The sequence below is a fragment of the Schistocerca piceifrons genome, chromosome 2 (assembly GCF_021461385.2).
Source record: "Schistocerca piceifrons isolate TAMUIC-IGC-003096 chromosome 2, iqSchPice1.1, whole genome shotgun sequence".
NCBI lineage: Eukaryota > Metazoa > Arthropoda > Insecta > Orthoptera > Acrididae > Schistocerca > Schistocerca piceifrons.
The window spans coordinates 1,010,409,367-1,010,481,455 of NC_060139.1; the positions used below are offsets into that span (position 1 = coordinate 1,010,409,367).

A 72,089-nucleotide genomic window follows, 5' to 3' on the forward strand; every position below is an offset into this window, starting at 1 on the left:
TCCGGAATCCATGTTGATTCCTACATAGTAGATTCTGGGTTTCCAGAAATGACATGATACGCGAGCAAAAAACATATTCTAAAATTCTACAAGAGATCGACGTCAGAGATATAGGTCTATAGTTTTGCACATCTGCTCGACGACCCTTCTTGAAGACTGGGACTATCTGTGCTCTTTTCCTATCATTTGGAACCCTCCGTTCCTCTAGAGACTTGCGGTACACGGCTGTTAGAAGGGGGGCAAGTTCTTTCGCGTACTCTGTGTAGAATCGAATTGGTATCCAGTCAGGTCCAGTGGACTTTCCTCTATTGAGTGATTCCAGTTGCTTTTCTATTCCTTGGACACTTATTTCGATGTCAGCCAATTTTTCGTTTGTGCGAGGATTTAGAGAAGGAACTGCAGTGCGGTCTTCCTCTGTGAAACAGCTTTGTAAAAAGGTGTTTAGTATATCAGCTTTACGCGTGTCATCCTCTGTTTCAGTGCCATCATCATCCCGTAGTGTCTGGATATGCTGTTTCGAGCCACTTACTGATTTAACGTAAGACCAGAACTTCCTAGGATTTTCTGTCAAGTCGGTACATAGAATTTTACTTTCGAATTCAATGAACGCTTCACGCATAGCCCTCCTTACGCTAACTTTGACATCGTTTAGCTTCTGTTTGTCTGAGAGGTTTTGGCTGCGTTTAAAATTGGAGTGGAGCTCTCTTTGCTTTCGCAGTAGTTTCCTAACTTTGTTGTTGTACCACGGTGGGTTTTTCCCGTCCCTCACAGTTTTACTCGGCACGTACCTGTCTAAAACGCATTTTACGATTGCCTTGAACTTTTTCCATAAACACTCAACATTGTCAGTGTCGGAACAGAAATTTTCGTTTTGATCTGTTAGGTAGTCTGAAATCTGCCTTCTATTACTCTTGCTAAACAGATAAACCTTCCTCCCTTTTTTTATAGTCCTATTAACTTCCATATTCAGGGATGCTGCAACGGCCTTATGATCACTGATTCCCTGTCCTGTCCATACAGAGTCGAAAAGTTCGAGTCTGTTTGTTATCAGTAGGTCCAAGATGTTATCTCCACGAGTCGGTTCTCTGTTTAATTGCTCGAGGTAATTTTCGGATAGTGCACTCAATATAATGTCACTCGATGCTCTGTCCCTACCACCCGTCCTAAACATCTGAGTGTCCCAGTCTATATCTGGTAAATTGAAATCTCCACCTAAGACTATAACATGCTGAGAAAATTTATGTGAAACGTATTCCAAATTTTCTCTCAGTTGTTCTGCCACTAATGCTGCTGAGTCGGGAGGTCGGTAAAAGGAGCCAATTATTAACCTAGTTCGGTTGTTTAGTGTAACCTCCACCCATAATAATTCACAGGAACTATCCACTTCTACTTCACTACAGGATAAACTACTACTAACAGCGACGGACACTCCACCACCGGTTGCATGCAATCTATCCTTTCTAAACACCGTCTGTACCTTTGTAAAAATTTCGGCAGAATTTATCTCTGGCTTAAGCCAGCTTTCTGTACCTATAACGATTTCAGCTTCGGTGCTTTCTATCAGCGCTTGAAGTTCCGGTACTTTACCAACACAGCTTCGACAGTTGACAATTACAATACCGATTGCTGCTTGGTCCCCGCATGTCCTGACTTTGCCCCGCACCCGTTGAGGCTGTTGCCCTTTCTGTACTTGCCCAAGGCCATCTAACCTAAAAAACCGCCCAGCCCACGCCACACAACCCCTGCTACCGGTGTAGCCGCTTGTTGCGTGTAGTGGACTCCTGACCTATCCAGCGGAACCCGAAACCCCACCACCCTATGGCGCAAGTCGAGGAATCTGCAGCCCACACGGTCGCAGAACCGTCTCAGCCTCTGATTCAGACCCTCCACTCGGCTCTGTACCAAAGGTCCGCAGTCAGTCCTGTCGACGATGCTGCAGATGGTGAGCTCTGCTTTCATCCCGCTAGCGAGACTGGCAGTCTTCACCAAATCAGATAGCCGCCGGAAGCCAGAGAGGATTTCCTCCGATCCATAGCGACACACATCATTAGTGCCTTGGAGCTCTGTATTTGATCGTGATATCTATGGGGCATATTCCGAGCACCACACACAGTGCATCCGCTGAGGTGGTACCGAAGTCTCCAGATAGCCTAAGTAGGACACTTCTCTGCCCTCGTCTGACGCATGCTTTGTTGGTGACCACGTTCACGTGCTAGCTGCGAAGCTGAGTACTGATTCGAAGAGCGCACAGTGGTGTGTACGTATGACTGGTAGAGGTAGTCTGTACTGTTCTGAATGTAGCCTCACCAGTTTGTGTAGTAGGGCCGGGATCGGATTTGCTCGTTCCTTCTCTGGAGTACCTGGTACAGCGAGACATTTCATTTAGTATTGCGTTGTGGTATTTTTCGGCCGGCACCACTTTATTCAATTTGGCAGGATTGTGGTGCTGGCGCTATTTGTTCATTGTGCGAAGGGCATTTATAAGTTCATTGGCTTTTTGCACAAAACGAGGCACTTCTACAGTGACAAGTCTTTGAAAATGAATGGGAATGACAGAAAAGAGGGATGAGAATTCTCAATATTTATTATGCAGCCGCATAAGCAATGAGTACTGCAAATGCTCTATGAAACGAAATTACAGTACCATGCAGAAATAATTTAAAGATTTAGTTGTCAATTAAAGAACAAAAGATTGCGAAGAACGACAGACAGTATTTACTGTTCAGTTTATTAAGAGGCACTTGGTTCTAAATTTTCAGACACGCAGCACGTGAAGAAACTGGTGGTATGAATAGCAAAATTTATGAAGTCACATGCATTATTCCACTGTCATTTGCAACGTTTTTCGATGGAAATGACCGAAGAGTACGGAGCCTTTACATATTGCTGCAAAGTGCGTTGGTTAAATCGAGGCACATGTTCACAACGATTTTTCGATTTGGAACTCACTATTGTTGAATGTATGAAGGAAAGAGGAGGGCGGGAACGAAAATTGTAACATCCGGAATGGATCACAGATCTCACGTTTTAAGTGGACTTGACTGCCCACTGCCCAAAAAAATGGTTCAAATGGCTCTGAGCACTATGGGACTTAACATCTGTGGTCATGAGTCCCCTAGAACTTAGTACTACTTAAACCTAACTAACCTAAGGACATCACACACATCCATGCCCGAGGCAGGATTCGAACCTGCGACCGGAGCAGTCGCGCAGGTCCGGACTGAGCGCCTAGAACCGCTAGACCACCGCGGCCGGCGAGGGTCACATTCCTACAAATGCAGTCCAGTTCTCTGAGCTCACTGCCATTAAAGAAAAAGCGAGATTCGAAGAATTTGTTGTCGTCTTGAGAGAATTACAAGGATAGTTTTCCAAAGGTTTTGAGGATGTGTCAATCTCACATCTGTTTTGGAGACCGTATGCTGTTTCACTTGAAAGTGGCCCTGTGCATGTGCGCAAAGCAATTCCAGCTTCAATGACCTTTTTTTTACGTTAAACCTGTCCAGGGCGTCTACATTGCTTTCCTCGGGTAGAATCTCCTCACGTCCATAATGAGGTTGCAAAAGTGCTACAAGATTTCGTTCTACATGTGTGAAGGACCTTTTTTTTGCTTATGAAACTAAAGAAATTACACTTAAGTAGCAACTTGAGTGCAAAAGTCAGTGCAGTTGTCTGCGTCTGTCCACATACTGACTGTTTGTACCAGATCTCATTTCATTAGTCGTTTTACTCATTGCTGAGTGTTGTGACCTCATTTCCTGTACCAGATAAAAATTATATTATGTATTCAGCGCGCCAAAAATAATTAAATTACACTGAAAATGTTCTGTTTGTGATGTATGTTGTTGCCAAATATGAAATATAAAACTAACTCTTATACAGCGCGACTACACCGCCATTTAAATGCGGTGCATGCGCAGTATTCCCCACTTCCCCCTACTCGCGCTCAGTCAGCCTGCCGAGGCGGTGAGGGGAATGTGCAGCGAGGCTGAGTGCTTTGGCAGGTAGGCACGGGCAAGGCCCGCAAGCCGACATCTTGGCAGCCTCTGCATTAGGCAGTGGCTCTACCGCTATCAGGGGGTGGTGGAACTATGTGCATGTTGATTAAGACACTAGGATATTCAAAGGTGTGCTCAAGATGGAGAGGAAGGGTGGGGGGGGGGGGGGGAGTTTAAAGATAATGGATTCTCTTTGTGGGACACATTTTGAAGGTCATAAGAGATTAATTTATCTAGTGAAAACGTAGCTATTAACACAGGACAAGAGCTGTTACCAATCTCTATATGTATGTAAAAGGAAATGTCCCGAGTGATTCACTGAATCATCGTCTCCCAGCATATACCGCTAAGGATTGAAACTTGAAATTTGGAGAGGCTGTTGAACTCGTACTGTAGACATTTTTTATGGAGGGATTTTTCGGAACTGAACAGAAGACCACAACAACAACAACAGCTTCAAAATTGCCTTAATAATATCATATATTGCATGGGGGCTTAGTTAATTATTAATTGAAAATGTTTTTAGTTTTAGTAACTGTATGTCCGATTACGCTGTTTCGCAATCGGCTGGCCCTGACTAGAATTATTACGCTATCTGACTGCAAAGAACAATGTAAGAAAATTTTCGTAAACACAGTTAATTAATTAAGTCCCCAGCAACTAAAAAACCAACAAAACCAATAAGCACAAGAGTCACTGTTCTGTATGTGGGAGTGTGACTCAACGTCCACATCTGGCACGGTTCTTTTCCAACAAGACAAGAATTTTTAAATACCAACTATAATGACGTGACAAAAGAAATTTAGAAAAACTATAATTACGCAAGAAAACCAGAATTCACTCTAATACAAGAACACAAGCCAGATGCTTTGTTGACTGAACCTGTAGTGACGCATTATTTCAGACACACAATTAATAAAAGAACATTGTAGTTTTTACCTTCATATATATTGACGAAATGCACTCATTACAATAACATCTGCTATCTCTCCCATCAAATAACTGCATAAAACATGGAACAACACTCTTTACTACCACATCTCACTCCGACTTCACGACAAGCAGTGCCCACTAGCACATCTCGGTACGAACTCTTAACACATACTGTCCTCTACGAGCTCTCGACAGGCACTGTCCTCCACGAGCTCTCTACTAGCACTGACCGCCATGAACTCTCAACAAGCACTGACTGCCATGAGCTCTTAACACGCACTGTGGAGGCGGCTTAATAGTACTCTTTGGCGCACTCTCTGGCGCAGTGGCACAGTGTAGCCACCTTTCATATGCCCCCCCTCCACAGGCCAGAATTTGATGGTATTTTTGCCAGCATTGGTGGTGAAAATACCACCAAATTCGTCCAGAAAAATACAGACAAAAATAAAAGATAATATTAATACCTAAATATCACATAATTAGTTAAAATTTTTGGCTTTGCACTGACCTTTCACTAACCTAACATATGAAATACAGTAAGCAATACAACTTCTTTTCATACATGTGACTTTACATAATAGTTTACACAATATACAAAAAATCAGTTTATACAAATGTTCACATAAAATGCTTTCAATGATTAGTTTATACAAAAAAAAGATACTAACAGGTGACATCTTTTCAGTAGAAGCAGTCCATCAGTTGCACCCAGTAAAGTTTAGCAGGTACACCCAGCAACAAGTCACATTAATTCAGTAGAAGCAGTTCATCAGTGGCACCCAGCAATGTTAAGCAGGTGCAGACACCAACAAGTGACATCATTTCAGCAGAAACAGTCTATCAGTTGCACCCAGCAATGTTGAGAGCAGGTGCAGACACCAACAAGTGACATCATTTCAGTAGAAGCAGTCCATCAGTTGCACCCAGCAATGTTGAGAGCAGGTGCAGACACCAACAAGTGACATCATTTCAGTAGAAGCAGTCCACCAGTGGCACCCAGCAATGTTGAGTAGGTGCTCACAGCAATAGGGGACATCTTTTCAGTAGAAGCAGTCCATCAGTGGCACCCAGCAATGTTGAGTTGGTGCAGACAGCAACCAGTGACTTCATTTCAGTAAAAACAGTTCATCAGTTGCACCCAGCAATGTTGAGTAGGTGCAGACACCAACAAGTGACATTATTTCAGTAGAAACAGTTCATCAGTTGCACCCAGCAATGTTGAGTGCAGGTGCAGACACCAAAAAGTCACATTTCTCAGCAGAAGCAGTTCCACAAAATTCACTAACACTGATCACACTGTTCATCAGAGTTTATGAGCAGAAATTAAACATGTCCTACTGGCACCAATCATGAAGGAAAGGTACAAGTAACAGTCCATAATTTTTTTTTACAATCACTGATCACACAGTTCATCAGCAGAAATTACAATCACTGATCACACAGTTCATCAGCAGAAATTAAACATGACTAAATGTCACACATCATGTTGAAAAGTGCAGGTAACAGTTCAGAATATTTATCTTCACTAATCAGATAGTCCAGGCATGAACAATAGTTTGAATGCACATACAAATGCTTTTACAGTAAGATACAAATCATAACAAACACACAAATGATGTCAGATAATTGTCCTATTAACTATTACAATACACAAATACCAGTAAACCTATAATATTTATGGGTGTCAGTGCAAGCCACTACAAATAAATAAAATAATATTTATGAGATAGGTGGGTAGGATTAGGAAAGGAAAACACACAGAACACACTCACTCATCTCTCATCCACATTAAGTACTACTGTGTAACTGAATAGTGTTAATTGTGTAAATGCAATTCTGTCTAAATCTGATGTTCATCATGTGTATCAAGTAGTACTGGCAGCAATGTATAATAGTCAATAATAGTTAGTCAACGTCATAGTCATCATGTCAAGACCAATGTTTGCCAAGCCAGATCAAATGTACTGTTGTTGAACAACTGTCAGTGAGCCAAGATATGCAAATACTTCCTCTCTTCAAAAAAAAAATACTGCTTAGTGATTTAACAAAGTGTGTGTATAGACTATCTTCCTTCTGTTTTAATGTTCTAGTCTGCTATCTTCATCCTCCTTGTTCCATAAGACCAACAAAAAAAAATATGCATCTCACTTACTTTACCTCTTATACACCAAAACTCCAATAATCATCAGCTTCACACAATCTCAATAATACCTCAATAATACCTCTTCAATACGTCTTATCATCAATATCATTTACCTTAACTCTTGTCCACAAAAACTCCAATAATCATCAACTTCATATAATCTCTATACCTCAATAATACGTCGATAAATATAAACCTCAGCACCAATATCATTTCACTTCCATAACAACTCTTTCCTCTAGTCAGTCTCCTCGAACAAGTACAGATAAAATCCTAATGCAACTTCAATTCAGCATCCCATACAATCCGAAGACACAGTGTCCACACACAACCTCTGTGTAATCCATCTGACCCAAATTTTCTACTCATTATAAATTATAAGATACATTTTGGTTCCTTGTCCATCATTAAATAAAAGAAATGCATACCTGACCTCTAACAGACTTAGTTCGAATAACTCTCAGTAATTAAGTACGATTACGGAGTGTGAATGATCATAATATTTCACAGTGTGAACACCACTTCAAGAATTATGGCAGACAGAAGCAAACATGTGGAGTATTTCTTGTGTCAAGTGTCACTTCCTATTTCAATTGCTCACGAAAAATGCAGTGTAATAATTGTCAATGGTCTAAACCTAGTATTGGTATGTCATGTCGTTAGCTTCCTTCCTATTAGCATAAATTTATACAGCTTCCATAAAACCTCAGCTCATGTGACTTCTATGACTTTCTTGTACTAATGTCGTTCGTCGAATTATAGCAGTTAATTTTCTTATCTTAAAAATATAAGGCACTGAGCGTAAGCAAAACATGCAATAGCGAGTAAATATACCAGTAGAGAACAGAATGTCAACAAGTGGATGCAGCACAATCCCTACAACGAGGCTCTGCCAAGCGAACAATCTATAATTAATACCACAGTGTAACCTAAACTCTCTGTTCGTACACCTTATCTCAACATTTCTATACACCAAATTAAAGAGTAGTTATGACAACAACAGATATGTATAAATATTCAATCCATACGCAAAGCAGTAAACATGTCATTAGCATCATATCAGCATAAGCAAATAAATGTTCATATGTCATCCTAATAAATAAACATGAAGGCGCAAGCAGATAAATCACAAAGTATAACTTACATACCTAAACACATCAGCACAATAAATCAAGTTACAATTATAATTTAAATAAATAAGCACAGCAGGCACATAATAGAAAAATATGACATCAGTGAAAAAGCAGTGCAGCCAAGCGATGCATAATATATACAAGTCACAACCCAGTTCATTAATAATCATTGTCAAAATCAGTTAACGTACGCAAGCACGTCGCTTCACACGTAAATTCATAGAACATGAAATTTAGCACAAAGTATGAATCACGTAATCGCGAGCAGCAAATTACGTCTAAAGTACGTACCTAAGTGGAAATATGTTACCTGAAAAATGAACTCAATTAATAGTTACCCTTTTAGTTTATTAGTTTCTTCTTCGAAATTACATTCTTCCTGAAAATTTCTCGATAGCAAGTCCTCTTAACGTCGGACACGCACAGAATTTACCTGAAGTTCTTAAATATTTTATACAACCGTGTCCTGAAAAATACTGAATGTTAATAACAGAATTCATCAAGTCACTATAGCTTTATACTGAATTTAGTCGGAGAAATTAAACTGTGTATTTGTTTACGGCTGTCAGTGCATTCGCACTGAGCGCTCGATCAGCTGTAGGCGCGTGACGTAGGAAGCTATTGTTTGCGGTCAACGACTGCCTTGTGCGGCGCGCAGACTTCACTGTTGCTTTGAGTATGTGCCGCCGCCAAAACACAGCGCGGTATCCTTGTACTCTCCGCATGTTTACATCTAGCTGTTGATTTCTCACAAGTATGTCATTCTACAAAAAATTTTTACATTAGATATATGATGTATTCCTTTAGAGTGTCGTGATTTAAGAGTTTCTACTTCAACAGTGTTATCATGTATAATTTTACGAATTCTATATGGACCGTTATAAACCAGAAAAAATTTGCGACACAAGCCTTTTCCTTTGTGAGACAAACGGTGGGACTTAATTAATACCTTCTGACCAACTGACAAGATTTTTGAACGACCAGGACGTCTAGCTGATTTCTCTCTTCTAGCAGCCGCAGATGCAATATTTTGCAGAGCCAGGTTGACAACTTCAGAATGCCGCAGTTTCCGTGAAGGCGGAAAAGGAACGATTTCAGAAATGCGATTTGTTGGTACTTTATTTTTTAATATCAATAGAGGCGGTAAAGAAGTTGAATCATTAGGAAGTTCATTCAGAATGTTTTGAAAAATATGAAGATACTGATCCCAAGTTCTGTGATTCTGATGACAATAAAGACGACACAATTTATTGATTTCCTTCATCCATTTCTCTGAAGCGTTAGATTGAGGGTGAAAAAGTGAAATGAAAATTGGTTTAATTTTACGACGCCGTAGAGTACGAAGCCAAATTTTAGAACGAAACTGTGATCCATTATCTGATATAACCTTATCAACATGACCAACTTCTTTAAGAAAATGTTTGATGAAAGCGTTAGATACTGAACGAGCTGTTGCTTTTCGTAAAGGTGTAAAACACACATATTTTGACGTCAACTCCACTGCTACGAAAATGTACGCAAAACCATTAGAAGAACGAACCACTGGACCAAACAAATCGACTGCAGCCATCTCCTTTAATTTCGCTGGAATGACGGGAAACAACGGTGCTCTGTGAGAAATCGTTGGAGGCTTAGCCATTTGACATAATTTGCATTTGGCAAGAACAGATCGAATACGTTTTTCCATATTACTGAAGTAACAATTTTCTCGTAATTTATGAAAGCATTTTTGGGGACCAAAGTGTGCATAACTGAAATGCGTATACCAAATCAATTTATTGACCCACTCATCAGGAATACAAACTAACCAAACGGAGTTGTCGACCGATTTTCGTTTAAAAAGAACTTTCCAGATAGATCGCAAAAACGAGGTGTGGCCAAATCGTCCAATCTAACAAAGCGTCGAAGAAAATTACAGAGACCAAGAAAACTACGAACATCACGTTTTGTGGTAGGAACAGCATAGTTACGAATAGCGTCTAATTTTTCTGGATCAGGAAGAATACCTTCTGTAGAAATAATGTGACCGAGAAATTTCATCTGAGAACGACCAAATTCAGATTTTTCTAAGTTCACTGTAATGCCAACTCGTGCAAAAATACGTAACAATGAATCCAAAATTTTGTTGTGCTCACTCCAAGAACGTTTAGCAATAAGAATGTCGTCAACATATGAAGTAATATTGTCACGAAGATAAACAGGTAAAATTTCGTTTAAGCTACGAATGAATGCTGCAGAAGATACAGTAACTCCACATGGCAATTTCCGAAATCACTTTTGGGTAAATTAGTCAAATCCGGTTATTGTTTACTTACTCACTAGATAGGTTGATAGTCGAAGAGTTGGTTTGACAGATGCAAAGAATAGTAAAAGAGTAGGCAGCGGTACAGAAAACTAAAAGAGAAATAGCACCACTACAGCTCGGGGCCCTATGCTCGCTACGGCACATATTCACTTAGAGTAGTGAATCCCCTGAGGACATTAATAACTGCACATAATTTCTAGTTTGTGACTTAGTGGCAAATTTGGCGGAAGTGCGTACGTAAATTGATCTAGCCATGAACATGGATGTATGTCATCCTTAGAATTACGAAAGATCTTAAATGTCCGAACAGTTAAGAAGTGTGTACAGTCAATATTTTCGCCTCGTGGCGACAAAGACCTACCGCGTCTGTCCCAGTCACAACGACGACTATTGTTAAATTCACGCGCCTGGCGCTCTCTTGTTGCATCCCGTAAATGAAATAAATTACTTTCTTCATACCCCTCTGCTAAACTAGCACTTGTCAATTTATCTGAGATCTCCTCAACTCTTTCCGATGAGTCACTTAATTGTTCTTTCTGTCTATTTACGTCTTCTGTAAATGTCGCGACTCGTGTTTCGGTGTTGTCACATTTAGTAGTTAACTGTTCACACTGTTGCGTTAAGTTATTTATTCTGTCATTTGGTACGGATTCCTCGGTTCCTTCAATTATTCCTTCCTTATCTTGTGCACGTTGTAAATTTAACTCTGGAAATTTCTGTACTATCACGCGATCTCTTTCTTCCTGTTCTCTGTCCTGTTCCTCTTGTCTAATTTCTGATGAAATTAAACTATTATTGTGAGAATTCAAAATCGGTTGTACTTCTTCTCTAATTTCTTTCTTTGATTCATCATTCGTATTTTTGAAACATGTCCCTATTCGTGAGCATAACCGTGTTGTCATTGCTTCCATCTCAGTTCTAATTGATCCTATTTCAGTTTTAATTTCAGATCGCAAAGTTCCCATCTCTGTTTTAATTGTTTCCATTCGTGTTTCCATTGTTCCCATTTGTGATCCCAGTGAGTCTAACTTTGTTCCCATTGTTCCCATATCAGTTTTAATAGTTCCTATTTGTTTTTCCATATCTGTTTTTAATTCAGATCGTAACTGTGATCCCACATTTAATATAGCACTCATCAACTGCTCCATAGTAACTGTTTCAAAATTCTTTTCACCCCTCACATTTCCCACAAAACCAGCTTCCTTCTGCATGGCTGTAAAGCTATCTGTGTTCGATACTATTCCAAAATCTTCTATCGTTACTCTCGTATTCTGTGAATTTTCTGATTGAGAAAAATTTCGAAATGGTTCTGGACTATTTTCCCGACTTATTACATTGTTTTCCACTTCATTATCCATCATACTGTTTTCCTCTGTTGGCGAGTTCGCCATGTTAACAATTTCGTTATTCTCACTATTCATCACTTTTGCCTTTTTCATAGATCGCGTAATCATTTACAAAACATACAAAAAAAATTCGTCACTGTACGAAAATTACACACAATGCCTCCTTATCTCCAACAAAACCATTTACATGCAGTGTCTCCCTCAAACACGATTAACGAACAATTGAAATAATTGCACAAAATTGTCAAACGCGTATACAAGGCAATAAAAATACAACAAAAAAACTAAATTTTGAAAAATACCATTAGAAGAATGCCAATTACCAAATCTACACACTCAATACAGACTACAATTAATAAACTACAAATTACTACAACAATACTACGGTCTACTATTTTTACAATCAGAACAATTCCAAGGGACGATCCTGGCAGGGTCGCCACGTGCATGGGGGCTTAGTTAATTATTAATTGAAAATGTTTTTAGTTTTAGTAACTGTATGTCCGATTACGCTGTTTCGCAATCGGCTGGACCTGACTAGAATTATTACGCTATCTGACTGCAAAGAACAATGTAAGAAAATTTTCGTAAACACAGTTAATTAATTAAGTCCCCAGCAACTAAAAAACCAACGAAACCAATAAGCACAAGAGTCACTGTTCTGTATGTGGGAGTGTGACTCAACGTCCACATCTGGCACGGTTCTTTTCCAACAAGACAAGAATTTTTAAATACCAACTATACTGACGTGACAAAAGAAATTTAGAAAAACTATAATTACGCAAGAAAACCAGAATTCACTCTAATACAAGAACACAAGCCAGATGCTTTGTTGACTGAACCTGTAGTGGCGCATTATTTCAGACACACAATTAATAAAAGAACATTGTAGTTTTTACCTTCATATATATTGACGAAATGCACTCATTACAATAACATCTGCTATCTCTCCCATCAAATAACTGCATAAAACATGGAACAACACTCTTTACTACCACATCTCACTCCGACTTCACGACAAGCAGTGCCCACTAGCACATCTCGGTACGAACTCTTAACACATACTGTCCTCTACGAGCTCTCGACAGGCACTGTCCTCCACGAGCTCTCTACTAGCACTGACCGCCATGAACTCTCAACAAGCACTGACTGCCATGAGCTCTTAACACGCACTGTGGAGGCGGCTTAATAGTACTCTTTGGCGCACTCTCTGGCGCAGTGGCACAGTGTAGCCACCTTTCAATATTCAAAAATCTTTTCATCCCCTATTTCACTCCATTAGGAGATTTTTGAATATATGACACAATTAAGGCAATTTTGAAGCTGTTGTTGTTGTTGTTGTTGTTGTGGTGGTGGTGGTGGTCTTGTGATCAGAGACTGGTTTGATGCAGCTCTCCATACTACTCTATCCTGTGCAAGCTTCATCTCCCAGTACCTACTGCAGCCTACATCCTTCTGAATCTGTTTAGTGTATTCATCTCTTGGTCTCCCTCTACGATTTTTACCCTCCATGCTGCCCTCCAATACTAAATTGGTGATCCCTTGATGCCTCAGAATATGCCCCACCAACCGATCCCTTCTTCTAGTCAAGTTGTGCCATAAATTTCTCTTCTCTCCAGTTCTATTCAATACCTCCTCATTACTTATGTGATCTACCCATCTAATCTTCAGCATTCTTCTGTAGCTTCTATTCTCTTCTTGTCTGAACTATTTATAGTCCACGTTTCACTTCCATACATGGCTACACTCCATACAAATACTTTCAGAAACAACTTCCTGACACTTAATCTATACTCGATGTTAACAAATTTCTCTTCTTCAGAAACGCTTTCTGTTGTGGATTGGCAGGAGCCAACCCACGGAGTTTGGAGGAAGCCGAAAGGCACGCGTTTAAGCTCACGCAGGCTGGCGTGAGGTCTGGAACAGGACAAGGAATTTAGACTTCAGATAAAAGGTGGTACTTGGTGGAATACTTAACTTTAATCCCTTAATGTTGAACGTAGCTCTTGTCTGTACATTCTTTACAATATCAATAGCAACTGATAATGGCGCCTTGCTAGGTCGTAGCAAATGACGTAGCTGAAGGCTATGCTAACTATCGTCTCGGCAAATGAGAACGTATTTTGTCAGTGAACCATCGCTAGCAAAGTCGGTTGTACAACTGGGGCGAGTGCTAGGAAGTCTCTCTAGACCTGCCGTGTGGCGGCGCTCGGTCTGCAATCACTGATAGTGGCGACACGCGGGTCCGACGTATACTACCGGACCGCGGCCGATTTAAAGGCTACCACCTAGCAAATGTGGTGTCTGGCGGTGACACCACATTTTCCTTGGCATTGCCAGGCCACATTTTATACCCTCTCTACTTCGACCATCGTCAGTTATTTTGCTCCCCAAATAGCAAAACTCATTTACTACTTTAAGCGTCTCATTTCCTAACCTAATTCCCGCAGCATCACCCGATTTAATTCGACTACATTCCATTATCCTCGTTTTGCTTTCGTTGAGGTTCATCATATCCTCCTTTCAAGACACTGTCCATTCCGTTCAGCTGCTCTTCCAGGTCCTTTGCTGTCTCTGACAGAATTACAATGTCATCGGCGAACCTCAAAGTTTTCATTTCTTCTCCATGGATTTTAATTCATATCCGAATTTTCTTTTACCTTTCCTTTCCTGCTTGCTCAATATACAAATTGAATAACATCGGGGAGAGGCTACAACCCTGTCTCACTCCCTTCCCAACCACTGCTCCCCTTTGATGTCCCTCGACTCTTATAACTGCCATCTGGTTTCTGTACAAATTGTGAATAGCCTTTCGCTCCCTGTATTTTACCCCTACCACCTTCAGAATTTGAAAGAGAGTATTCCAATCAACATTGTCAAGAGCTTTCTCTAAGTCTACAAATGCTAGAAACGTAGGTTAGCCTTTCCTTAATCTTTCTTCTAAGATAAGTCGTAGTGTCAGTATTGCCTCACGTGTTCCAACATTTCTACGGAATCCAAACTGATCTTCCCCGAGATCGGCTTCTACCAGTTTTTTCCATTCATCTGTAAAGAATTCGTGTTAGTGTTTTGCAGCCGTGGCTTATTAAACTGATAGTTCGGTAATTTTCACATCTGTCAACACCTGCTTTCTTTGGGATTGGAATTATTATATTCTTCTTGAAGTTTGAGGGTATTCCGCCTGTCTCATACATCTTGCTCATTAGATGGTAAAGTTTTGTTAGATCTGGCTCTCCCAAGGCTGTCAGTAGTTCTAATGGAATGTTCTCTACTCCCGGGGCCTTGTTTCGATTCAGGTCTTTCAGTGCTCTGTCAAACTCTTCACGCAGTATCATATCTCATATTTCATCTTCATCTACATTCTCTTCCATTTCTATAATATTGTCCTCAAGAACATCGCCCTTGTATAGACCCTGTATATACTCCTTCCACCTTTCTACTTTCCCTTCTTTGCTTAGAACTGGGTTTCCATCTGAGCTCTTGATATTCATGCAAGTGGTTTTCTTTTCTCCAAAGGTCTAATTTTCCTGTAGGCAGTATCTATCATACCCCTAGTGATATATGCCTCTACATCCTTGCATTTGTCCTCTAGCCATCCCTTCTTAGCCACTTTGCACTTCCTGTCGATCTCATTTTTGAGACTTTTGTATTCCTTTTTGCCTGCTTCATCCACTGCATTTTTATATTTTCTCCTTTCATCAAATAAATTCAATATCTCTTCTGTTATCCAAGGATTTCTATTATCCCTCGTCTTTTTACCTACTTGATCCTCTGCTACCTTCACTATTTCATCTCTCAAAAATCTTCTCCTTCTACTGTATTTCTTTCGCCCATTCTTGTCAATTTTTCCCTAATGCTCTCCCTGAATCTCTCTACAACCTCTGGTTCTTTTAGTTTATCCAGGTCCCATCTCCTCAAATTCCCACCTTTTTGCAGTTTCTTCAGTTTTAATCTACAGTTCGTAACTGCCCCTGGAAATGTTTTACAATTTAAAACCTGGTTCCTGAGTCTCTGTCTTATTATTATATAATCTATCTGAGACCTTCCAGTATCTCCAGGCTTCTTCCATGTATACAACCTTCTTTTATGATTCTTGAACCAAGTGTTAGCTATGATTAAGTTATGTTCTGTACAAAATTCTACCAGCCGGCTTCCTCTTTCATTCCCTACCCCTATTCCATATTCACCAACTACGTTTCCTTCTCTTCCTTTTCCTACTGTCGAATTCCTTGATTTCTCCGTCAAAAATGTTTTTGGAAATTCAACTCCTAAGGGGATGAAATAATGGGTGAAAGGCAGCAAATACATGTATGTCTGTTTTAATCTTAGGTGCTTTGTAATAAAAAGCTTATTCATCATGCCAACCCATGGATTGACCCCTCACCCCTGACGATCCCTTATTGGCTTCTCTCCCCTGCAAAATAAGATTTGATTTTGTTTTTATTACATTTGTTATATTGTGGATGAAATTTGTATGGAAAGACCATCAAAAGATCCCAAAATGCAGTATTAAAATAGTCTCCAACTCTAGTTACGAAAATCGCATTTTGGTCAGAAGTACATTCAAAAAACACCATGCTTCTATAGCCTTGATTAGAGTAAAAGATTTAGAAGGTGTTGTAATTTGTGTACTAAATCGAAGAAAGCTATTGAACAGTCACTTGTTCGCCACTGGTCATTTTCTTTCACTGGTCCAAATTTTTTTCCCAGTAATTTTTTTTTTCAAAACTGATGAGCTATTTTTCTGTTTTCTTTTTCTATCTCGCTTGCGCTGTACACTATTGGTTTGATGATGGCCTGATATATTCTTGTTTTTGCCTGTCTGGAAAGTAACAGATCTTACGACGTTATATATAGCTCGTGGACATCTTCCCCCGGCTTGAATTCTCGTTACAATCTATTGCTCTATAATGGTTTGTTAGATGATGTTGACACCGAGGTAATTGAATGTGTTCCTCTTCTGTGTTGTCGTCCGCAGCTCGTGGTCGTGTGGTAGCGTTCTCGATTCCCGCGCCCGGGTTCCCGGGTTCGATTCTCGGCGGGGTCAGGGATTTTCTCTGCCTCGTGATGACTGGGTGTTGTGTGCTGTCCTTAGGTTAGTTAGATTTAAGTAGTTCTAAGTTCTGGGGGACTGATGACCATAGATGTTAAGTCCCATAGTGCTCAGAGCCATTTGAACCAATTTTTTCTGTATTGTTAGGATCGTGATTGTTAGATGATTTGGTCCTAACTGAGTTCTTCTTCGTATTGCCCTGAACTTCGTTTTATTTTCATTTACACTTAGACCTACTTTTTAACTTATTCAGTGAGTACTGTTCGCATTTTCTCCAGGTCTTCCATGCTCTTTCCTATCACCAGAATATTCGCAAAAGCCAGACCATTAATTTTTTTCTCTATGGTGACTCCTGCAGATTCTTGTGTTACTCTCCTCAGGATGTTGTTGAGGGCTAAATTGAACAGGATTGGTGATATAGTATCTGTTATATCCTAGCCAGTAATGCCACCCGAGCCCGCTGCCAAAAAGGTTGGCAGCATCAAAGTCCGGACGCCGTCCGCATAAGCAGCGCCAGCGAGACAGGAAATCGCCGCAAGTCTGCGCGCGCCACCGCTGGCTTCTGGGTTCTTAAGCGCTGGAGTCGCGAGCGCTAGGACAGTTCTGTATTCGCCGCTCAGTTGTATACTCGCCACCGAATTGTGTACTTGCTAGTCAGTTGTGTGTTCATCGCAGCAGAGTTGTTGTTTGTCGTCAGCCGACGCTGACCTAGCCGCTCCGACTCGAACTAGACAGATTTCTGTAGACACGGAGTTCACTACTGTGTTTCTGTATCTTCGTTAATAAAGATAAGTACCGACTTTTATTTAATCAGAGTGTTTGGGTTTTCATCTTTCTGTTCACTGTTCCAGCGGACCGGTCGGCCCGCTATTAAAAGTGTGGCGGTGACTTCGTAAGCCGTTTCTGCAGCGAATTGTTTGTCGCTACGAACGCCGCCACAAAAGTATCTGCCTGTCTCACTCCTCTTTTTACCTCAAATGTTTCTGAGAACACCCCGCGTACTTTCACTCTACACTTTGATTTCATCACACACATTTTACTTAGCTTTATCAACTTCTCCGGTATCCTACACTCTGCCATTATCCTCATCTCCTCTCTCACTATGCTGACAAATGCTTTGCTGAAGACTATAACGTTACAGAAAGCATCCTGTTTCCTCTCCGAGTACTTATCTAGTATTTGTCTTAGTGTGAATATTTGGTCGGTTGTTGACTTACCCTTTCTGAATCCCGCTCGTGCTGTGTCTAATATTTCTTCAGTGTATGGGTTGAGCCTGACCTGTATAATCTTATGTTATTTTATGGCACATGCGTAGGAGAAATAACCCTGTATAGTTCGGTATCAACAATTTGTCTCCCTTCTTGTGTACTGGACAACTGAGAGTATTAAATGTTAAAAAAGACAGTCCTTCACCGACGTGAAAGAACAGAACTGTGAAAAATCAATAACAAGACGTAAGTACTAACAAAAACAAGAGTTTTATTGCAACATTTCGCTATCATACATATCCGTTAAACCTTGGTAATGTCCGTAAGAAATCCCTTGGTACGTGTCCAGTCGCACACACACTAACCGCCGGAGGCGCTGCCGCAGATGATTGGAGAGAGAAGGAGAGAAGTAGACAGATGAAGGCTCAGCCGTGATAGGGGTAGGGGTGCGGGGCGGGCGCCGGCGGGGGCGGCAGCGTGGGCGGCTGCGGGGGCGGCGGCGCGGGGTGTCCCAGGCGCTTGACCTCGGCGCGGAAGCCGTTGTGCGGGTCGGCCGTGTACTCGACGATGCGCGTCGTGCCGTCGGCGTCGACGAGCGAGTAGGCGCCGCGCACGGTGTCGCCGTCGCGGTGCTCCCACTGCGTCTTGGCGTCGCCCGTGTGGCCGTCGCGCACCGCGTAGTCGAACCGGTAGCTGGCCGGCGCCACGTAGTCGTAGATGATCTCGTGCTGCGGGGGCGGCGGCGGCGGCGGGGGCGGCGCGTGGGGCAGCAGCCCAGCGTGGGCGGCTGCCAGCAGGCACGCCAGGGCGACTACGGTGGCTCTCATGGTGGTGCGCGCTGCAGTCTGTGGTGGCTGCTGGCCGGGCGCCCGCAACTTATATACGCGGCTCGAGCAGAGAAAGTAATGGCCGCCGCCGCACGCTATGGTTATGACCGCTGCGGCAGTCACGACAGTCGGCAGCGAATTTCTTAGGGAGGTCGCAACTGCGCACCAGTACACTTCCTCATATCTGCGGCCACCTACTCCGTTTTTCTTAATGACCTCCGAGGTGAGTACGTGCGAGCAAAGCTGGTTCGTTGTGCGAATCTGCAGAAGGGTTGTGATCAAGTGCTGAGTCTTCATGTTCGACTACAAAAAGCCTTTATGCCGGGACTAAGAAATTACTTGCGCATCCTGAAAACTTTGCGACACAACAAAGAAAGAAGATATTTTTCTTCAAATTTATTTATTTATTTATTTTACAGCATAATCTCATTGTAAGTCTCTACACTTCAGCCAGCCATCTCTTTAACCGTCGCGTGGGATTAGCCGAGCGGTCTAGGGCGCTGGCGTCATGGACTGTGCGGCTGATCCCGGCGGAGGTTCGAGTCCTCCCTCGGGTATGGGTGTGTGTGTTTATCCTTAGGATAATTTAGGTTAAGTAGGGTGTACTCTTAGGGACTGCTAAGTTAAGTCCCATAATATTTTACACACATTTGAACATTTTTTCTCTTCAACCCCTCCGAATAATGGTGTCTTTCTTTGCAAAATACGACGAAAAACAGTCGCAACATCAAAAAAATGTTTATTGTAGACTAATGAAATTTTGGGAATTGTCTAGGTAACATATTTATCTGATTGACAATGCAAGAACACAGGTTAACGCAAGCGCGAGATAAGCCATTATAAATGTGAAATGCTGGTGTATTAATAACCGGTGTAACCTCCAGAATGTTGAATGCTAGCACGCATACGCGCAATCATTGTGTTTTAAAGATGGCGGATGTCACTTTGTGGGGTGGAGTTCAATGCCTGTGTAAGTAGGCTGTTTAGGCTTTTATGTTGGTAACGCCACGTAGCGCTCTGTATGAAAATCACTGACTGTGCTGTGTGCAGTCTGTGGCTGATTTGCCTTGTTGGAATATTTGCTATTGTAGTGTTGGGCAGTTGGATGTGAACAGCGCTTAGCGTTGCGCAGTTGGAGGTGTGCCGCCATCAGTGGTGGATGTGGGGAGAGTGACAGCAGAGGTGGATGAGGGGAGAGAGATGGCAGAATTTTGAGAGCGGTCGACCTGGACGTGTGTCCGTCAGAAAAAGGAAATTTGTAACACTGGATCTCATGAACTGATATATATATATATATAAAATGACTTTTAAACACTATTAAGGTAAATACATTGTTTGTTCTCTACCAAAACCTTTCATTTGCTAACTATGCCTATCAGTAGTTAGTGCCTTCAGTAGTTAGAATCTTTTATTTAGCTGGCAGTATTGGCGCTCGCTGTATTGCAGTAGTTCGAGTAACGAAGATTTTTGTGAGATAGGTTATTGTTAGTCAGGGCCATTCTTTTGTGAGGATTATTGGAGGTCAGATTGCGTTGCGCTAAAAATATTGTGTGTCAGTTTAGTGTCGATCAGAATAAGTAAAGAGAGAAATGTTTGAGTACGTTCAATTTTGCTCAGCTGTTTAAAAATCAAATAACGTAAGAGGTTTTATCAGCACAGTCATTCTTAATTTTTCAAAGGGGACGTTTCCCCTGTTGCGCTTGGTCGGTCAACACGGGGACGGTTAAAGCCTGTTTGTGGATGAAGCAGGAGCTGTCGTGCAATGATGCTCGATTGGAGACCGATCTGCTGATCGAGATGGCCAAGCGTTATCCTGCTGGTAAACAAACCGTTGTATGCTGTTCATGAATACCTTCACAGCAGATCGAATCACCAGACTGACGTACAAATTTACAGTCAGGGGGAGTCGGACAACCACTAGAGTGCTCCTGCTGTCACACGAAATCGCACCCCACACCATTACTCAAGGTGTAGGTCCAGTGTGTCTAGACGCAGACTGGTTGGTTGCAGGCCCTCAACTGGCTTCCTGATAGCCGTGGCCGTGTCGCTAGATTCAATATCAAAAGTCGCTAAAACTGGTTTTACTAGGGGTGTGCTGAAACTTTCGTGCTGTGAATGGTGCAATAAGCCAGTGGGGTGGGGGGGGGTTAATAAAATATTAATAAAAATTCTCATACGTAATTGCTATATTGTCTTAATTAAATGACGCATCGTTTGCAACAACATACATATAAAATACGCTAACGTTTAATTAAACATGTTTCATAATTGACGCAACACCTAAATTGTTGTTTCAATCACATTAGACAAATATACTAGAAATATACAACTATATTTGTAACAAAAGAAAGCGAGAACTCAAATTAGGTTACAAAATATATACATCCCGGTTTGTGTGCTATTCATCGACGTCACTCAGAAGATCGAATGACTCTTCTGTTTCATGCTCTGACAGAACTGTAGTTCATGTAGAGGGTTGAACGTTGCTCAAAAGATGATGTTGCATTTCGACTGGTTTTGTCGCAAAAGAATAACTTTTGTTCGTTCCAATAAGCTCCAATACGTCTGACGGCATGTCAAAAGATGCACAATCTTTATTTTGTTTCTTCAGCTGGTCTCTCAATATGATCAAAGCATTAATTGTCTTTAACGATAATCTGCTACGTTATTTAGTTTTTATAATGTTCATAGAACTTAATATTCTTTCCACTTCTGCATTTGAATGCGGTAGGCATAGAACAGTCATTGCTAGCTGTGAAATCAAAGAAAAAGGATTCTCCCCTGCGGCATTTTTATACTGCAAAACCTCACTCCAAAATCGAACAGTGTTAGTAGTGTTATTCCACCTAATGGAGTTGATATTATGCCATTCTTGCAGCATACCGTCTATGAAATCGCCACTAAAACCCAATTCTTTGGCCTCGTCCGCTACAACATTATTTTTATTCACTTTTAGTGTTTCTTCAACATTCAGCATTGACATTTTTTTCAGGATCGTAACGTTACTTGGCAGTCTTGTTGAATTTCTTTTATGAGTTTCAGACTAAACTGGATGCATCTCTTCTTCAAATAAACTTTATTTTCTTCAGAAAAACTTGACTCAGACAATTTCTGTTCAAACATAAAGCCAAGGTTCGGATTTGCTTACATACATTCGCCTGGAACTGGTGTTGTCAACAAATCAACAGTTGAAAAAACTATGTTTTGCACGAGTGACTGCATGAGAAATACAAGTGTATCTAGTAATTTAGTGGGGTCATTGTCTTCTCCTTCAAAAGCTTTTATTGCTATTTGTACGTCTTTTAAAGAATGTTTGAGGTAAATCATGTAAAGATTGTTTGAGTCGTCACAATACATCTTGTACGAAAGATCGGCCGAGTAACAATTGTCTTGAACCATGGCAAGTGATAAATGTAGTTTTAGTTCTTCCCACTGCTCCAGAATTCTTCGTATTGCTGGTTCAATTGAAAGCCAACATGTTGCGCAGACCTTCAAAATTTTTAGTGGCTGTTTTCCACAATTTATTGCCTCATAAACCTTTTTATATTCCTCTTGTCTTTTGGGTGAAATGGAGAACCAATTGTAGGTTTCCCGTACAAGAAACTATGTTTCTAGGTATGGTATTCACTGAGGCATGCGAAACTGCAAGCTGAAGAGTGACAAATGCAACGGATCAATACCAAATGCTTCAAATCGTATTCTCCCTTGAGTTGTTCGAAAAGCCCGTTGTTTATTCCAACCATTGCATAAGCATTATCTGTGCCAATTCCTACCATATTAGCGATTGGAAGTTTGAGATCTTTCAAAGAATGCACAAGAACAGCAACCAGATTTCTTGCATCTGCAGTTTCTACTACAGCGAGTTTGAGGAATGCTGATCTAATGGTTTGGTTGTTTACACTATAGTACCGTATAACGATACCTAGAATTTTAGATATTGATACATCTGTGGGTTCATCTATTAGTACACTGTATTTTTGGTCACCTATATCTTCAACCAATAATCGTGTAAAATATGGAGCCAAAACTTAAGTTATACTGTTAGTGCACTTTGTACGATGTAATTGCATTTTTTTAGCGCCCTCATCAGCGGAAAATACCTTCTTGCACAGTATACCTAAATTATCTGCAGCTAAACTAGAACAATTTTCAGCAATAAATAAAGATGGGTGTCTACCGCTCTGCTTGCTATTCTAACTGTAGTTTTAGGAACAGTTTTCACAGGTAGGGTGGTTTGTGTTTCTTTTTAAATCAGTTTTTTGTTTATGCTTAATAGTTTTCGAATGCTTTCTAATATCACACAATTTAGCGTAAAAAACTGTTGCACATACTTGACATCTTGCCTTGGATAAGTCTCCAACGACTGGTTTCAGCCATCCATTGAATTCAGGTTCTGCTTCCCACGCAACCCGATATTTTTGAGCGTACTGCTTCTTCTTCTGCGGTAAATCCATTATGTAAGCCACCACAACATAAGTTTCTCCAATTTATAATCACTAAAATACATTAAAACGCAGGCGAACTAGAGGTCAAGAAACTATCTACTCACTCGGTAACTCGATATCAGTCCTATTGTTCATTGTTTAAAACGTAATAATGTCTGAAATACCCCCACCGAATTATTCTTGCGTTACCACTGTGCTTGTGGTAATAATTTGACTGCGAGTTAACATTTCGAAAAATTAGAGGTTGCTGGTATGAAATGTATTTTATTGTACCCAATATTACGTATGTTTTTTGTCAATTCGAAAAATAAAGGGAGTTCAAAAGTTGAAGAATTATAGATCGATACGCTATCGACGAAAACAGGCTAGTGGATAATAAATAATGAATTGTTCTATAGTCAAGGTTTTCTTACTCTGTGGGCAATTCCCACATTTAGGTTTACAAAATGCTGAACAATGCTACATGATCTGCTAAGAACTTAATTTAACTTAGTAAATATAGAACAAAGTCAGTGTAATACCCATTCTATCATTAAAATCTTAGTTTTGTTAATGAAAATACTGGCCCAAAATAGTTTTGATTTGTGCTTCAAAAGCCGTCAGTACTCCAAAAGTCGCCAGATTAGTCGCTAAATAATTTTTGTCACTAAAAAGTTTTTTTTGTCGCTAAGACGAAGGCAAAAGTCGCCATTTCTAGCGACAAAGTCGCTATATTGGCAACACTGCTGGTGAGCTGGTGCGTTCCTGGCGCCAGTTTCCATCGATCGTCATTTTGATCTTTGAGTCGACTTCGATGCTTATTTGTCTTCTGCTCATCTTTGGCGGCGCGGATTTAACGGCAGCGCGTGCGCTGTGCTGAGGAGGTGTGTCGGGATCGGCGGTGAGCTGGAGACACGTCGGACTGTGTATGTAGGCAGGATGGCAAGAGGACGAGTCAGACCAACACCACCTATAGTACAGGCCTGCGCGCACTCTAGTGACGTCACATACTGATGGCCAGGTCTGTGTCGGAACGCTCGTGTTAAGCACTCTGCAGCTACACGAACTTTACGAGCTTTAGAGCTGAGACCGCATTGGGATTCTCGTGCTTTCCTCTTCTACGTGGCCTTGTAATGAAAGTATGGAAATTTATATCATTGCGTAAAGTAAATGAACAAAACTGCCGTATGTTATTTCATGATGTAAAATTGTTTTGACGATTTGCCTTAAATACGCGTTTCTAGGCTTGAATACAAACTGTAATTTTAAACTCTGTCTTTTACCTTAGGAGCTACGTTTTATTGCAGTAAAAAATCGGCAATCTGCAATAACAAGCAGACGTTTTCGGTTTTAAATAAAGCAGCTGGAGCTCCTACGGAATTTAAGAATTTGTTTCCCTGGTTATTTTCGTTAATTTTCCTCTCCGCTTCAAAATTTGCTGACCTCAAACGAAACTCAAATCATTCGACTTATGGAGCACCTCCTGACAATGTTCAATAAATCAAAAAACACGAAAAAATATTTTATTTCCCTGTTTCTCGAGAACTTTAGAACCTTAAACATGAAAAGATTGCTTCTCCTATATCCTTGACTGTAATTCGTGTCACAGAGTGCTGTTAATTTAATCACAATGCACTTACATCGAAATTCTGCTATATACACTGCTTAATCTGTCGAACACTGAAAGTCAATTTTCTAAGGTAGTTTACTCAAATTGAAATTATTTCCGAATAGCTGTATATGTAAAACTGAACAAAATCATTCTGTAGCTCTTCCAAATAAAAGTACTGGAAGCTCAATAACCTGGTAGGAATGATAACGAATACTAAACATTTTCGAGCCACGCTAATTAATATAACTATTCTGTATGACAGTAGTTGCTTCGTATTAACCTCGCAGCAATTGTCCAGAATTAAGAAACAAATTATACTGGTACATGGTACATAAGTGCTTTTAAAAACAATTGGTAAATGTGGTGCAATGGAAACAAATAACACGCTATAAATTTTTTGTCATTTACTTACCCTTGAATGATGCGTAGACACAAACTACTGTCTGGGAATAGCTGCAATCCAGCGATTTCTCTACCTCACACATTTGGGAAATCGAAACATGTGCACTTTCATGCCTTCTTGGGATTTATAATTTCCCTGGCAAAAGGAAACGCAACACTTGTATCCCATACTTCGAAGAGCTGTAGGCGAATATTGTATGAAATATGTATCACTTTCACGTGGCACACACTTTCAACACAACATACACGCCAACATGACTGCCGACTATAGATAAGATGGCCAACAGTTTGTGACGTCTCGTGCCAATATGGCCGCTGTGCATAGGCGTTCTGTCTAGAAGGCTTTGGCCGGACAAGGCAGGAGCGGGACCAGCGGCTAAGGCGTGTTGAGTCGTGAGTGCAGATCCACCGCCCATGGTGATTTGGTTTCCCTAGAGTTCGGAAGGACAAGCTCCTTCGAGTCTGTTATAAGCTACACCGGCGGATTGAATTGGAATCGCCGAGTTGCTTCTGTGGGTTGCGTGCGGCTTAATTGAATATACAGGATGTTTCAAAAATGACCGGTATATTTGAAACGGCAATAAAAACTAAACGAGCAGCGATAGAAATACACCGTTTGTTGCAATATGCTTGGGACAACAGTACATTTTCAGGCAGACAAACTTTCGAAATTACAGTAGTTACAATTTTCAACAACAGATGGTGCTGCGGTCTGGGAAACTCTATAGTACGATATTTTCCACATATCCACCATGCGTAGCAATAATATGGCGTAGTCTCTGAATGAAATTACCCGAAACCTTTGACAACGTGTCTGGCGGAATAGCTTCACATGCAGATGAGATGTACTGCTTCAGCTGTTCAATTGTTTCTGGATTCTGGCGGTACACCTGGTCTTTCAAGTGTCCCCACAGAAAGAAGTCACAGGGGTTCATGTCTGGCGAATAGGGAGGCCAATCCACGCCGCCTCCTGTATGTTTCGGATAGCCCAAAGCAATCACACGATCATCGAAATATTCATTCAGGAAATTAAAGACGTCGGCCGTGCGATGTGGCCGGGCACCATCTTGCATAAACCACGAGGTGTTCGCAGTGTCGTCTAAGGCAGTTTGTACCGCCACAAATTCACGAAGAATGTCCAGATAGCATGATGAGGTAATCGTTTCGGATCTTAAAAATGGGCCAATGATTCCTTTGGAAGAAATGGCGGCCCAGACCAGTACTTTTTGAGGATGCTGGGACGATGGGACTGCAACATGGGGCTTTTCGGTTCCCCATATGCGCCAGTTCTGTTTATTGACGAAGCCGTCCAGGTAAAAATAAGCTTCGTCAGTAAACCAAATGCTGCCCACATGCATATCGCCGTCATCAATCCTGTGCACTATATCGTTAGCGAATGTCTCTCGTGCAGCAATGGTAGCGGCGCTGAGGGGTTGCCGCGTTTGAATTTTGTGTGGATAGAGGTGTAAACTCTGGCGCATGAGACGATACGTGGACATTGGCGTCATTTGGACCGCAGCTGCAACACGGCGAACGGAAACACGAGGCCGCTGTTGGATCACCTGCTGCACTAGCTGCGCGTTACCCTCTGTGGTTGCCGTACGCGGTCGCCCTACCTTTCCAGCACGTTCATCCGTCACGTTCCCAGTCCGTTGAAATTTTTCAAACAGTTCCTTTATTGTATCGCTTTTCGGTCCTTTGGTTACATTAAACCTCCGTTGAAAACTTCGTCTTGTTGCAACAACACTGTGTTCTAGGCGGTGGAATTCCAACACCAGAAAAATCCCCTGTTCTGAGGAATAAATCATGTTGTCTACAGCACACTTGCACGTTGTGAACAGCACACGCTTACAGCAGAAAGACGACGTACAGAATGGCGCACCCACAGACTGCGTTGTCTTCTATATCTTTCACATCACTTGCAGCGCCATCTGTTGTTGAAAATTGTAACTACTGTAATTTCGAAAGTTTGTCCGCCTGAAAATGTACTGTTGTCCCAAGCATATTGCAACAAACGGTGTATTTCTATCGCTGATCGTTTAGTTTTCATTGCCGTTTCAAATATACCGGTCATTTTTGAAACACCCTGTAGCAGTGTACTAAAAATCGTTTGGAACTGTTTTAGTTGTTTATCACTTACCTCGGTGTCGTGACTATCTTAACGGCAGTTGAGGAAGTGTGGCTACGCCCAACCAACCGACATGAAGCGTGGTTAAAGACGTAGCTGAGTAGTGAGTAAGTCCGGCTCTGACGATTCAAGACACGCCGAGATACGTCCTCTATTCTACCTTGTAATTCATTTGGTAGTTTGGCGTGTAAATGTGCACCGAGATAATTCTTGTCATCTTAACTTTAGCGCATGATTTTTAGCGAACTTGTTAATCAAAGTGTATGGGCTGACACCGGCCAAGTTATTCACGGAGGTTAATTTGTTTCTATTCAGTTGTATTGATCACCTGCTCTCTAGATAAGATTGTATAGTTTATGTCTTAGAATGTTGTCTGCCGTTAATGTGTGTTGTGTTACCGATGATTGGCAGCGGTCGACGCGAGCATACTGGGAGCGGAGAGATATTTAAGGCCCTGTCCTCTCCTTTACATCTAGGGTTATGTGGTCACTGTTGCGTGATTACATCTTTCCGGTGGGGAATTGTAGCATCTGAAGTTCAATTGCAGTGCAAAGATGAGTACATTTCTATGTCATTTTCTGTCTCGTGGATCTCTCGTAGTGATTTGAATCCTTGCTGTGGTCGCGTCTACAGCTAATTCACACGCAATATTGGAGCAACCTAATTTTAGGGGTATTGTTATATGATTGGTTTGGTTAAAATTAAAGCACCTCCTTAATTGTTTTAGTCATTTGTATATAGTTTTGTTTAGGAAAGTTGGCTAGCCAAACCTTAAAAGATCTGTGTTCTTACCCTTAATCTGTTCCTCAGCTGATTGGTAGTAATGAGAGTTGTGATGGAAATTGTATGAACATTTGTACTATTTAAGTAAAGCTTTACCTGAGTATATCTACATAGTCTATTCAGATTTCATGTTTTATAGGTCTTGTTCCGGCTAAAGAAATTTATTTGTTATTTGTCCAAGTGATCTGGCCTTGTAAGGCAGTCTCTTGTATTATTTATTATTGTGATTGTGATATTATAAAGCATTTGATTGTAATAAAATATGTAGCAACTCCAACGGCTTGCTATTATGATTTTGGTGTGTCACAACCATTAAACATTTCAACTGGCACCAAGTCAGAACCAGCTTTCATCAGAAAACACAACGGAACTCCACCCTACCCTCCAACGAGCTCTCGCTTGACACCACTGAAGTCCCAAATGGCGGAGGTGGGGTCAGTGGAAAGCACGTTACAGGGCGTTTGGCTCGGAGCTATCCTTCTGCCGACTGCTCCTCAGATTGCTGCTGCAGTTGCAGTACCCGACGAGCCATAACCATACGCCGAACACGATGGTCTTCCCCCTTGGTAAAGCTACGTGGCCGTCCGGAGCCCGGTCTTCTTTCGAACTTACATTGTCGTGACCATCGCTGCCAGCAATCCATGTACAGTGGCTACATTCCTGCCAAGTCTTTCTTTTTAATACTGCAGAAGAAACATGCCCAGCTCCTCATCGCCCTGTTTCACGATCTCGGTCAAACAGACAAGGGGAGGCCGCCAATTGTGAAATTCAGATTCGATTCATACTGCGCATAATAAAAGCTCATGGCCAGAGGTGTAATGTGGCAAAGCACCAAGATGCACTTCTCAGCCGTTGTCGAGAAAATCGACAGTTAAAAGAAACCGTTGCGGGGAAATACTCTCTACGATTAATAATCTTCTACAGCGTCGTGGCGCAGCGGTAATCGTTCTGGTTCGTAATCCGAAGGTCGCCGGATCGAAACTCGCGCCATGCAATCTTTTTTTTTTTGTATTTGTTTTTTGTAATTCAAATATATATATATATATATATATATATATATATATATATATATATATATATATAATTCCCGGCAATCAATTGCAACAATTATGCATATAATATGTTGTTCACAGTCGTTTGTCGTGGAAAAACTGGCGACTTCGAACATCATTATGTTTTCCGCAAACAAAGTTGTATTTCACAAATGTTATTAATATCTTCATACTGTTATCCACGTATAGTTAACGGAAGACGTAGAAACGATATTCCGAAACGAATACGTATAGCGTTAAGTCAAACGTTCGAATTAGAATAGAGACACCACGAACACAAATTTGCTGTGGCAGGTATGAAATACAAACTCCGTTACTCGCTCGTTACACTTGAAGGACAGATGTTGAATGGGCCGAAACGAGCCGCCGCATAACAGCGTAGTTGCGTGCTAACTTCGAAAGAAGGTAGATGCGGTCCCTAGCGCAACTTACAACATCGTCGAAAATCAGTGCGGACGGGAGAGCTTTGGTACACCCTGTTAAAAAAAAGGGAAAAATGGAGGAGGTACAATTGGAGAGCGATCCGCCTTCACCAACATGCATAAGCAATTCATATATATATATATATATATATATATATATATATATATATATATATATATATATATATATGAATTACAAAAACGTCTCAAAAATGATATCGACAGGAAGTGCAAAATGGCTAAGCAGGGATGGCTAGAGGACAAATGTAAGGATGTAGAGGCTTGTCTCACTAGGGGTAAGATAGATACTGCCTACAGGAAAATTAAAGAGACCTTTGGAGAGAAGAGAACCACTTGTATGAATATCAAGAGCTCAGATGGCAACCCAGTTCTAAGCAAAGAAGGGAAGGCAGAAAGGTGGAAGGAGTATATAGAGGGTTTATACAAGGGCGATGTACTTGAGGACAATATTATGGAAATGGAAGAGGATGTAGATGAAGACGAAATGGGAGATAAGATACTGCGTGAAGAGTTTGACAGAGCACTGAAAGACCTGAGTCGAAACAAGGCCCCGGGAGTAGACAACATTCCATTAGAACTACTGATGGCCTCGGGAGAGCCAGTCATGACAAAACTCTACCATCTGGTGAGCACGATGTATGAGACAGGCGAAATACCCTCAGACTTCAAGAAGAATATAATAATTCCAATCCCAAAGAAAGCAGGCGTTGACAGATGTGAAAATTACCGAACTATCAGTTTAATAAGTCTCAGCTGCAAAATACTAACGCGAATTCTTTACAGACGAATGGAAAGCTGGTAGAAGCGGACCTCGGGGAAGATCAGTTTGGATTCCGTAGAAATGTTGGAACATGTGAGGCAATACTGACCTTACGACTTATCTTAGAAGAAAGATTAAGAAAAGGCAAACCTACGTTTCTAGCATTTGTAGACTTATAGAAAGCTTTTGACAATGTTGACTGGAATACTCTCTTTCAAATTCTGAAGGTGGCAGGGGTAAAATACAGGGAGCGAAAGGCTATTTACAATTTGTACAGAAACCAGATGGCAGTTGTAAGAGTCGAGGGGCATGAAAGGGAAGCAGTGGTTGGTAAAGGAGTGAGACAGGGTTGTAGCCTTGCCCCGATGTAATTCAATCTGTATATTGAGCAAGCAGTAAAGGAAACAAAAGAAAAATTCGGAGTAGGTATTAAAATTCATGGAGAAGAAGTAAAAACTTTGAGGTTCGCCGATGACATTGTAATTCTATCAGAGACAGCAAAGGACTTGGAAGAGCAGTTGAACGGAATGGACTGTGTCTTGAAAGGAGGATATAAGATGAACATCAACAAAAGCAAAACGAGGATAATAGAATGTAGTCAAATTAAGTCGGGTGATGCTGAGGGAATTAGATTAGGAAATGAGACACTTAAAGCAGTAAAGGAGTTCTGCTATTTAGGGAGTAAAATAACCGATGATGGTCGAAGTAGAGAGGATATAAAATGTAGACTGGCAATGGCAAGGAAAGCGTTTCTCGAGAAGAGAAATTTGTTAACATCGAGTATAGATTTAAGTGTCAGGAAGTCGTTTCTGAAAGTATTTGTATGGAGTGTAGCCATGTATGGAAGTGAAACATGGACGATAACTAGTTTGGACAAGAAGAGAATAGAAGCTTTCGAAATGTGGTGCTACAGAAGAATGCTGAAGATAAGGTGGGTAGATCACGTAACTAATGAGGAGATATTGAATAGGATTGGGGAGAAGAGAAGTTTGTGGCACAACTTGACTAGAAGAAGGGATCGGTTGGTAGGACATGTTTTGAGGCATCGAGGGATCACAAATTTAGCATTGGAGGGCACCGTGGAGGGTAAAAATCGTAGAGGGAGACCAAGAGATGAATACACTAAGTAGATTCAGAAGGATGTAGGTTGCAGTAGGTACTGGGAAATGAAGAAGCTTGCACAGGATAGAGTAGCATGGAGAGCTGCATCAAACCAGTCTCAGGACTGAAGACCACAACAACAACAACATGAACTACAAAAAACTAATAATAAAAAGAAAAGTTGCATGGCGCGAGATTCGATCCGACGACCTTCTGATTACGAACCAGAGCGTTTACCGCTGCGCCACGACGCTGTAGAAAATTATTAATCGTATAGAATCTTTCACCGCAACGGTTTCTTTTAACTGTCGATTTTCTCGACAACGGCTGAGAAGTGCATCTTGGTGCTTTGCCACATTACACCTCTGGTCATGAGCTTTTATTTTGCGCAGTATGAATCGAATCTGAATTTCACAATTGGCGGCCTCCCCTTGTCAGTGAAGTATTGCTAATGGCGTCCTTGTCGCCTTAAAAACATTCTGAGTCACATCAACCCACCACGTCGAATGTCAAAGGCAACTAACGCTCACTACCATTATAGTGTGTATTTAAAGCAAACCTGATTTGCGCCCTCATAGTGGCACTACTGGCGCCAATCTTATGCGACCGGCGCGAAATTTGGATAGGCGTCATCTTCCAGATGCGCAAACACTCCTACAAACTTTCATTTCTGTCGCACAACTCCTTCTTCGTGCTGCGATATTTTTCCCCTTCAGTGTAGCCGTTAACGAAGGTGACAGCGTCTTCATTTGACGAAATTTCTGTCCTTTTGAGCTCACCTTTTAGCCGAGGAACAAAAAAGATTAGCTTAGTGCTAGATATGGTAAGGACGGTGGTCAATCTGTTTTAAACCGCAATTCGCGAATTTTCGCGATGGTAACCGCTGAGGTATGACATAGCGCGTTGTCTTGCTGAAACAGCTACTTTTCCTTTTGCAAATGGAAGCGTTTTTCCTCAATTTCCGCTTTCAGCGTTTCAAGCAGTGTCGTGTAATGGGGTCCTGTAATATCTTTTTCCTTTTTATCTAGCACTATTTCGTGAACTTGAGCAATTTTGTTGTCAGTGGTTGCATTTTTGGCCGTCCCGAACATTCAACGTCACCCAAACAGGTACCGCCATACTTAAAATCGGCTGCCCAGAATTTCTCGCTGATAAATGATGGTGCAGAGTCCCCCTCCACAGCATCCAATTCGTGTTTAATTTGCATAGGCGTACTGCCTAGCAAAAACAAAAATCTAATGACAGCTCGATACTAGACTTTGTCCATTTTCCAAAAACACTCGCATCGACTCACCGAAACTACTGTTAAACATCAGCTATGCGTCCAAAATGGCTGAAATTTTGGTGAGTGCCTTACTAAGCATTCGCAAACAAATTCCCCAACTTTTGTTGACAGGCGCTGGTATCTTTATGCTGAGTTACAAGGAAGAATTCACTATTTTCAGCATGGACTACTGAGTCCAATTATGGCAAAGGCGGCATTTCTGAGCAAAGTCACGAAACGTTTTAGGCAGATTTATATTAATCTGAAGTGGAATGATGACGTACTGGAGCAATTTTATTGGTGGATATGACATCATGTTATGGAGATTTCATTTTGATACACTTAAGTGGCTTTATGTGATATATTTTTAAACTATATTTTGATTATGTATAGGAAGATGCGAATATGGTTAGGTAACTTGTGATTTGCTTACTATGCACGCTTCGTAATTTTTCAGGTTAATAATTTTTTGTTTTTCTGAGAAAGGGATTTCGTATGCATTGAGAAAGGAAGTTGTTGATAAGATCGTGGAGAGGATGCTGCATTTGATTTGTCATGATGTTCCAAACAATTTTTTTTTGTCTCTAGATTACAGTTAGTTCATTCTGGTTATGGCAGATTCCTAATTTTACAGTTGCTTTTCTCAGTAGGTCAACACCACTTTGCTTCACATGATTTCTAGTTATTGCATGATGTTTGGCAGTTATATTTGTACACCAGCTCTTTATTGTGTATCCTCTGCATGCCATATATTTGGAGTACATTAAACAGATACTACTTAGATCAGTTGATAAGATTTCTTCGTCAGTACATACGTAGATTAGATACCGTTGTGGCCACAAACATTCCTTATGTTGTGTTTGACAGGCTGACGACTGACTCCATAATAATATATTTCTTTCAACAGGAACAAATGGCATGCTGTGCTCAACAAAATGAGTCATTTTCCTCCTTTTTCAACCACTTTCCTTACCAGTAGTTAGGCGAACTGGCACTGGAGAAAGTAGTAGTTCTTAGATCAGTTATTACAGATTTGTTTGACAGTATGTAAGATAGTTTTAAGCAGAAAAACGTTAATTCAGAAAACATTAATTCATGACTGTATGAGGCAGATACATTTTTTTTTTTTGTAATTGAGACTTATCACATGCTTTTTTTCGCTGATGATATCATTGAACGTCAATGCTTATTTACTTGGACTATTATGGAACGAACTTACATTTTTTCTGTGTACTGCTTGCGGGATATATCATTTGTTTCGCCTTAGGATTTGTGAAACTCTGACTAAGCACTGTTGACTGTTTCTGAACTTTTATGTTTGCCCACATATGTAATATGTTACAACATTTACGTCTATGTAATTCTTTGGCTTTGCCCACATATGTAATATGTTACAACATTTACGTCTATGTAATTCTTTATGCTTGGACACATTTAAGTTTTCACAACAGAGACAGCATAGCTCTCTACAATTGCACTGAAAAAATAAAAATACTTTTGTCTCAAACATGGAACTTTACGCTCAGTGGCCTGTTTGTGAGATATATTTTGCTTTGAGTTGTCAGCGGAGAATTGTAATAGACCGATACAATTTCCTCTGAATCTGCTCCTAGCCTACTCATACATGAAGTAATCTGCCTGCGCTACGGTTGTCGATGTCAGTGGAATGAAAGCAATTTGTATGTGACACTTAGTCTTCGACAATGATCACTTCAAGAAACAATTCTACAAGACTTTGGTGCAGCAAAGTCATGATACTGCCGAATTCTACTGCATGTATTTTACCGACGACAGTACTCTTTACTCAAGACACTACAAAAACTAGTGCAGTGCAAAACTAGTTTCTAGCAAGAAATTTCACAGACTATGTGTAGTGTGTTTTTCTTGCAGCTCCTAGTGTTATGAAAACAAACTAGGAAGAACTTATAACAAGAAAAGATAAAAGGCTAACCGTGGCATTTCTATGTCGCAAAGACTTTCACATTTGTTAAATTGTATTTTATGGACACAAGTTTACGACTATGTTGATGCGTCTGTGCACAATGATATCTTCCTTTTGTAATCACTATTGTTATTGTATTATTTGGACTTACGTACTTTCTCCATCATAACTGTAGTACTTAGAACATTTTAACTCGTTAACGAATTTTGCAGTTTAACCTTTGTCAATTACAAATCTCACTCTGCAAAATTCTGGCCGGAGAGGCCGAGTGTTTGTGATATGGGGCTGTAGATAATTGTTGCAGTTTGAGGAAGCGCATTATTTGAAATGAGTAAAGAGATTCAAACATTTTGAGAAGAATATTTCATTATTTTTATGAGTAATAGAAGAGGATTTAATTCCAGGTAATTGATTTCAGATTTTGTACTTCATTGCAGCAACTTGTAATTACGCATTCTTGGTTCAGACATCCAGTGACTTGAATGTTGGGAAAGATACAGAGCCATGAGCCGCGTGGCTCGATCAGCGATATTCCCGCCGCCTGTATGAGTCATCTATAATCCTCCCCCTGTAAACTACGCGGGCTTTCGTATCATATACTTCAACAAAGGCGACGTAAGTACTACACAGAAGCGCAATATTAAATCAAACAAAATATGTGCATCCAAATCCATAACTGTGTTCTCACAGGTGTAGTCGATTATAGATATTATCTAATTACGGTTAGTACTCACAAACAGTGTTATTTCTTAAGCATTAAAGAGAAAACCAATGCATTTATCAGACTTAAGCCATTCCCTAGAGTGTTCTGTAGAAGAGTGGACCCATGTCACATATATCACCTTTAATAGATGGGGGAGAGGGGGGTGTACTCGAGAGACGTGGCGTTAGGACGATTTGCCATATTAATCTACACATGAGCAAAACTGACATAAGGCCAGAACTTCTTTGTGCAAGAGGAATGCTGCCAGAGCTGTGGTGATGCTACTGTAAACAGCAATAAGACTGTTACACCTTCTCTGGCTACTGATCGTGGCGCTTACTCCCTTGTAATGAGTTTCTCCTTCTTCTTGTGCATTTTCCTGCAGCAGAGCGTGGGAGGTACCTCAGGGTATCAACTATCGAAAATATTCATGTCGGTTTTTGCTCGCTCTGTTTCCTAGTAAGACATAGCCGCTTCTGTCAAACCCTATACTACTACTACTACTACTACTACTACTACTAACGATAAGCACGACTGATGCAGGAAGTGTGATTGAGGGTGCGTACGTTCCCGACTTAAAAAGATGTAAAATATCCATTAATTTCCAAAGAGACAGAACGACAGTCTCCTGACTTCGTTTTAGTTGGTTTACAAGCAGTTCGAGCGGCGGATATACACTGACGATGCCTTCCTGGGGCACCAGATGTAGAAGGAAGTAGTTTTATCATTTTAAAGTTTGTCACCATAGTGGTTGGAGTAGGCAACTTGCGCGTTGGTTGTGCGTCTGATGTTGGACAAATACATCCTACTTTAGAGTATTAAGAGCATTGCATTCTGACTACTAATAAATACTTCGCAAACCGTATGGCTTTAACAATACAGAGAACGTAGGTACAGATCCGTGTAACCATGGTAGCGCGTGTTTATACTCTACAATCATTTCTCTCATTGTGATATCTTCCTGATACTGACTCCGGACAGTGGAATAATACTTCAGAGTTGATAGCAAGGTTGATTAACGTGAAATGTTTCAGATTCCATCCGTTCAGAGCTCCACCACTTATAAACCACACGTTTCTTCTTAACCGTCTATTATATCACTGCAACACTCTCATATCCACTATACACGGACAATAGGTGCTACCCTCCTCGACACGCACATGCCTGGAGAGATCTTGTGCGTTTGGATGGATGCCGTGGGTGATTGGTGTTGCAGGGAGTGTTATTCAAGGACAATGTGGGAGGGATCGGTCAATTGACGAGTTTATACTATGAATGGGAGAATATTATCTGACGCCCTTCCACTCAGGTGAAGATGGTCAGACGTAATCGTAAATTCTGCACTATGCTCAGTGTCTTAGAAATATATAGATAACCTAATTGCTCAGACATAAAACGTCGTCTGGTATACTTTGGTGTCTCTGTTGAGTTCCCTGGAATTTTGCTGTTATTCCAGGGGGTCCAGTGGTTCCGAGATATACATTTAATAGATTTCATGAAGCGTCCTCTGCTTTTCTTTCGTCTATCTGTGACTGATTTCTGCAGACTGGAGACAGTAGATCAATGCCGCTAGATGGGTCTCTTTAAGAACCACCAGCGGCAAATAGAAAAGGCTTCTATCCCTTCATACGGGGAGGAGAGGTAGGGATGAGGAGTGGTAGGGGGAGGGTAAGACAGCCTCTAAGATGATTAGTTTGTAATCACCCATCGAGGAGGGCATAGCTGCAAATACAGCTCCCTCTGCAATCTTTTGGATCGACAATTTTCCCCAGTACATTTGTTGCATTACGACTCGTTGACAACGAGATTTTAACGACAATTTCGATGTGTAATTAGACCAGTGAAGTATTTTCTATTAGTTGTGGTAGTGTGTATTGGCTTCAATTATTCGGGCTGCAAGGTGATTGTCAAGCAGGCACCTGTAGCGAACTCTGACATCAAAAAGCGACAGACAGAGCCCTCAGCTGTATGGTTACAGGTAATACACTTATTAAATTCCTCTCTGTGCAGCATCTCCTCAGTTGAATTCAATTACCGCCAAACAAAAATAAAGATATTACCTCCCACTCTATCCATTTTTCCCGCCAGCTTGTAGGTGAAGGGTGGAGCCCGAGTACATCTGCTAGTTACGAGTTGTACTGTGAAATTTTTCCCCGGCAGGATGACACCATTTGCATGGTATCGTCAGTTTTTGAGCTGTATTGCGATTTTAGACTCTCCTTGCGTAACGCTAGCATATAGTTGTGTAATTGGGACCTATCTTTACTTCTGTTTCGCAACTAAAATAAATAAAGTACACTAAAATGAAATTTTCACTCTACAGCGGAGTGTGCACTGATATGAAACTTCCTGGCCCTGGCAGATTAAAACTGTGTGCCGGACCGAGACTCGAACTCGGGACACAGTGTTAATCTGCCTGGAAGTTTCAAAGTACACTAACGTAAAGTAACCTTCATCTCCTGCATCGAGGCAGTTTCCATGTGTTGGGAGGTGCACTTGGGCTCTCCATCGAGAAGGACCAGGGTTCGGGTTCCGGAAAGGACACCACCATTTTTAATTTTTCCGCCATTTCCCAGGTGATGTCATCATAGTTCTGGGACAAAGAAACTCCCACCAAAATTCGAAATTCCCACCAAAATAAGCAATTCCCGCCAATAGGGTAGGAGGTGAGGGGGAAATGGTGGTGGTGGAAGGGGCAGGGGGTGAGATGGGGACTCATGTGAAGGTTGAGGAAAACAGATGACATCATCTGGGCTTGGGAGTGGCGGTTGGGGGTGGGGGTAATTAATTGAACAATTTAATTAATTTGCATATCAATTTGATATCAATTTCATACCAAAATTGCGCTGATGCCCTCCCTTTACCCTACTACTGCCAATAGCAACCTACTCACATTGTTATTTGACCTGATGGGATTGGTTTAGGCAGAAATATGGAATACTACAGTATGCGAAATCTAAATTTGACAATAGTTCGAAGGACGATTAGTATTGTGGTCGGTGTGCCAAATGCTACAAGATTTATGTAACATAATTATGAAAAATAAAAACGTGTTTTCGAATAAACCGGGGCTTGTTAATGGATATCAATGCAAATTATGTAATGCCCCGTTCTTTCAACGATTGCACGTGGTACCAGTGTCCAAAAAAGGTGGCTGTACAACAAAAACCAGATCGAATGCTGGAATGGAATGTTATAGAGAGGAGTACCAGTCTCTATAACAAATCCCTGATCATCGTAGGAAAAAGTGAAAGTAGTGTCAGAACCGTGATAGATGCACGTACGCTGAACAAAGTTAGTCAACGTGAAACGGACAGACCAGACTTTATTAATCTGTTGCTACGAAAATGAAATAATGAGCTGTTGTGGAATTGCTTTTCAGTTGATACTGAGAAATCACATTTTCCATTATTGTTTTGAGATTTTAATGTACGCCTATTGCAGCCCTCGTTCAACTTTATTTGTTAAAATTATTGTAGAGCGTTATTCTAAAGTAGTTACCTAAAAGTAACAGTAAATAATTTCGAATCCATTGACTGATTTATCCCCGGGAACTCTTCAAACCTCGCACCGTGTTCTCAAGTTTCAGGACTGCGCCTCCAGGTGTCATTCCAGTCGCCCGTTAATGCAAAAACAGTGGGTGATGGCATTAACAAAGGAGACATATGGCGGTCCGGCACGTGCTAAGAGCTGCTTGTGGCACCACAAAACGTAATCACTAATACACTACTGGCCATTAAAATTGCTACACCAAGAAGAAATGCAGATGATAAACGGGTATTCATTGGACAAGTATGTTATACTAGAACTGACACGTCATTATATTTTCACGCAGTTTGGGTGCATAGATCCTGAGAAATCAGTACCCAGAACAACCACCTCTGGCCATAATAACGGCCTTGATACACCTGGGCATTGAGTCAAACAGAGCTTGGATGGCGTGTTCAGGTAGTGACTGGCGTATTGTGACGAGCCCGTTGCTCGGCCACCATTGACCAGACGTTTTCAGTTGGTGAGACATGTGGAGAATGTGATGGCCAGGGCAGCAGTCGAACATTTTCTGTATCCAGAAAGGCCCGTACAGGACCTGCAACATGCGGTCGTGCATTATCTTGCTGCAGGTCGCAACACATCTGAAATGTAACGTCCACTGTTCAAAGTGCCGTCAATGCGAACAAGAGGTGACCGAGACGCGTTGTAACCTCCCCACAAAAATTATTTCCCATTTAACCTTCCCACAAAATTCTTTTCCGTAACCTCCCAACAAAATTTTATTCACATTAAGTCTCCCCACAAAATTCATTCACATTTAGTGTAACCTCAAAACAGAAAAATTCCTAAACCTCTCAACAGTAAATAATTATAATTATGTAGTTCACATCCAGTGTAACGTCCCAACAAAAATAATTTCCGTAACCTGGTAATAATACAATGTAACTAACCTCTCAATTAAATTGTCGCTCACTCATAACTTTTCAATAATTGACTGTGAATTTAACCTGGTAGATTTTAGACGTCAGCAGTGCTGCGTCATGGCCCTGAAAGATCATTCTGAATAAAAAAGGAGAAAAATTCTTACCTCAATGAAATCGCCGGATAACGCATATATATCTGCTCTTACAATAAATTTTTCTGGCACAGCCTTGTGCAATGCTGGCCGATAGATTTGTCATTTATGAAAGGAAGCAACTGATTTTTCTTTTGCAATAATCGGGATGATCATGGATTGGAGAAATTAGTAAATTCTTTAAATTGAAATGAATGATTGTTAAAAGTTACTTTTTTATGAGAAAGATTATTATTACGAGATTTTTAAAACATTTGCATGGGAGTTGAGATAACATTACTACATATGGGCGAGGCTGCTTTTTACCTTATACAATAATACTCAGGCTCCGGCATCGCTGCACCGCGACCGGCCCAGCCAACACGATACACCAGACCAGACCAGAGCAGACTGTTCACTAGCAACAACTTACTGCTACAGCTACACAGTTCCTACTGCAGTCAACACTGCTCTCTGGTCAGAGATTCTCTTATACCTTGCATATCGCAGGCAGCGCATGAGCAATACATCGAAATTACATCTGCTCGGACCTCTTACGTAACCCTCCACTGAGGGGGCAAAAATTTGGCAGCGATGGAGAGTCATTTGGACTTGCCATGAGCAACAAATTTTTCTATAATCTACTTAATTAACTAAGTCTACAGTCACAGAGTGTATACATATATATAAGTGCAGAACATGAAATAAAATAGAGTGCACATGCACTGAGTACAGAACATATCAAGAAATGACAAAATGTATACGCAATGAGTACAAAACATATTAACAAATGACATAAAGTGCACACGCACTGTATATATTTTTACCATTTTACAAGAACTATTAAGGGAAAGGGAAGGATTGCATCATGGTTGTAGCACAGTGGGTTGCACGTAACTGCACTGAAAGTCCATGTCTTTCTACAGAAGCACAACACCGAGTGAGACAATCTGAAGTTCTCTTCCCTGAAGTATTAATCAGTGTAGCCAAGACAATGAAATGTTGTATTAATATTCAATGTTATCATTTTGGTAGTACATTAGGTACACCAAACAGTAGGACCATAATAACATCTCCATCGTTCAAGGTGGTGGACAGCATGATGTGTCACCAGCACATTCTTGTAGAATCCATAATCTTTCATCAAAGTAGAATTAGTGCAAAAACCAAATATAGTGCTCCATGATCATGAGGATGGACAGGACAAACGGATACTGCATTAATTTCTGGTAATTAGGTCAGAAGGTGAAGGACATTAAGTCTTGTGCTAGTCATCATTGAGAATTACACTAGTCTATCAACCAATTTGAGTAATTGTTGGCACTCATTGCCTAGTTACTAAACATTTCTGTACTATGTATGGAGTATTACAGAACATTATTCATAAGTCATCTGATTACAGTAAATATTGGCACTCATTGGCCAGTTACAAACCATTTTTATGCATGATTCAGAAGTGATCATTCAAGTTAATTAATGGCATAGCATTTACATAATTCATCTAACTATAGTAATCATTGGCACTCATTGGCCAGTTACTAAACATATAGCAAGTACTGAATATTACAAAACATTTTTCATAACTCATCTGATTGCGGTAATTATTGGCACTCATTGGCCAGTTACAAAGTATTCATCTCGTTTTATAAAACATTATTCAGTATTATTCAGAAGTCATCATTCAAAATGAGAGTTAATTATTGGCATAGCATTTATAGAGTATAACAAAAATATTATTTACAGAAATTATTGGCATAGCATTTAGGCAGTATTACGAAACATCATTCAGTATTACTCATAACTCATCATTCAAGTGACATAGGACATGTTTAAAATGTAACACACTGTAACTATTACTCAAGGTCTGTGGTCCAATAATACATAGATATAATGGCTTCAATACATCTGAGAAATTTGCATTATATTTAGAACTAGAAATATCTCTTAAACTGGTAGCATTATTTGGGACTGGTAATACAATTTTTTTATGCTAGCAATGCATTGCGTTGAGATCGATAATTAATTGCTGGGGCATGAAAATATTTCCTTTTGACTTATTACTGGAAATAAGGATTAATAACGTCATTCGCCATGAGTCAGCTGTAGCAAAGTTATGAAACAAGTAGAGTATATGTGATCACATTCATGAATGACACACACAAATGGGTAAAAAAAATGCAATTACTAGAACAGGTTTAATGACTAACTGCTTGTAGCACATTAATTTCATGAATAGCTTCTCCTGGAAAATGGATTATTGAGCTGAAAGGAGAAACGCATATTATGCTGAAAAGTAGTGAACTCCGAATTAACAGGTAATGAAAAGTGTACTCAATATGTATGTACTCCAGCTGTCCTTTCCAAAACATTCAGTCATTATACTATGTGACATAAGACATACTGTCAAAACGAACTGCAACAAATACTTAAATAACTACATAGCATCTCTTAACTAATAGTAAATATATAAACTTCATCATTATCCTCATCTGTAATGAAAAACTTCATTATTCATATTAGCATAACTTCATTACTATCATCACCCGTAAAGAAAAACTTCATTATCATATTAGCATATTCTTCATATAACTATTCATCATCATTCATTATCATCTGCAAAAAAGATACTTTATTATTCATTTTTCATATTACCATTTACTTCATACAACTATTCATAGTATAGAGTTTCTTATTTCTATCATACTTCATCACTAAAACTAAGATGTGTAGTTCTATCTAACAGCTTGCATCAATCGCCTCGTATTCTGAAAGAAAAATAATTAGTTAAGACTGCTATCATACGATGTGTATAGTATATTCTTGTTAATGCTTGTTAATTCTGATCCATTTACTCTTCATGACAAGGTATTGCATTTTCTTTCGTTCATTCCGAAAGTGAAATTCCGATTTCATAGTAATCCACTGTGGTTTGTTTATGTTATTTCTTTTACACGTTATTGCTTTCTGAAAATGATGAATAAGGATTAATATCTTGCATTTAAATCATATACTCATTAAATAAAAACTTGTTTCTAGTGATACAATTAAGCATACAGCATAGCATGACAGAAAACGTATTATGTCAAAAATATAGACAGTTTTCAATTGCAAAAAATGTACACACAGTATCATAATGTAGTGGCATAAGGAAAAATATCAAAGTCAACTGGTGTTTGTTATATCTTAAAGATTTCGTAGTGCATACAAACAAAACAGGAAAACAATCATACATACACGAAAAATGGAAAATGTGCACGGTCTGATATATAACGACAAGAAAAGCGACCTGTTAACCTTACCTTGCCGGGCACTTGCCAGGAAAAAATATGATAATCATCAGTAAGTGTTCATATAAATATAATTCCATAAGTGGTCATATAAAAATCAGGAAATGGCTTTACAGTGTGATAAATCATAAAGTATGTTCATTCAATAAAGGGGTTTAATATTGGAAATATGGTGATAGCCCTTGGTTTTTCTGGTTCTCAAAGTTTTGACGTGTACTACATTGGGGTGAGGAATGCTGAGAATTCGATATGGACCTGTGTATAGAAGCTCAAATTTACTGCATCTACTCTTTCCTCTGTTGGATAAATAGTGTGTGCGTACTAATATCTTCTGTCCAACGTGAAAGTCACGGCGTATGCAAACCTGTTTTTGCTGTCTTCTCCGGCGCTCTGCGGCACGTTTGATGTTGTTGGGCGCAATGTTAATTATTTCATGGTGGCGTAGTCGACGAGATGTAGGAAAGGATACTAATTCTTTAATTTTGTTAGGTGGTTCAACATTTTTCAATACAACAGTCGGAGATAGCATAGTAGATTCATTTGGTATCGAGTTAATTACATCCTGGAATGATAGTATGTGTGTATCCCAATCAATATGTCTTTTATGGCAGTATATTCTACACAGTTTACCCATTTCTTTCATTAGTCGTTCACAAGGGTTCGAAGAAGCGTGATACCTGGATATATCGATCGGAGAAATGTTTCTTGCTCGTAACATACGTGTCCATATAGCAGATCGAAATTGTGGTCCACTGTCGGAAATTACTTTCAATACATGCCCTACATGAAATAGAAAATGTTTTACAAATGCATTCGAAACAGATTTAGCAGTAGCTTTGCATAACGGAGTGAAGGTAACAAATTTTGAAGTGAGTTCAACAGCGACAAAGATGTAGCAAAAACCTGTATTAGTTCTGGGAATCGGACCAAAAATGTCTACAGCGGCCATATGTCTCAATTCAACAGGTACAATGGGATGTAACGGAGGAATATGTGAAGTCGTGTCTGACTTAGCTTTCTGGCAAATTTTACATGACGCTAAAACTCGTCGAATACGTTTCTCCATGTTGGCAAAATAACAGTTCTGCTCAGTATAAGAAAACATTTTTTGGCTCCGTAATGTGCGTAACGTAAATGAGTATACCAAATTAATTTGTTAACAAGCTCGTCTGGAATGCATAGTAACCAATTGTTGCTGTCAGGGTGAGAGCGGCGAAACAGAATATTATTGCGTACAGTGTAATGGTTTCTGATGGTAACATTATTCTTATCTTGCCAAAGGTGTTTAATTTATTTCCATACGTTGTCTTTACTCTGCTCTTGTGCGATGTCTTGTAATGACGACGCAATGAATTTCTCAAATGCAACTTGTTGAATGTACATGACGCTGAAATTTGCTTTGCAGAAGTTGGTTGCGATGTCTTGCTGATTGTTGCTGAGAGAACGGGATAGTGCATCTGCTACAATATTTTGTGCACCGGGAATGTGAACAATTGTAAAATTAAATTCCTGCAAATAAAGTTTCCATCTACTTAATCTGTCGTGTGTAAATTTCGCGGAAAGTAAAAACTGTATAGCTCTATGATCTGTGTAAACGGTCGTATGTCTTCCATAAAGAAAATGCCGAAATCTCGTAAATGCCCATACAACACATAATGTTTCAAGTTCTGTAACAGAATAATTGCGTTCAGCCGGTGGCAGAATGCGACTCGCAAAGGCGATGTTTTTAATTACTGTACAACCGTCTTCTTCAAATTCCTGAAAAATGTGTACGCCTAAAGCGGTGTTAGAACTGTCGGTGGCAATGGAAAAATTTCTAGTAAGATCTGGGTGTGATAAAAGAGGTGCATTCAACAAGGCATGTTTCAAATTAACAAATTCAGAATGTGCTTGGCTATCCCAGGACTAAATAGTGTTTTTACCTGTCAATTGACATAATCTAGGGGTGTCTAAAGCAGAGTAATGAATAAATTTACGAAAAAAGTTAATTAATCCCAGAAAGCTGCGTAATTGTTTCTTCGTCGTAGGAACAGTAATGTCACATAAAGCTTGAAGTTTTTCCGGGTCAGGCGCAATGCCTTCTGCTGAAATTACATGTCCAAGAAATTTTATAGACGTTTTGCCAAAGTGTGATTTGCTAAGATTAACTGTGAGTCCTTGTGCACGAAAAGTTTGCAACAGTTGTTCAAGAAGCAGATTGTGTTCAGACACCAGTTAGCTTCTGCAATAAGAATGTCGTCTACATACGTTGTGATTCTGTCTTTTAGTTCTGTAGGAAGTATAGTATTTAAACCGCGAATAAACGCTGCTGAAGAAATTGTTAAACCAAACGGTAATTTACAAAATTGATAACACTCACCAAAACAGAGAAAAGCTGTGTACTTTCTGCAGTTCGGATGGAGCTGAATTTGCCAAAATCCCGATTTCAAATCTAACGTGGAATAAACAGCAGTACCATGAAATTTCTGTAGAAGTTCTTCTAGTGTCTGTGGGCGATCTGTTTCATTAATAATGATGTCATTAATGTGACGCGAATCAAGTACGAGGCGAAGTGAACAATTCTTTTTCTTAACAATATGGAGCGGGTTTATATACGGACTAACTGCCGGTTCAATAATTCCTTGGTCAAGCATAGCTTGCAATTCTATCTTAACTTGATCTCTGTGAATGTATGGAATAGGATAATGTTTGGCTTTAAATGTATCGTGCTGATTAACTTGAAATTCATACATAAAACCGGACATAGTACCAGGGATGTTGTCAAAAACTGGAGCTTGCTGTAAAAGAATTTTGCGTAGCTCTGAACGTTCGTCGTCTGTATTTGCACTGCTCTGTTTAACTTTATCAGAAATCATTTGCATAACGTCATAGTCGGCTTCGTCTGGAGTACTATAGTTGTGTACGTACGTATCTGTGAACAATGTGGAATGCCAGTCCGTGTTACGTGATGCAGAAATGACCTCTGTCCGATTAGTTGTTTGTTCTTCTGCAGATAAAGAGTGCTGAAATTCTAAAGCCAATTGTACATTTTCGTCCTTTAACATTAAAAAGGAATTTTGAAAGTCAACAACTGCGTCATGTTGTACTAAAAAATTCGTACCTAAAATAACGTCTGTTGTCAATAAGGGAACAATCCAAAAATTTGAGTGAAACGTATGACCTGCAATACAAAATGATAAGTGTGTCTGTAACTTTACATCTACTCCTTTACCAGATATTGCTCCTTTTACTTTAGTTTTTCCTAATGGTAACGTAGGATAGGTATTCTCTTCGTTACATTCGTTGAAAGTTTCTTCATTTATAACTGACATAGGTGATCCTGAATCGATTACTGCTGAAAATTTGGATGATCCAATCTTTACTTCAATGACAGGGTGGGAAATGGTTTTTTGAATAACTGGTTTTTCATGCAAAAGAGTGTCTCGGTTATCGCCAAAAGTAATAACATTTTCGTGAACATGATTCTCTGTGTCAAAAGTATTGCTTGCGTTGCTGGAAGATTCATTCTGCACTGTATCTGGTCAAATTCTTTCTGACGTGCTTTTATTTTCGGGAGGATGCTGTGGCATTTCGACTATTTGTACTGTTCTGTTATTTCGTCCTGACGTATTACGTTCGGGATGATATCTACTGTCTGGTTCATTCATGATAATCTGTTGTTGCGGATGATTCTGCTGCTTGTAAGACCGACTGTTACGCTGAAAACTGTGCTCATTGCTTTTACGTCTGTCATGATAATCATTACTATACGGCGCGTTGCGGTACGAGTTAAAATGATGTGTTTTCTGTACGTAGTTATTTCCTTGTTGCTGTGTGTTACTATTTGGTGGAGCCGACGTTATACGTGTAGGCGGCGAAACACTAAAGCTTGGTTGACCTTGCACATTACATTGTTGGTTAGGTATGCTAACCGGCTGGTTTTGTTGCTGTTGTTGGGAAAACCTCTATTGTTACCAAAATGTGGTTCCTGTTGCTGATAATTTTGACGATACTGATAATTAAAATTTTGTCTCATTTTAAAATTACGCTGACAGTTCTTGTCATTTCAGGAGTGTCTAATGAAAACTGTCACTTTCGGTAAAACTTGTCATCTCAGGTTTTCTTTACTCATTCTTAATCCTAGATAGATCGATAGTTGAAGAGATGTTTAGATAGATATAAAGGATAGTAAAAGAGAAGGCAGCAGTGCAGAAAACTAAAGATGAAATAGCACTACTACGGCTCGGGGCCCTGTGCACGCTACGGCACATATTCATCGAGGTGTAATGAATACCCTGAGGTCATTTACGCTCTGCAAATAAAATTTAGTTTCTGCGTTACAGGCAATGCAGATGAAAATTCAAAAGCAAGTTGTTGTATCCAATCCAAAGTGTGACTCCGTGTTCTGTCATTTTTAAATACCTTAAATTTTCTCACGGATAGAAAATGCTTGTAATCAAAATTATCGTCTCTGTATGTCTGAGCAGGTTCAGGATTGTATAATAATCTATTTGTCTGTGACTGTTCGGAATCTAAGTCACGTACTCTCTGTAAATTACCTAAATTATACTGGCTGTGTGAGTCTGACAAATGTTCGGAAAGTGGCGTATGCTGTGATGTGTTAAAGGCTGAAATATTTTCATCTCCGTCACTTCTTGCTGTAAAGATGACAATTTTCTACGTAATGTATTATTGGACGAACCTATCTCACTGATCATCTGCTGTAAATTTTGGAATTCGGGTGTTTGATTAAACGAAACAGGTGACGTATCGTCTGATTTGGTGTCATTATTACTTCCGATAACGTCAACACGACTGGCCAATTCATCATATTTTTCAGTCAGTGTTTTTACGTGATCGTCGTTTTTAGTGTCTCAAGCATTAATTTGTTTTTGTATTTTACGTGTGGTTTTGTTCAATTTCTTAACGTCTGCTTTAATGGCATCGGGATCCCGTATTAATTCCAACTTTTCAAGTCTGTTGGTCATTGTCTGAAAGTCTAATGTGTGTGTGTCTGTTTTTGTTTTAAGATCGGAGATTTCATCATGCAATTCGGTGTTCAACTGTTTGATTTCGTCCGATACTGTAGCAATATTGTTGTCTGCGTATGTTTTTGCTTTCGTAAACAATTTACGCTAATCTTCCTGTCTCTGTGCAGTAATTGTTTCTATGACTTGTTACTTTACTTTATTCTGTTCCTGTATAAATTTACGGTAACGCGTTTCACTGTTTTGTAGGTGTTGATTAAAACGTTCGTCAATCTGGCTGTTCTGCTGGTCAAATTTCGCGTCTACTTTCGCATCCAGCGTGCGTGAAAGTTCTGCTGACATTAATTTAAACTCGTCGCGTAACTGTGTTGCGTTTTCAGAGCATTGTTTAGCGACTGCACTGATTTGATCTCTAAGTAATTTAGTTGTGGCTGCATGTGTATTACTTAATTCTTGTGTCACAGATCTAATTTCTTCACAACTGTTCCTAGCACAAGCCTTAATTTCCTCACGTAATTGTTATTTAGTATCATGACATTGCGCGGCAACGGCTGTAATCTGTTCACTAAGTTGTTTGGAATTGTTGTCTTGTTTTTCATTAATTTGTTGTTTGAGAGTTTCATTATTTTCATTAAGTTGTTGTTTGAGACTTTCATTAAATTGTTGTTTGAGATTTTCATTAAGTTGTTTGTTTGATTCATTAAGTCGTTTGTAATTGTCGTCTTGTTCTTTCTTCGACTGTTTGGAATTGTTGTCTATTTTTTCATTAAGTTGTAGCAATACTGCCATAACTTGAATCATGCTAAAAGTAGTGAATCTATTTTCTATGCTGTGTGTTGGTGTATCTGCATTTGACACGTTTTGAATAACCATTTAGTCATTGTCTGATTCACGAAAAGGTTCGCTAATCGGACGTGCACTGTTGGCCACTACATCGGATTCAAATAAATCTAACGTGTTTTGTGTATATTGGTCACCTTCGTTAGAAACAAATATCTGTTCGCTACGTAGATTTTGCAAATCAGGCGTGTCAAATTGGACAGCATTCATTGTAACGGAACGTACCGCGTCATCAATTGTTACATTTACTGTGGACGTAATTGAATTTGTTTGTTCATCGTTAGGATCAAAATCATTACTAGTGATCGGTAGGCACTGATTATCTGTAATTAGGGGATTATCATTATTACACTGAGTGTCACAAGTATAATCGGTCGAATTATTCGAGTCGGCTATTTTACTCATTGCACATCGCGATGTACTGTTAACAGTTTTTCGCGGCATTTTTCACAAATCAAAATTAAGCACAAAATGAAACAAAGACGAAGCAAAAATGGAACAAACACAATTACAACAAAGAGCAATAAATTGCCTATGATCTGTGAAAGAAAGAGTGACATTTAACCAGCATAAGCTATAGAGTGTGATCTTATTAAAATGCCGATCGACGTAGTTCTCTATATACGAAGCACAGGATCAAAAATTAATGCTTCCAGTGTTACAAAAATTTTATAATGGACATACAGCGATCAAAGCCTGAAATGTCCTCTACACAACACTACCCTTCAATACAGCATTTGCACACCTTGTGGTATCGATGAACTCAGATATCAAAACCAATTTGGAGAAATTCAGTATATTGCTTCTTGATACATGATTTTTAAAGATGTTTTAACGTCGTCCGACCAGAAAGTGTATGGGGCGCTGTAACGGACATTAGAAATGTGCAGCGCTGGGTGCAGACGTTTGGTAACGGAGTTACGTACAACGGAAACATAAATCGCGCAACGATCGGCCTCCAGCATCTGTCACAGTTGCCAATCGAACACGTGTTGATGAAGGGATTGTAGGAGACAGACGCGTTAGAGTTCACAATCAACAGCAAAACCTGGATTTTTAAAATCATGGATCGAGAAGCAAAATCCTGATTTTGATGCTTGTGTTCGATGGAGGCTTAAATGTATACAAATCCATAGTGACTGCATTGAATGCTGGTGTTATATAGAAGGCGGTTTAGGCTATGACATGTACAACTCCGATGTTATACATTCAATATTAAATTGTTTTGACACAAGAGGCATACTTTTTTATGCACCCTGGTATATGCACCAAATCATATCTGAACAACCAAGTAAATTAATTTAGAAGTTGTAATCAATTAAAAGGAAACAGCTACGAAAAAAGCAGTCGACGGCTATTACTTTTCAGTGTCAACGTTATTCTTCTGTTTATAGAGTTCTTTGGAAGAGGAAATCTGCAGTGTAACATACAGTACGTAAAAATGCAACTGCAATATTTAATACGAACAGTTTTATCCTCGTTGATGCAAGAAAGACCTGAATAACAATTTTAATAAATTACGCGCCCAAATATGATACAGGGAGTTTATCACTAGTCATACAAAAGTGACGCTTATTGTGAAAAAAGATAAATAACTTTCAGAAATGTTTGGTACAACACTGAATGCAGTATATTCTTACGAATGTTCAGTGTGGTTAGCTTTTGTAACACAACAAACCTCGCATCTGCAATCAGTTTCCTGCCAAATCCTGTTGATGAATGGTGACAACTGCTGATTTTATCCGTTGTCAAAGCTCGATGACGTTTCCCGTAACCTGAGGATCAAACACTCTGTCTTTAATGTAACCCCACACACAGACTATTGGAGTTATTTCAGGAGATCTTGGTAGGCAGGATATTGTTCCACCATGTGTAATCCAGGCTGGCACTTCCCTATGTAGATGCGCGACAACATTACGATGATAATATGGTGGCTGGAAAATAAATTCTGCGCCCATATCCTGTCGTAATTGAGGTATTAGAAAATGTTCAAGCGTCTCCAGGTACGATATGACAGTTACAGTTGACTCGGCAAAGAAGAAAGGATCGTAAATCTTGTTACAGCTTAAAGCGAAAAAAACATTTACGTTAGGCGAGTCCCGTACACAAAGCTCAGCTCATTTTTCGTTGTCACATTCTCTTAAGGCTTGTAACAACTCCAATTTGTAGTGTCTGAATGACGGCCGTTTCCGTAATTCCTTCCACACTGCAACACTAGGCATATTCAGTTCTAAGCTGGCACGTCTCGTCGATTTACGCAGACTACGAGTGCAAGACTGCCGAACTTGTAAATTGCTGCGTCAGAGAGTGCTGGCCAACCCTGACACAGCGTCATGCATGTTACACAGCCAGTTTCGGTGAAATGAAAACAATTAATAACAGTTTCTCTTTGAGATGGTGGCTTGTGATATCTGAGCTGTAGTAGTGAATTTGGATTAATGGAACCAAAAACAATTGTGTGCTCGCTCTGCAACGTTATACGACTTCTTGATGACTGTTGGAGTAACTCATTAGCGCATGTCACCTAGCGAGGAGTTACGGAACTGACAGTGATACGCGGGAATAAAACTTAAAGATATACTGCATTCAGTGTGTATAATGTTTCCTGGTAAAACATGCTTTATAACTATACAATTACAATTTTATTTGTATATAGGCACTGATTACGTCTGTGGACTCTGAATAATAATAGAATAGAGACAATTATGTTATATTTTGTATTTGTAAAGGATTGCGTACTGGATTTGTGAGACAATATCTGTGTCGGCGAGTTCTGAAACCGCCATAGAAAAGAATTAGTAAAGGAAAACACAGAGATTTCATGATAGTCAGCCATTGTATAAATAGAAGTGTAAGAATAATAATGTCGTTGTCGTCTTCTTGGAGTCACGTAGAGAGGAGAAACCTGTGACGCTATGTTTAACGCATAGGTAGCTTTCATTTGCCAAGATTGTAAGCAGGACGCCATTAGGCACTGATTATAAAGAAAGGTGTGTCAAGTTATTATTCGAGTTTTAAATATAGTTATTTAATGAGAACTTGCTTGCTGTTATTAGAAAGCTTGCCTGGTATTTTACTCATTTATTTAAGACATTTTCAGCTTTTTAAGTTGTGTTCGTGGTGCAGAGCTGCGACGGCGGAACGAGCAGCCGCTGCGGCAGATTCAAATCTGGTAATAAGGGCAATCACAACGCAATAAGCGATCAGGTAAAAACTGAATGTCAAATTGTTTCTTACAGCAGTTCGAGATCGGAGTACAAAGCAGCAGATTTTATGTTGTGTTTCACAGGCGGACGCGGGCTGCTAATATTGTAAACTTTAACAGTGTCAAAGTTAAAATACTTTCATGTTTCAAAAGGAAATCTTGCTGTGCAAAATTCTGGACTGGTAAAAGTTACAGAAAAATCATTTTCTGGTTAATAATGATAGTCTCACGCTCTAGTGTTAGCCGTGGTACTAATTAATAATTAATGTTGACGAAAAATCCACTGCAAGGTTTGAGGTTCTTTAAGCACTGCGTGCGGTAACTTATTTATTTTTGATAACAGAAATAATTTCAGAACATTTTTACGATAGTTGTAGCAGACGTGTTAATGTTGTGCATTCTACTGAGTTATAGTAACAAAACAGTGTCCATTTAATAAGAAGTCAGTTCAAGTGTTATAATAATTAATCTCATTTGTTCGCTAAAAACATATTTTAGCACATACAATTAACCAAAGTAAGCCAGTGTACAGAAAAAATATTGGAGCGTGAAATGTTGTGTCATACAATTTTTGTAAGTTATTTACCTTTTCCACAATTAAAGGTTATCTTTGTATAAATAATTGTTCAGTATGATAATCCCTAAACAAGGACGCCACACTTTCATTGTACGTCGTTTGTTGAGTAACTAGTGGTATTACGACGTTAAACTATGGCGGCCAATACTTTGGCGGATTGTTGATATTGATACATTACAGCTGGACAGTACGTAAAAGAGTGAGTGCGTAATACTACAAATCATGAGAGAAAATATTTCTGTTGTTATTTCCTCGATATCGTTTTACATGTACATCAGTTTCATTGATGAGTAAAAGTAATCTGCACAAAAAGACACTGTAAGCTGTGCGAAATTTAAGTAAAGTATGAAATTGGTATAATCTCCTTTTCTTTGAGTTGATAAAGGCTACATTAACGTGAAGCATGTAGGAACAGAATAAGTAGATAAAAGAGGATATTTTTTATAGTAAATACTTTATTTTACGATGCAGATCGTTTGAGCAACAAATAGATGAACAGTTCATGGTAATGTATCGGCAACTGTAATGGCAGATGAGGGAGACTGCAGTTGTCGTTGATGGACGTGTGCGTATAATTGCGATTTCAGGGTTCATTGCCAAGCCTGTGTCGAATCTTCAGGTCTGTCTACCCGTGGTGAGATAGGTGTGCAGGATCCTGTGCTGGTACCGGGTAAGCATATGCGTGGGCGGCGGGAACGGGGGCGGCCAGGACAGCTGCGTGGGCGGCGGGGGCGGGAGGAGGGGCGGCGTGCACTGGCGCATGGGCGACAGGGGCGGCGTACACCGCGGTGTGGGCGACGGGAGCGGGGGCGTACACTGGACTGTGGGCGGCGGGCGCCGGAGCAGGGGCGGCCACGACCACGGCCCTGGGCGGCGCCGGCGTCGGGTGTCCGACGCGCTTCACGACCGCCTGGAAGCCGTTGTGGTCGTCGGCCGTGTACTCGACGATGCGGGTCGTGCCGTCGGCGTCGATGAGGCTGTAGGCGCCGGTCACGCGGTCGCCGTCGCGGTGCTCGAACTGCGTCTTGGCGTCGCCCGTGTGCGAGTCGGCCACGGCGTAGTCGAACCTGTAGCTGGGCGGCGCGTAGTGGTCGTAGACGACGGCGTGGGCCGGCGCCGGCGCTGGAGCCGCAGGCTGGTGGGCCGGCGCTACGAGCCCGGCGTGGGCGGCGGCCAGCAGGCAGGCGAGGACGGCGACACTCTGCATCTCGGGCGACTGCCGCAGCTGTCCTGTCAACGGTGGAGGTGGGTGTGGTGTGGCTCTGTGGTCGCTGCTCCTGCTTAAGTACGTGTCTAACGTCCGGCACAGAAAGGGGAAAGCATTCTACGTCGCCTCGCCTTCATCGCTGACGCCAGCGCCCCAGGAGAATGTAAAGCCTGTCAAGGTGAACCTGCCGAAGGTACCAGGAAGGCCATTTGACAGGGATTTGGATACTCATCTGAATCTTAAACAAATTCTAGATATATCCGACTATGAAATACAGCATTCTTGCCGAGAAGGATATAACTGTTACTCGGGATATCTGTAAATTAAACTTCTGTGATAACTGCGGTAATTTGCTTTAGCAGCATTCTATACGTCTAAAGTCGCTCACAGAAGCCTTCATAAGCTCTGCATCTTTTGCAAAGAGCTTGGGGATAATTCTGGAGAGAGTACACAACTATATACTAGAAGATGTCAGCGTCACTTCATTCAGCTACAGAAATGAAAAAAACTCGTGGAGTCACTACGTTCCCCATATTTGATTATGGTGATCGAGTTACCCAAGGACTGTTTATTTTTTACTTATTTACGCGTCAAGTTCCGTAGGACCAAGTTGAGGAGCAAGTCTCTAAGGTCATGGAACGTGTCAGTACATGAAATTACAACATAAAAGTAATAATAGATAAAAATAAATGTTCATGAACCCGAAAAAAGTCAGTCCACAAGTTTAAGTAATCGCAATCAACAATACAATAAGAATCAGCTTAATTTTTCAAGGAATTCCTCGACAGAACAAAGGAGTGACTCATGAGGAAACTCTTCAGTTTCGATTTGAAAGCGCGTCGATTACTGCAAAGATTTTTGAATTCGAGTGGTAGCTTATTGAAAATGGATGCAGCAGTATACTGCACACCTTTTTGCACAAGAGTTAAAGAAGTTCGATCCAAATGCACGTTTTATTTCTGCCGAGTATTAACCGAGTGAAAGCTGCTTATTCTTGGGAATAAACTAATATTGGTAGCACGAAATGACAGTAAAGAATATATACAGGGTGTTACAAAAAGGTACGGCCAAACTTTCAGGAAACATTCCTCACACACAAATAAAGAAAAGATGTTATGTGGAGATGTGTCCGGAAATGCTTAATTTCCATGTTAGAGCTCATTTTAGTTTCGTTCTTCCACCTACGCTCAATGGAGCACGATATCATGATTTCATACGGGATACTCTACCCGTGCTGCTAGAACATGTGCCTTTACAAATACGACACAACATGTGGTTCATGCACGATGGAGCTCCTGCACATTTCAGTCGAAGTGTTCGTACGCTTCTCAACAACAGATTCGATGACCGATGGATTGGTAGAGGCGGACCAATTCCATGGCCTCCACGCTCTCCTGACCTCAACCCTCTTGACTTCCATTTATGGGGGCATTTGAAAGCTCTTGTCTACGCAACCCCGGTACCAAATGTAGAGACTCTTCGTGCTCGTATTGTGGACGGCTGTGATACAATACGCCATGCTCCAGGGCTGCATCAGCGCATCAGGGATCCCATGCGACGGAGGGTGGATGCATGTATCCTCGCTAACGGAGGACATTTTGAACATTTCCTGTAACAAAGTGTTTGAAGCCACGCTGGTACGTTCTGTTGCTGTGTGTTTCCATTCCATGATTAATGTGATTTGAAGAGAAGTAATAAAATGAGCTCTAACACGGAAAGTAAGCGTTTCCGGTCACATGTCCACATAACGCATTTTCTTTCTTTGTGTGTGAGGAATGTTTCCTGAAAGTTTGGCCGTACCTTTTTGTAACACCCTGGATATTGAGAGACCAATGTCAAAATACCCAGAGTCGTGAACAGGGGTCGACAAGAGGTTCGTGAACTTACACCACTTGTTGCCCGAACCGCACGTTTCTGAGCCAAAAATATCCTTTTATACTGGGAAGAGTTACCCAAAACTATAATACCATACGACATAAGCGAATGAAAATAAGCGAAGTAGACTAATTTTCGTGTTGAACGATCACTCATTTCTAATAACGTCCGAATAGTAAAAATGACTAAGTCTTTGAACAAGATTTTGAACGTGGGCTTTCCACGACAGCTTACTTTCTATATGAACACCTAGAAATCTGAACTGTTCAGTTTCACTAATCATATGCCCTTTCTATGAAATTAAAACGTCAGGTTTTGTTGAATTGTGTTATGCGATCAGTAAAAAATGACCCCCACGACAGCTTACTATCTATATGAACACCTAGAAATCTGAACTGTTCAGTTTCACTAATCATATGCCCTTTCTATGAAATTAAAACGTCAGGTTTTGTTGAATTGTGTTATGCGATCAGTAAAAAATGACCCTTACTGTGATTTAGCGTTAGTTTATCTTCTACAACCCATGAACTTAGGTCATGTATTGCACAATTTGAAACCGAGCCAATGTTGCACACAACATCCGTTACTACCAAACTGGTGTCATCAGCAAACAAATATTTTAGAGTTATCCGTAATACTAGAGGGCATATCGTTTATCTAACTAAGGAACAGCAGTGGCCCCAACCCTGATCCCTGAGGCATCTCCCCTCCCCCCCCCCCCCCCCCCACTTGACAGTACCCCACTCAGACCCCTCGTCACAGCCGTTATCAACATTGTGAATTTGCTGCCTGCAGCTAAAGTAAGAGGTGAATCAATTGTGAGCTACTCCCCGTATTCTGTAATGGTCCAACTTCTGGAGCAATATTTGGTGATCAACACAATCACATGCCTTAGTTAAATAAAAAATATGCCAAGCTTTCGAAACCTTTCGTGTAGCGCATCCAGTACCTCACAGAGAAAAGAGAATGTAGCGTTTTCAGTTGTTAAACGACTTCTAAAGCCGAACTGTACATTTGATAGCAAATCGTGTGATATAAAATTATCAGTTATCCTCACATACACAGCCTTTTCAAAAACTTTTGCAAATACTGATGGTATAGAAATAGGCCTAAAATTATCTACATTATCCCTTTCTCCCTTTTTATAAAGCGGCTTTACTACTGAGTACTTTAATCGCTCAGGAAACTGACCATTGCTAAAGGAAAAGTTAGAAATATGGCTAAATGCAGGGCTAACATGTGCAGCACAATACTTAAATATTCTGCTAGACACTCCATCATAGCCATGAGAGTCCTTAGTCTTCAGTGATTTAATTATTGACTCAATCTCCCTCTTCTCTGTATCACAGAGGAGTATTTCAGACATCAATCTCGGAAAGGCATTTGCGAAGAAAGTTATATGATTTCCTTTAGAAACTAAATTTTTATTTGATTCACCAACAATTCTCAGAAAATGATTGTTAAGTACTGTACATATATCTGATTTACCAGTAACAGGAACTGTCGTAAGAGAACCGGCTGGATCTGGCGATGAATGCTTATATACGATCATTTGTGATGTACGCTGTTTCCGCCATATCACTCCTGCTTACGATCATGGCTATGTGCCGATAAACTTAGACACTGTGTACCACTGCATCACACTGCCACGTCCTTTAAATCATTTTCTGTCTTAGGAACTCTATTTTAGAACGCTCTTCCTCAAACTATGGGAGAAATAATGTTTCAAACTCCAGCAAACAACTACAGGGTCACCTGTCACTATAGCTATATCTCCAATATTCTTGTCTGCAGCTCACTCTTGTCAACTCCCACCCTTTTCCACAATTTGTCTACAGAGTTCTATGTTTAATTCCGTTCATTTTTGGGCTTCGTATATCAGTCGGCAACGATGGTGCCCTCACAGGATCACTTTGTTGTCCGTTCCTGTGTGTTAAAAACCATTTTTCTCAGTAACGGGTAGATGTATCGAGTTCAAATGTAGGTCACATACAAAGGTCAAGGTCCCTTGGCACTGTAAACAATTGAAGCTTCTAAGTTGATGCAATCTAAGGATAGGGTCGTTTATTTAACATATTTTGATGGTTGCAGACTCTCGTCGGAACCTAAAGGGTACTTCCCATTTATCTGGATTATAAAATTAGGCAAAAAGCAAGGTTTCACAGTACAAGCAAAGGGAAAAGTCCGAAAATCATTAATTTGTAACTCTATTACAAGAAAAAAACCTTTTTGTTATTTGTTATTAGGCTGTCTGACTGTCCGTCTGTTAAGACCTCTTTTTGTCAGGAAGGGCTAGACGTATCAAGTTGAAATTTATGTCACATACTAAGATCTATGATCCCTGTGTTGTGTAACAAAGTTAAGCTTCTACGTCAATGCAATCAAAAGATACGGCTATTGATGTCACATATTTTGATACTCGCAAACTCACTCATAATAGGCTAGAGGGTACTTCCCGTTGACCTACAGTCATGACATTTCGAAAAAAGCAAAGTTCCATAGTAAAATTAAAGGTACAAATCATAAAATTGTGAATTTTAATCACACAAAACGTATTTAGTTTATCATTTGTTAACTGACTTCAAAACTAAAATTAAAACATTCTCGAAAGTCTTGGAATTCCCGGGACCGATATCGCGTCAGTATCAATGTCGATTAAAGGCAAAATTTGTCGAGATTCTCGATTTCCGCGATGGATGGGCTATATGTACGCTTAATTATAGGGGATCGGCAAAATAATGTGAACACTGGCAGCAATGGGATGGTTGTGTTTGGCAGTCAACAACGCAGGTAAGACACATGTCGCGCTGAACTGTGAGTGTTCAGTAGGGACTAGGCATCAGTACTAGTTGTTTACGAGTAGCGCACACTTCGTATTTGCAGTCAGGGGCCGAGGTCGACGTGCAATGAAAGACCTAACAGAGTTCCAAAGAGGGTAGATTGCGGGGTCCCGATTAGCTGCAGCATCTGTAACCAAGACAGCAAACTTACTGAATTTTTTAAGAGCAGCTGTTTCAACAGTCATGAGCACCTCCACAAAACATGGAAAGACATCATCTTGTAAACGTAATTGTGGGCGCAAATCAAAACTAAATGACAGAGATCGTCGTACGCTCACACGAACTGCGTAAAAACAACACAAAACTACGGCGGCTAAAGTGACTGCAGAGATCAGTAACCACCTTCGAGAGACCCCGTATCTATCGACAGTCCGCCGAGAACACCACAAAGCGAATATTCATGGACGAGCTGCTATACTGAAACCATTAGTGACGACAACCAGGGCAAAGAAGCGTAAAACATGGTGTCAGGAGCATAAATCCTGGACGGCTGATCAGTGGGAACACATCTGGTCCGACGAGTCGGCGTTTTCGATATTTCCAACATCGGGCCGGGTTTACGTCTGGCGAACGCCAAAAAAAGCCTACAATCCTTATTGCTTGATTCCAACGGTTAAGCATGGAAATGGAGGTGTGATATTGTGGGCAGCCATATCATGGTATTCTGCAGGTCCCATCATTAATCTGAAAGGCCGCGTTACAGTCGACGATTATGTGAAAATTTTAAGTGATCAGGTGCACACCAATGATTCAGACATTGTTCCCCAACAATGATGACCTATTTCAGGACGATAATGCGCCCATTCTCACAGTCAGGACAGTACAATTGTGGTATGAGGAGCATTCAAATGAACTGCAGCGTCTTCCCTGGCCAGCACTGTCCCCGGACTTAAACGTTATCGAACCCTTGTGGGCGGTACTGTAGCGCAGACTCCGGACCAGATTTCCGTCTCCCTCGTCACTACAGGAGTTAGAAGAGGTTCTGATTGAAGAGTGGCGCCGGCCGGTGTGGCCGAGCGGTTCTAGGCGCTTCAGTCTGGAACCGCGCGACCGCTACGGTCGCAGGTTCGAATCCTGCCTCGGGCATGGATGTGTGTGATGTCCTTAGGTTGGTTAGGTTTAAGTAGTTCTAAGTTCTAGGGGACTGATGACCTCAGATGTTAAGGCCCATAGTGCTCAGAGCCATTTGAATATAAGTCACTAAGGAATAAAAGAGATATTAAGCGTAGGGCAGCCAAGGCAAATAGGCAGGACGAAAAATGTAAAGAAGTCGAAAAAGTGATGGTCATCGAAAGATCTGACTTCACGTACAGAAAAGTCAAAACAGTCTTCATTACAATTAAAAGCAAAGGCGGCAACATTGCGAGTGCAGAGTGAATTCCACTGTTAAACGCAAAGGAGAGGGCAAAGAGTATACTGAAAGCCTCTATAAGAAGAACTTGTTGGAGGACGTGATAGAAGAAGAAATTGAACTAGGTATGGAAGAAATAGGGGATCCAAATAATAGTCAGAATTTTAAAGAGCTTTCGAAGACGTGAGATGAAATAAAACTACAATCATTGGGGCAAACAGCAACAAAAAGATTATTCAGGTAGGTGTGTACAATGTATGAGACTGGAGACATACCATCCGAATTTTGGAAATGTATCGTCCGAAGAATTCCAACGCCCGTAGGATTTGTCAGCCTAGAAAAAGCGTTCAACAGTGTAGAATGGTGCAAGATGTTAGGAATTCTGAGAAAAATAGTAGTAAGCTATAGGGAGAGATGGGTAACATACAATATGTATAAGAAACAAGAGGGAACAGTAAGACTGAAAGACCAAGAACGAAGTTTTCGGACTGAGAAGGTTGTAAGACAGGGACGCGGTGTTTCGCCCCTACTGTTCGATATATGCATGGAAGAAGCAGTATGGAAATAAAAGAAAGGCTTAAGAGTGGGATTAAAATTCAGGGTGAAAGGATGCCAATAATAAGATTCGCCGATGGCATTGTTGTCGTCAGTGAAGGCGAAGAAGAATTACAGGACCTGTTGAATGGAATGAACTGTCTAATGAGTATAGAAACGAATTGACAGTTAACCGGTAGCTGACAAAAGGAACGATAAGTAGGTGAAATGAGAATAGCGAGAAACTTAACATTGAAATGTGTGGTCATGAAGCAGACAAAGATAAGGAATTCTGAGAACTTAGAAACAGTATAACCTATGATGGACAAAGCAAGGACGATGTAAGATGCAGACGCACCGAGAAAGAGGCCATTCCAGGCCAAGAGAATCCTACTGATATGAAACATAGGCCTTAACTTGAGCACGAAATTTCACAAATTATATGTTTGGAGAAAAGCGTTACATAGAAGTGAGTTGTGATGCTACAGAAGAATATTGAACATGAGGTTGACTGATCAGACAGGGAATGAGCAGGTTCGCCGAAGAAGGAACACACGGAAAACACAGACGGCAAGAGAGAGGATGTTAAGACGTCGGGGAATGAGTCCCATGCTTCTGCTTGTGCAATGTCCCTCGGCTCGGAGGTACACGAGTTCGAATCACGATGATTACAAATTTTCGCAGCCAATACCTGGCCACCATTTGGAGGAAAGGTGATACTGTAAAGTTCCTGATCACCAGTCTTGCGCCGATGTCCTGGATTAAATTCCAAACCTTTTCCCACTGTATCGTGAAGTGTGGGAATGTGACAGTGTTGAAGACGATTCGTCCCTCGAATGGGGATGTTAAGCTTCACGGGACCCTTAGTGAAATTAGAGAGGAGCAGGCTATGTGCCGGTATCGGGTTTCAACCACTACCTTCCCTTCACCCATAAAAACACAAACCCGACACTACATGGTACGAACATTGTAACACCCCACCCGGCACTTATCTGGTTTTGGTGTGTGTTCACCCCAGGTAACTGACTAACAGATCAACAGAGTGTGCAAAACTGCCGCAATGTCGGATAACGCAAAGAAAGTAATAAGGCCCTGTGACTCCTGATTGAACTGCGGTGGCAGTGTTGACATTAATTGATTCAGAATTGATCACTTTTAATTAAAAAGGGGTGCACATTGATGTTATATTCAGCTATTGAACACCAGATGCAAATGTTGAACATACAATCAATTAAGAAAATGACTTAGGATTTCAACTACTTGATTGAAAACAGATGCAAACGATTAGCACAGATTTATTTTAACTCACGACCTTCAATCATGACGTTACATGACTCTCCTAACAGGCAATGGTAATAAATTGCGTTTGCGTGGAGTAAAGTGCGATACATCAAAAGTAATTCCTATCGACTGACCTAGGTGTCATGCGAAGTGCGAGAAGAATTCTACAATACAAGGCCCATGAAACCCTCGTGGAAACTTTGCCGACGTGATCCAACAAATTAATCAGTGGCCAGAGCGGGCGCAATATCACCGAATTCAGCGTGGAAGAGCGGCGGCATCGTGCGGATGTCGGCCAACCTCGTGGTGCTGCAGGGCTGCGCTCGTCTGTTCACTCCTAGCTATCTTGCTCGGTACATAGCTGAAGCAAAACTTCCTATCTCCAAGCTCAATCGTTCCATTTGCTAAGTCCTAAACTGCAGAGATGCTCACTCTTTCTCAGGCAAGCTGAGTCAAGAACGCTACATCCGCACTCTAGGCAAGCTGGGAATGGAAGACCTCTACAGAGACTTCTCACAGTCCGCTCTTCACCTCGGTTTCCCCTCCAGCAAAATCACTTACGCCAATTGCAGCGCAAGTCGCGTTAATTATGCGTCGCTTCCCAGCGCCGACCAATGCCTTCTCTGGGAAGTGAACAAATTCCCACAAAATTTCCTTTCCTCTCAACTTCTGCTATTTAGCTCCTCCCAGGCCACCCATCAAGGTTAGCGTCTGCACAAACACCAATTTTTCCGGAATTCTGACTCCCAGGAGAGTACTTCAAATTCCTCAGTCCTACGTTCCCATCGGAGGCCCGCGTATTTCATTCTGTCGCTCTTCACCTGATTTTCTTCAGACTCTGTGGACCGTGAATTCAGCGTGAAGTTGCTATAGTCATGAACACGCATATTTTGACCTCTGTTGACTGCTCCACCATAGCTTTGCGCGGTTTTCTCGCATGTTTCACTGAAAACAGGACGACGGACATTTATCAACAGGTGTACAAGTTCTCCGTCTGCTTCCCAGTACACTAGCATGGGGTCGGGGTCAACTACCCATGCTGTCACTCATCTTAAGGCGGCTGGAGGCCGCGCCCCGTTACTGCTTTCTCAGAGCTTGAGCCACGCTAAGCTACCTATTGTCACTTCCCTTAGCCGCCCCCCGGTGGCCACGGTCAATTCTGAGTACTTCCCTGGGGTAAACTAGCCTCCAGTAAATCGACGTGTTTCCACAAAGTTTTCATGTCGTGTGAATTACTTTAAAACCATCACCCGACATTAATTATTTCAATACGTCCATACTATACCCTCTACAAGATGCATTGTGCCTTGTCAGTCATTTTTGTTCAGCCCCACTGTTCGCTCAACGTGAGTTAGGTGATCTTTAATGATTTCATGTAAGGGGCATAATTCTTGCCATCTTACAACATCACATCTACACAACTCTGATACCCACTTGACACTTTGACAGGCCGTAGGAATTTAACAGTAAACCACCTCCACTGGGACCTGACTAGAACGACAATACCTGATTTCCTCATTGGCTTTCCTAAGATAATTTCCTGAGTTTGGGATAACTCTGAAGAGCTGTGATGGTAAAAAAATGGAGACTTATTTTAAGCTTGAAATTAGCTGATGCTACAATAAGGAAATGTACTAGTAATTTGATAGATCCAGTCAGCACAATAACTCAACAATAATAATGGACGTATTTTATGTGTCGGTTACAAGGAAAATACCGATGCGTTCATGCATGAAGTTAACTGTGGTCATACTGCCACAAGAGTACATGAAAAATATGTTACGTGTTTCCTCCTTATGACCGTGATATTAAATTCTGAGCGGCTCCAACGAACACGGAGAATATTCTGAGAAGGTTGATCGTTTATTTCTTCCCATGTACGAGACTAGCGATCACTTTAGCTAGTAACTGGGTAGTCTAACTTTCATATTGAACCATCCTAGCCGGCCAGCATTTCTTTTTATTGGAAACTGGGAAAATATCTACAAACTCTATATTTAAACAAACGAAACAGAAACGGCAAAGTTAACTATAAAAGTGTTTGCGTGCTAAACACTAAGTACTAATCTTGCTCGAGAATGAGAGCCAGAAGTATAATGTGCATCCATGACATAAAATTGAAATTTTGATGAAAAAGTACTTTGAGTTGTGCATTGAGGATAGTGGGAACTCGTTTGAACACCTCACTTACATGACCGTACACCACATTGCTTATCTCAACAGTCAATTACACTGATCAGCCAGAACTTTATGACCACCTGCGTAATAGCCGGTATGTCCACCTTTGGCACGGATAACAGCTGCGACGCGTCGTGGCATGGAAGCAATGAGGCCCGGGTAGGTCGCTGGAGAGAGTTGGCACCACATCTCCGCATGCGGATCACCTAATTCTCGTAAGTTCCGGAAAGGGGAGCGACGAACTCTGACATTACGTTCCATCACATCCCAGATGTGTTCGACTGGGTTCAGATCTGCAGAGTTGGGGGGCCATCACATCAATTAGAACTCACCACTGTGTCCCTCGAACCACTCCATCACACTCCTGGCCTTGTGCCATGATGCATTATCCTGCTGAAAAATGCCACTGCAAATGCGAAACATGATCGTCAAGAAGGGGTGCACGGGCCTGCAAGCACCGTACGATACTCTTTGGCCGTCATGGCGCCTTGCACGAGTTGCACTGGATCCATGGACGCCAACGTGAATATTCCCCAAAGCATAATGCAGCCGCATCCAGCTTGTCTCCGACGCACAGTACAGGTGTGAAGGAGCTGTTCCCATGGAAGACGACGGATTCACGGCCTCCCACTGGCGTGACGAAGAAGGCATCGGGATTAGTCAGACCATGCAACGCTCTGCTACTGCGCCAACGCCCAGTGCTGATGGTCAAGTAGCCATTTCAGTCGTAATTGCCGATGCTGTGTTAAAATTGGCACATGCACAGGTCGTCGGTTCTGGAGGCCCATTGTTAGGAGTTTTCGGTGCACTGCGGGTACAGACACACTTGTACTCTGCCCAGCATTAAAGTCCGCCACAGTTCACCGCCTGTCCTGTTTTACCAGTCTGCCCAGCCTACGATGTCTGACATCTATAATGAAGAATGGCCATGAACACCACGATGTCTGGATATCGTTTCACCTTGGTTTCGCCACGTGTTGAAGACACTTACCACAGCACTTCTCGTACACCCGACAAGTCGTGCAGTTTCCAAAATGCTCGTGCCGAGCCTCCGGGCCATCACAAACTGCTCTCGGTCAGACTGAGACAGATCACGCGCCTTCCCATAGTACAGGGTGATTCAAAAAGAATACCACAACTTTAGGAATTTAAAACTCTGCAACGACAAAAGGCAGAGCTAAGCACTATCCGTCGGCGAATTAAGGGAGCTATAAAGTTTCATTTAGTTGTACATTTGTTCGCTTGAGGCGCTGTTGACTAGGCGTCAGCGTCAGTTGATGCTAAGATGGCGACCGCTCAACAGAAAGCTTTTTGTGTTATTGAGTACAGCAGAAGTGAATCGACGACAGTTGTTCAGCGTGCATTTCGAACGAAGTATGGTGTTAAACCTCCTGATAGGTGGTGTATTAAACGTTGGTATAAACAGTTTACAGAGAATGGGTGTTTGTGCAAAGGGAAAAGTTCTGGACGGCCGAGAACGAGTGATGAAAATGTAGCACACATCCAGCAAGCATTTGTTCGCAGCCCAGGAAAATCGACTCGCAGAGCTAGCACAGAACTGCAAATTCCACAATCAACTGTATCGAGAGTCCACATTGGCACTTATCTGTCCGTAACTACCTGAACGTCAACTACCCGTGGCGATGGATCGGCCGCCAGGCAGCCCGTGACAGAGCACTTCATCACTGGCCTCCAAGAAGCCCTGATCTTACCCCCTGCGATTTTTTCTTATGGGGGTATGTTAAGGATATGGTGTTTCGGCCACCTCTCCCAGCCACCATTGATGATTTGAAACGAGAAACAACAGCAGCTATCCAAACTGTTACGCCTGATATGCTACAGAGAGTGTGGAACGAGTTGGAGTATCGGGTTGATATTGCTCGAGTGTCTGGAGGGGGCCATATTGAACATCTCTGAACTTGTTTTTGAGTGAAAAAAAAAACCTTTTTAAATACGATTTGTAATGATGTATAACAGAAGGTTATATTATGTTTCTTTCATTAAATACACATTTTTAAAGTTGTGGTATTCTTTTTGAATCACCCCGTACACACGGTCAGCACTCTTAACTGATACTACACGAACCGTACGTGTGTCATACCTCGCCAGGTGACGCTGCTATCGCCTGGTCAGATTTATATCGATGGTAGGTCGTTGGTCATAATGTTCTGGCTGACCAGTGTATACACAGCGTGTTTCATCCGCCTCTAAAACTTTGAACGCTTCTAGCTCCCTCACTAAAATTAATATATATTGGGCTCAAATTGACACTGTTCGTTCAAATACATTAGTTACATGATAAAAAAACGTTCCATTTATATAATTATAGCTCATTGCTAAAGTCTCTGAGAAATAATAAAATAAACTATGTTCATAACTCTGCAGAAAGTGTAACCCTTCTGACGAATTCCTACCTAAATAAAGAATCCTTTCACTTGTGATTTTGTAATCAGAGAGAAAAGCAACTTATCTGAGAGTAATTTGCAGTTCTTTGCCTGAAGAACTTAAAACTATAAGATATTCGGTTTATTCTACAAAGAGTTTAAAAAATTGTAATGTCTAGTGCTTGACATAGTAAACTGACTCGTAATTCATTCTCTCTGGCTTAAATCTGCCTCTTCGTTAAACAACGTGTGCGTTGAGTTGAAACGCCAGTTATAAAAATTTTCCTTCTGCTGCTTTCTGTTCGGATTTTTCCAGCACTATCCTGTGCTCATCAGCCAGTTGTATTGAGAGCCTGGCGAAGAAGATAACCTGAAGTGATGGCGCTGAACTAATGTGATTTAAGGACTGTGTCTGTATGCATAAATTAGCTTAGATGTAGTTATTTGATAGGATTGGGACGTTATTCAGTGTACTTCTATATATTTAACACATGTATGTATTTATTTCCGCATCCGCTGTGTCAGGTTATATTCCTCTTTGACTTGTGTATGCCATTTGCACAGAATTCTCTACATATAAAATAATAATAATAATAATAATGATAATAATTTGGTGATGATATAGGAGAAATGAGGCATCAAACTGTAGAACTTTGCTTCACAGTCTCTCGTATATAACATAAATGAGGAACAGCTCTACAGTGACGACATTGCTATTGTTATTTGTATGGTTCTGACGTTCACACTATTTAGACGAACTAGGTTACTGATAACGCCAACGTGTTGTCGTTGGTAACCAGTGAGATAAGCCAATCTCGATGGGCTTCAGCCACTGGTATTACAACTGACCTACGAAATACGTTTGTTTAGGGGTCCAGTCAACAGGAGGAAACGTTTCCTGGGGGATAGGCTGTCGAACGCACTGGCCGCCGTCCATTACAGCCCGTGCTGGCGTTTCGCTGGCACGCGTGGTAACATAGTCGGCGGTTCGTCCACAGAGTGACAGGTCTGCCAAACTGCTCCTTGATTTAGACCCAGGGTCGTGGGACGGGCCGTTTTTATTGTTCAGCGCGGCCGCCGCGGTGAGCCGCTGCATTGTTCTCTGGTTTACGCTGACCGTCATTGTGTCGGCACGTGGCGGAACCGGCTCCTATAAACGTTTCGTGCCTCTCGTCTCTTTGTCGGAGTTAGGACGTTCACCAGTATGGGACGCGAAGAGCGAAACTCAAATAAACAGTTTTCTATGGAGTATGCTGTTTCGCATTTGGGAAATTGAACACACAAGCGGATGCAGAGTTGTAAAAAATTTCTTATGGTAAAATTCTATTAAGAGGTCCCTCGAAATGCTGAAGGCGGTCCTTTGGGGAGCATACATTTAATATAATCGGTCGCTCCGTATGTGGACTCTCGAACGCACTGTTCTTTCAGATTTATAAATCCAGTATTTGTAGAACTGGTTAGCTCGAATCCAGTTGGCAACAGAGCACAACATTTATCGATAAAGTGAAACGTTCCCTTAGAAAAATTATGAATGACTCTGCTGGAAAACTTCTACGTTATTTGATACAAAGACAGCTGAGTAAAACTGAACGTACTCAGACAGTTCTCCCTTTAATGATCATCACTAAACTGACACACAATATTTTTTAGCTCAACGCAGTCTGGCTATCAGTAATCCCTTCAAAAGAAGGGCCATGACTAACAATGTTAGCAAATGAAAGATTTTAATGGAGAACAGACAATGTATTTACCTTAATAGCCTTCAAAAGTCATTTTATATATATATATATATATATATATATATATATATATATATATATATATATATATATATAGGGTGAGTCACCTAACGTTACCGCTAGATATATTTCGTAAACCGCATCAAATACTGACGAATCGATTCCACAGACCGAACGTGAGGAGAGGGGCTAGTGTAATTGGTTAATACAAACCATAAAAAAATGCACAGAAGTATGTTTTTTAAAACAAACCTACGTTTTTTTTAAATGGAACCCCGTTAGTTTTGATAGCACATCTGAACACATAAACAAATACGTAATCAGTGCTGTTTGTTGCATTGTAAAATGTTAATTACATCCGGAGATATTGTAACCTAAAGTTGACGCTTGAGTACCACTTCTCCGCTGTTCGATCGTGTGTATCGGAGAGCACCGAATTACGTAGGGATCCAAAGGGAACGGTGACGGACCTTAGGTACAGAAGCGACTGGAACAGCACAGTACGTCCACATGCTAACGCCTTTTTATTGGTCTTTTTCACTGACACACATGTACATTACCATGAGGGGTGAGGTACACTTACACACGTGGTTTCCGTTTTCAGTTACGGAGTGGAATAGAGTGTGTCCCAACATGTCAGGCCAATAGATGTTCAATGTGGTGGCCATCATTTGCTGCACACAACTGCAATCTCTGGCGTAATGAATGTCGTACACGCCGCAGTACATCTGGTGTAATGTCGCCGCAGGCTGCCACAATACGTTGTTTCATATCCTCTGGGGTTGTAGGCACATCACGGTACACATTCTCCTTTAACGTACCCCACAGAAAGAAGTCCAGAGGTGTAAGATCAGGAGAACGGGCTGGCCGATTTATGCGTCCTCCACGTCCTATGAAACGCCCGTCGAACGTGTACCTCACCCCTCATGGTAATGTACATGTGCGTCAGTGAAAAAGACCAATAAAAAGGTGTTAGCATGTGGACGTAATGTGCTGTTCCAGTCTCTTCTGTGCCTAAGGTCCATCACCGTTTCCTGTGGATCCCTACGTAATTCGGTGCTCTCCGATACACACGATCGAACAGCGGAGAAGTGGTACTCAAGCGTCAACTTTAGGCTACAATATCTCCGGATGTAATTAAGATTTTACAATGCAACAAACGGCACTGCTTACGTATTTGTTTATATGTTCAGATGTGCTAACAAAACTAACGGGGTTCCATTTTAAAAAAACGTAGGTTTGCGTTAAAAAGCATACCTCCGTGCACTTTTTTATGGTTTATATTAACCAATTACACTAGCCCCTCTCCTCACGTTTGGTCTGTGGAATCGATTCACCAGTATTTGATGTGGTTTACGAAATGTATCCAGCGGTAATGTTAGGTGACTCACCCTGTATATACAGGGTGTTACAAAAAGGTACGGCCAAACTTTCAGGAAATATTCCTCACACACAAAGAAAGAAAATATGTTATGTGGACATGTGTCCGGAAACGCTTACTTTCCATGTTAGAGCTCATTTTATTACTTCTCTTCAAATCACATTAATCATGGAATGGAAACACACAGCAACAGAACGTACCAGCGTGACTTCAAACACTTTGTTACAGGAAATGTTCAAAATGTCCTCCGTTAGCGAGGATACATGCATCCACCCTCCGTAGCACGGAATCCCTGATGCGGTGATGCAGCCCTGGAGAATGGCGTATTGTATCACAGCCGTCCACAATACGAGCACGAAGAGTCTCTACATTTGGTTCCGGGGTTGCGTAGACAAGAGCTTTCAAATGCCCCCATAAATGAAAGTCAAGAGGGTTGAGGTCAGGAGAGCGTGAATGCCATGGAATTGGTCCGCCTCTACCAATCCATCGGTCACCGAATCTGTTGTTGAGAAGCGTACGAACACTTCGACTGAAATGTGCAGGAGCTCCATCGTGCATGAACCACATGTTGTGTCGTACTTGTAAAGGCACATGTTCTAGCAGCACGGGTAGAGTATCCCGTATGAAATCATGATAACGTGCTCCATTGAGCGTAGGTGGAAGAACATACTGACGAAACTAAAATGAGCTCTAACATGGAAATTAAGCATTTCCGGACACATGTCCACATAACATCTTTTCTTTATTTGTGTGTGAGGAATGTTCCCTGAAAGTCTGGCCGTACCTTTTTGTAACACCCTGTATAATTTTGTGACATCCAATTACACATATTTCCTTTTTCTGACGGACACACGTCCAGATCGTCCGCCCAAAACTCTGGCATCTCTCTCCCCACATCCACCACTGCTAGCGGCTCACCTCCAACTGCCCAATGCTACGCGCTGCTCACATCCAACTACCCTACACAAGCGAATATTCCAACAATGCAAATCAGCCACAGACTGCACACAGCACAGTCAGTGATTTTCATACAGAGCGCTACGTGGCGTTACCAACATAGTACAGCCTATTTACACAGCCCCCACAGCCTACTTACAAAACCACAAGGGCATAAACGTTGCACAAGACCCTCAGAAACCAGTTCCACAGCTGTCAATGTCTAGATTAATACGCTACCCGGTAATTCGAATTATCACCAACGTTCCGGCGAGACTAGCGCAAAGAGCCAGAATCCATAATTCGAGAATTAGATGCGGATTCGATGCAAGTGGTCAGCGGTGCTTCTGGTTCGGCACCGATTTGTCTGCTCCAGCAGTGCCGTCGTCCTTAAGTTTGCTTTTTGTACATGTCAGGATGGTAGCAGGTGGGCATCTGGGGTCTTTTTCCTACACGTAAAATGATAAATGACAAGATTCAGAGAAAAATTGGTTTTATTCCCAAGAACTACCACTAAGTGATACAATGTTCATGAAAAGTGGCCACGGCAACGGATTCCCCCCGGTCCTCCCATTGTCGCGTTTGTGGTAGAAAGCAGGCGTCTCTAACTGAGCAGCACCGTGGTGGCGTCCCTAGCCCAGTGTAATAGCCAGCCACAAGTACTGCGGAGTAGTTTACATAACTGCTCACGCCACTAGTTAAAATGATAGAAGCAGAATACAGTAAAAAACTGTACCATTATTACCGGTTACTATGCACATTTTTTAAATGTTTCAGTCCAGACTGGTGAGAGAACTGTTGCAGAACTTTGTTCTTTTCCCAAACTCCCAGTAAGCTGAGAATGAAGAAGAGGGATCGCAATTGGAAATACACTCTAAAGTCTAAAGAATAAAAAAAATAAATAAACAGCCACCCACCATGAAGGAATTAACCGAAAGGCACGAAAATTTGTAATGTGTTTACATGTACAGACAAGCAAATGATTACAGTTTCACAAAAACTGGACAATTTCTTTTTTCAAGAAAAAGAGCTTCACAAATTGAGTAAATCAAAAACGCTTTGGTGTACGTTTGGCCATATGCAAGAATTTAGTCTGCTTGTCATCGAGTGGCAGAGCTGTTGGGCGTCCTCCTGAGCGATATCGTACCAAATTCTGTCCAACTGGCGCGTTAGATCTTCAAAATCCCTAGTGCTCCATACGTTCTCAATTGGAAAGAGGTTCGGAGACCTTGCTGGCCGAGGTTGAGTTTTACAAGAACGAAGACAAGCAGTAGAAACTCTGGCCACGTGCGGCCGCGCATGATCCTGCTGAAATGTAGATCCCTGATGGCTTCCAAAGAAGAGCAACAAATCGGGGCGTAGAACTTACTGCTGTGCTGTAACGAAGGCGCGGAAGAGAACCGA

The 72,089-nt window shown here is 41.0% G+C and overlaps 1 protein-coding gene across 1 annotated transcript; it reads right to left on the minus strand.

The window, feature by feature from the left end:
• Window positions 1–16,235: 16,235 nt before the first annotated feature.
• Window positions 16,236–54,213, minus strand: LOC124776056 (cuticle protein-like). The gene is made up of 4 exons (XM_047250898.1): window positions 53,609–54,213; window positions 18,896–19,085; window positions 18,600–18,844; window positions 16,236–16,269 (listed from the first exon to the last, which is right to left on the minus strand). The coding sequence occupies exons 1-4, from the start codon at window positions 54,184–54,186 to the stop codon at window positions 16,236–16,238; spliced, it is 1,047 nt and encodes a 348-aa protein (XP_047106854.1). The 5' UTR covers window positions 54,187–54,213.
• Window positions 54,214–72,089: the final 17,876 nt, after the last annotated feature.

Coding starts and splice junctions, on each gene's coding strand:
- LOC124776056 (XM_047250898.1), bottom strand. CDS start 54,186: ATGCAGAGTGTCGCCGTCCTCGCCTGCCTGCTGGCCGCCGCCCACGCC. Junction 18,845..18,895: donor GCCTGCTGGCAGCCGCCCAC/GCTGGGCTGCTG, acceptor CCGCCCCCGCAG/CACGAGATCATCTACGACTA. Junction 16,270..18,599: donor GCGCCGCCGCCCCCGCAGCC/GCCCACGCTGCC, acceptor CTTATTTTGCAG/GGGAGAGAAGCCAATAAGGG.